We start from the raw sequence: 71,764 nt of genomic DNA on the forward strand, positions 1-71,764 counted from the left end.
AAGACAGGCACTGCTCTAACTGCAGAAGGGCACAGATTTGGAATGTGTTATTATTGAGTGACTGCGCAGCCTAGTCCCAGACTGTGATGCAAGTATGATGGGTGCTGAAAAAAATGGAGAATAACAACAGTAAGTCCCACATACTTTTCCAGGTGCAGGAGAGACATATAATATTCAGGTATTAGTTCACTATTACAATACTTGTAGGAGATCTTTGTTCTGTGTCCTATTTTCCAAGCCCAGTAACATGCAGACCTTCCAAGTGTCTAGTCTTGGAAAGTTATCCACAAAAAAAAGTGCCTTTTCCAAATGTCCTGCTGTGAATGACAGCCTAGTCCCAATCCCAGTTCATCTGATCCACATGACGAAGTGGATGGAATGATTTGCAGAGGTAAGTTGCTTTGGAATAGAAGTTAAAACTGCAGTCTTGCATATTCTGTGCTTGAAGCTACAGGTGAATTAATATGCCACATTTCCTATTATAACTTCACATTGCAGATATAGCCTTATTTGGAGGAGTAATATGGGAGGTAGTGTTTTTTATTTACAAATTATTTCTTTGTGGTAATTGCATGAATTTGAGCACAATGATATGGGGTTTTATTTATTTAAAATTAAAAAAAAAATATTTATGGAATTGGTGTGTTCCATCCAACCAAAAACCTCCAATAATCTATTATTAAATCATTAAAATATTTTTAACTAAATTGGCTGTAATATTTTTACAAACAGCTAGCTTATGAAGGCGGTAGTTTCCTTCCATATGCAATAAAAAGCATTTCACATGCATGAAAAACTAGTGCACCAAATTCCAGGCTATAAATAAGGCAATTGTAAAATGTAAATGCTTAGAAACACTAGCAAACTTCAGCCAACAAAGCAGGGATCAGAAATTTATACCCTCGTTACTGGTAATTACAGTCGCATTCTTTACTGATCTGTATTCCCAGCCAAAGCATAAAAGTGTCCTGGTGCATTACCTGCATGGAACTAAGTCACCCCCAGCACACATGTTCCAGAAAGCCAATCTGTGGCCATGCTAGCACACGGAGCTCTGCGTGTGCTGCTGTAAATGTATCTGTCTACCTTTTAAGCAAAGTAACTGAAAGCCCCTCAGGGTGTTCTTACGAAATGTAAATTCACTGACTTGGAGACCTCAGCATAAAATCGCTGCTTTTAGTGGATGGCAGTTTAACCCCCTCCTTCCCCTAATAAAGCGAGGAAAAAGAAATTCAGTCCCATGGTTGTTTTTACATACATGCAGCATTTGTCATTTTTCTTCTTCTTTGACAAAGTAAGTAATTTGGGCATCTAAAAGTAGCTGCTTTTTTTTTTTTTTAATAGAAATCAGCAATAAATTCTTAATGTTCTTGTGACAGATTAATCTCAACCTGTCAATAATTCATATTTGAAGCTTCCGCTATTCAAGAATGAATTGTGAGGAAAGATGAGCCTTCTTTTGGGTTCATACTGACACCTCCTGCCAAATATTAATATGCTTAAGAAAAAAAACCCCACACATGGGAGCTTAAATTCATTAGCGGTCGTCTTATAAATATTTTGACAATACTGCGTGAATCACATCGTTTTCTTTGAATGATGTGCAAACACACATGATTAATGTGTCTTAAACAGTCTAACTACCTAGTCATGGTTACATAAAATTACCCATCCAGAGTGGCAGGCACCTAATATTTGACTTAAGGGGAACCATTGCAGTTCCTACATAGCTGATAACTGGGCCCTTTTCAGTGTGGAGTGGGATGCCAAGCGCTGCCTGTCCAGTTCCAAGGCCACCAAACTGTAGCCATGAAGCAAGAGCAAAACAGGTGCCCTAGCGATGAGAACTTGTTGCCTGGAAGACTGCTGTGACCTGAGCACCTTCAAGAGTTAGTAATTCAAGTGTAAAAGTAATTTTGTAGTAAGATGGCTTTCTTGACAAGACAGAAATTTCAGGACATGTTACAGAACAGAAGAATAGAATAGAGAATAGAAAAAGTCCTCAATACTGTTAGCCAAATTCTGATCCTCTCAATGTGAAAAAGGGGATCTAAGAAATTACAGAAGTCAGAATCAAAATTTCTCACTGAATCATAGAATGGTTTGGGTTGGATGGGACTTTAAAGATCATGTACTTCCAGCACCAGATCCACATCCAACATGGCCTAGAACACTTCCAGTGATGGGGCATCCACAGCTTCTTTGAGCAATCTTTTCTAGTGCCTTGCCACCCTCACAGTAAAGAATTTCTTCCTACTATCTGATCTAAACCTACGCTCTTTCAGTTTGAGAATTCCCCATTGTCCTGTCACTGTATGTCCCTGTAAATGGTCTTTCCCCATCTCTCTTGTAGACTCCCTAATTCTTACAGGTACTGGGAGGCCGCAGTGAGGCCTCCCTGTAGCCTTCTCTTCTCCAGGCTGAACAGACCCAATTGACTCAGCCTTTCCTTGTAGGAGAGGTTCTCCATCCATCTAATCATTTTTGTGGCCTTGTCAGGACTCACACCAAGAGGTCCATGTCCTTCCTGTGCTGGGAACCCCAGAGCTGGTGCAGCCCTGCAGGTGGGCTGGGTCCCACCAGAGCAGAGGGGCAGAATCCCCTCCCTGGCCCTGCTGCCCACGCTGCTCTGGATGCAGCTCAGGACAGGTTTGGCTCTCTGGGCTGGGAGTGCCCATGGCTGGATCGTGTCCATCCTGCACCCAGCAGCACCCCCAAGTCCTTCTTGACAGGACTGCTCTCCATCTGTTCATCCCTAGCCTGTATTGATAAGGTGTAAATTTCCTTACAAAAGGTGTCCTTTTTTCTGTTATTTTTCATCCCGTTGAAAGCAGTTAATGGAAAGTCACCAGTCTTAATGCATTTCAATAAGCTGATTCTCTTTGGGGTCTTTCAAAGGCAGTGATAAAACAACCTTGAGTTTTAAAGCATAGTGACACTTTATGTAAAAATGTTCTCCGGGACTTTTTCTGTATGTTGCTAATGATGTAAACAATAAGCTTTCTTCAATTTAAAAGTTAAAATGCTACTTCTCCTTGTCCAGTTCTCCAAATCTGTTTGGGCTCTGGTCATCATGTCTCTGTTCTTTCCATTTTCATTACCACCTTTTTTTTTTTCCTTTGTTTTTCAGATGAAGTTAACTTATTTCAAAGATTTGCCAGTTAATAGTTTAGGTTGTCTCCTGTCCTAAGGGCTATACAAACAGAGAAAGAAATGGTCCCTTCCCTGAAGGTCTTCCCTGATAATCTAAAACAAGGAGGAGCTGATGGAGATGTACTAAAATAGGCCTTGCAGGTCATTGATGTTGGCTGGTAGGCTTGATTGAACAAGTTAGAAAAAAATGTCATTGGCAATACACTAATTACAACATTTTATTTAGAGTCATTTTATTTATTTATTTATATCAGAGCCAGATCAGAGATGTGTGCAGAAGCCAGGGAGACCTTTCTCACTATATAATAAGGCAACGGGTCTCACTCATTCTGTTCTCAGGGCTGTGTATGAGCTGCTTGCTCAAAGCCTAAAGGGTACCTCATAGGGACTACAAGAAAGGGTGCAGTCCTGCCTGCACCCTAGGGAATAAGTAAGAGAAAAGCCACCTGAGCCCTCCTGTTATATCATGCATTGTTCCTGATGTGCTTAATTTATTTCTCTGAGCCAGTGTGGTTCTGCCACTGTCTCCTCTGAATTAATCTCAGCTGGTTTCTCAACCCAAGCAAATACTTACAGAAACTTGTTTCTCTCTCCTGTGAATGCATGCAAGAAAGAAAGTGCTATTTTTTAAATGTAGTCACATTTTAGATTAGAACTCGATGATATAAGCACAAGACACATCATTAACTACAGGAATCTGTGAATACTCATAATCAATAAATGGGTACAGAACTGTTTCTTGTATTACAGACACAAAGCAATGTGTAGTGTTTGCTAACTGCTGTTCACTTCTAAATATTGCATGTTACTCAGTCATTAATTACTGCCACAATTTGCAGGAATTATTTCATAATTAATTGGCCTCTAAAACACTTCACTATATCTCTTTCACAATTGGGAGGTGCTGTTCAACATCCGATTTTTCATACAAGTTTTCCGTACAAGCTTTGCTGAAGCTCTTTGAACATGTCATCTTGCCAGATAAAAACATGACATGGGAATGGCTACAAGAAATGGGAATGACTACAAGAAATGAGATAGTGTGAAAAGTTTTGGAAGCAGTGAAATATCACCATTAAATGTAAAATTAATGTGGCATTCCTACATCATGAAATTCTTCCTTCAAACTATGAACCAGGAAATACTGTAAAAAAAGTTTGAATGCAGACTACTTAATAATTTATCTAATTCAGGAATTGGTTCAAATTTTAGAAAAACTAATTTATTTTAATGTATTTGAGCAGTATGACTGACATAATGGCATAAATAATAACCTATACAGACTTGGCATCCTTCACTAGCATGGATCCCAAAGTAAAGCATCATTTGTGGAAATGAAGCCTCTGCTTCAAGCACCTCTGCCAGCTGTATTATAGATCCAGTCTTCTCCACTACCTCTGGTGAGCTATTTATGAATTGCCAGGATTCAGCGTCACAGATGAGTGAGCCAGTCTCTGTTAGGAAAGAAGTATCTTCTCTACAGAGAGTTGCAGAGAGAGAGGAGGGCAGGCAGAGATGTAATTATTTATGTGGCACATAGCTCCTTATGATCTCTAATGACTGAAAATACTGGGAATGATTTTAATATCATTTTAAAAAGCACCACAAAAAATAAGTAGCACAATCCCCACTTCACAGGACTCTTTCAAGAGCCAATCTCATAGTGCCAGTGCACACAACAATGAACATGTAGAGCTCTGGGAAAATCTTGTCATTTATTTAGGTGCTTACAAGGGAGAAGAAATCTTCTGAAAATTTAGTCCCAGCTGCAGGGGTTGCAAGGCCTTTGGTAAATTCCTGTCAATAGCTGGATTGTGAAGCTGGAGATCACACAACAGCCTTGGAGTAGATCAGTATTATGCACTGTTAATCCACACCCACTCTCCAGCCAAAACAAATAAAATAAAAGCTCTTAGTGCATTATGGTAATGCAAAGCCCAAGATAATACGGGGAACGTTCTCCCATGAGCCAGAATGCCTGTTCAGCTGAGGTTCTGAGCACTGGTGATCACAGCATGGCCAGGCACATCCAGGAAGAAGTGTTGGGGACAGAAAGGAAGGCAGAATAGGAGAAGTACCCTACCAGGGGCTGGAGAACAGTGTCATTCCATCTGTCACACCACATGTGCCAGTACCTAGTAACTTCTGCCTGCTCTATACCGATCACAGCATTTCATGGTTACCTGGCCATTGCCTGTTCTGGCAAGTACTCATCCAGTCAAAACAGCTAAATGACAAGTTGAGATACTTGTTGTTCTATTAAGTCCTTTTGTCCTCTGCTTCCTTATCAGAGGCTGTTTCATCTGTGCACTGAAGCCATACTCAGAAGACAAAGTGTTAAAGGAGAACAAAATCTTCCTAGGCACAAATTTCTACAGTGCATAGTGAGGAGGGTTGCAAAGTGCTTAAGTGAAAATGAGCTCTTAAGCTATGTATTAGATGAAGCTCTGAGTTTTTATTAGAGAAAAATGATTCTGTTCTATGTATTAATTTAAAAAGCAGATGGTGGTTGTGAAGATGGAGGAGGTCAGTATTGTGGTGGCTCCCTTTAGTAGTAACTGAAGATTGATACAGTTTGTTGTGGCTTGGGTATGTTGATAAAGGTTGAAGATGAATAGGTATATACAAAAATGAAACAAAATCACAACCACAGCACATGATCTGCTCTCTGGACTCAAAAGGACTAAATGGGTACTGGCACTGAAGGACTGACCTGCAAAAGAGGGCTTCCAGAATAAAAAGTTATACACATTACACGGCTAAATATGGTTGAAGATTGTATGGTTTCATGTTCAGCTCCTGTAAATACTTCAGTGTACTTTGATCTCCAGGGCTGCCAAGCCAGCTTCCGCTTTTGCTAAATCAGATGGGTTTTTTGATGAATCTGCAGTGGATGTGGTGGTTTGTTGAGTATTACACTGAGCTAAAACTACTGAAACAAGCAATTGTGGACCATCTAAGATGAAGAACATTAACAATTAAGCTTTGGTGGCAGTATTTGATAAAATAAAGATACATTACCTTAACTTTGCTGAAAGGACTGCTAATGTTGTGAAGTATTGGACATGATTCTGAGGAGAGTATGAATGTAAACTCAGACTAAATGAGTAAAATGTGAAGAAAGTTAACTTTGAATTAAATATGAAAATGATTCAACTGTAGATTTAGCCTGAAAATTATTTGGAATTCTTAGCCTGAAATTTTGCATAGTAACAGAAATGTTACCAGCTATTTGATGAATGCCTCATTGCATGTGAAAATGTTTGATTAGAATCCAGTGACCAAGAGTGATACAGAGCACAAGATTACACAGAAATGTACTGAGAAATGCAGAAACAACTGGCTCGTATTAATACTGTGCTAACAAATACAGCTAAGCTATCAAGATAGTAGAAAGGCTTTCTAGCTTTAATACAAATTCCTAAATTGTTTTGGCACTGAACTCAGAATTGCACAGGCAGACACATTGGACTCTGAATATCATAGGTATGCAAATACCTGCTTTTGCTGAAACATGAAGTGCTAACCTTAATACTAAGTGGAAAAAAAACATGATTTGGGGAGACATCAGTAAAAAAGCTGAATGTTGTCAGGTGAGAAAATGAGGTCAAAGAAAAAGAAATGCACTTTCTTCTAATGTTTAAGGAGGCAGAACCATAGCTGAGTTTCAAACTGGGAGAAAAAAACTGAGGGAGATAAAATGATGCAGGAATCTGACTGAGAGGGCACCTAAATCAAAGAGGTAAGAATTAATGATCTACCCTGAGGTATAATACACATGGTGCAGTTTAGGTGGCCCAACAGAAGCAGCAAATCAAGCTTAGCAAGATGTTTGGAATCAGAAAAACTGAAAATAATAAAAAAAAAGAATCCATTTATTGCAGAGGGAGAGAAATTTATAATAAATGGGAAACAAGGTATAATGCAAAGCGAATACATGGGATTAGCTAGATGTATTGTTTTCTTCTTGAGCAATATGACTGAACATTAATATAGTTTCTATATGTGGAAAAAGTAGCAAGGCTTTTCAGGGAAAGCTTTAATGTTTTATTAAGATATGGTTCTCAACCTAGAACTTGAGGAGAAACACTGCACTTGTCACCCCCTCACCAAAATGATACCAGGGAGACTGAGTCAGGCCGGCTGATAGACTGTACACACAACACACAAACACCTTAACCAAAACCTTGGTACCCCAAACCATAGCTGTACAAAAAGGTCACTAGATCCTCTTAGTCCTTAGTCTGCCGTATGCATATGGCACTTGAGGGCAAAAATGAGATTAGGTTGAATGGGGAAGTAATCCATCCCCTTTACTGATGTGTGCTAATGCTAGAGCATACACAGAAGATAACTATATTCTGCTTCATATATATACCTGACTTCATCTCAAGTGCTTTAAAGGATGGTCAGAATGAAGGAAAACATCAAACAAGAAGCTTTAACTGAGATAAGAGTATGACTGAAGGGAAAATGCAGGTTAAAATTGTTGATGCTTTTTACAAATTACAGCAACTGAATAATCTATTCCCTTTTCTACTACTGCCAAGTCAAACAATGTACAACTGCAACTGAAAGAACTGTCCTTGTGAGAGAAACAGACTGTGATCATTAATACATAGCTTATATTTTCTATACCATGTCAAGCCATATATACACTTTTCCTGAGTCATAACCAGCCACAACCAGGACACAGCTTCCTAATGAAATGGAAGCATTATGATATCTAACTTCTATCACTGTTACTGAGCCAGCAGACTTCTCTGCTTGCTAGGTCTATTTTACAGCCTACAGAATAAGTCCTTTTGGGTAAAAAGGACCAGAGGAATTAGTGTTATTAGAGACATGTGTGTATATGCATCTTCCTGTGTATTCTAGGACTCTTCCTAGCAATTTAAAGAACCCTTTTAAAATATACACCCAGTGTACAACAATGATCTCTAGAAATCCCTTCTTAAGGCAGTTCCTCTTCCAAAATGGAGACTGCTGTGGGGGGTCGAAGCTTGGTTGCCTTTGACTTAAATGTGTTTGGAGTTTCCAGCAATGCAAGAGGTAACACTCTTTCCCTTGTACAACACACGTACAGCACTACATGCTTCTGTTCTGAGAGCTCTGGGTAGATTATCCTTAACAAAGAGAATAAAGGTGAGAGTTGCAGCCCTTTTGCTCCTTTACACCAGATAAAAGGGAAAGAGTAAATTAAAGCCACCCTCAGTATCCTTTGTCCAGCTAACAGAGATTGCTGGGAGCACAATCTGTGAGGGTTCCATTTTCCCTGTGGCATGTATGGGCAAGTACAGGGCTTGGAGTGGCAAGACAAGGAAAAAAACACCAGTCTGGGGAAAATAGCCTTGGAATATATATGAAGACAACAGGACCTTCTTAATTATATCATTGACTTCTTCAGCACCTCAGATTGGGGTGATCTAAAGCTCTAGGACATCTTCTCACTCTGGAATAACTGGGATTTTTGTCTTTTTAATTACATTATTGCCAAAATATATAATCAATTAGAATCACATAAAACAGGGAGGAAAAATCCTGTCATTTAAGTTACTTGGAGACAAAAAAGTTTTCTTAAATATAATGATATATATGAAATTTAAAGTATATTTTATATATTTTTTTTTTAATCCAGTAAGTGGAAACATAGAAAGGAGGAACTCTTGACCAGTTGAATGACCTGAACTGCAAAAATTTAAAAGCTACAGAGAAAATAAACAGCAAACAGAAAAAATGCAATTGAACCAGAGGAAAGTGTTACAATAGGAAAAAATAGCTCTTTGGGTTATTTTTCTGGAGCCTGACTGCTTTTTATGACCAACATATATTTCTCCATGTTCTCTTTTTCACTTTCTTTCTTCCTTCTAAATATTGCGAGTGAGGAACATGTGAGAGTTGATGGGGAGAGCAATAATGTGGCTGTACATGAATGGATTGTGAAACTTCCTGAAATGTCCAGGCTAGGCTGGAGTACCTGCAATAACTATACACTTCTCTTAATACATTTTTTCATGTTGGTGGCAAGATTACTTTGAGGGAAATGTTAACAGGTGTTTGATGGAGGAAGAGAGTAAGATTGCAAACTAGAAATTCCTGGAAATGCCCAATATGGTCAAATCTCACAAGTGGAACAGGCTCCTCAAAAGGGACAGACGTGATGTCTCCACTAGACAGAAGGAAGACCAGTGAGTCAAATCATGTCCACCTTTCCTTTCCATGACAGTATTATTTTTTTTTCATTCCATAAGGATTTCTAATCCATGCCAGCTGCATCTGCCTTTTAAGTCCTTCTTCAAAATGAGCTTTTCACTGCAATGCCTGAAGGAAACACCTTGCCAAAGGAACCTAGCTTGATAGGTAATTTGAGAGGTGAACTTATTTATGGTTAGAGAGATCATACAGAGATGAATCAGACCTAGTAGTAACCAAAACTACTTTGATTCACCACTACTCCACTGAACATAGTTGCTGTGAACATACAACTGTCCTACTAATGCTCAAATCTTCTCCTCTCTTCCCCTTTTCATTGCTTGCCACCTTAATAATTGTACTGCTTCTTAAATTAAATCTGTCATAAATATGATCAGTATTTTAGTTTTGGGTCTTCTCTGGATCAGTCTTAGGTTGCACTTTGGAAACCTCTCATTTCCCTGCGCATCTTACAGCATTTGATGCATGAGCTTTGTTATTGCAAATGGATATTTCAGCAGTATGGTCAGGCTCATCTCACCTGTCTTCACCTCCTAACGTATAAATCTGAATCAAGAGAGAGAGATAAGAATCATTAAGATGCCAGTCAGACTTATCTGTGACTTGTACTCTAAAGTAGGTTACAGCATTGACAGGTTTAGTCTCCCCAAGGACCACAGCACAAGCAAATGGCCGCTGTATATATGTAAATGTACATATGTATATACAGGTATGTGTTTGAAAGTTCACCCTAAGAAGCAAAAATCATTCATAAACTTCCAGTGTTTTGTTAGGAAAAATGGATGGATTTGTTGAAATGGATCAAAAGCAGAGGAAATTCAGGTGAACTGATGGTGCTGAAGGGATTGCTGTGGGACGCAGAGGTCAAGGAAGAATATCAGCCAAAGAGAACAGTGAACTCAATTACGGATGCTTCTATGGGTATATTTAAGTGTGGGGTGCATATATTATCTGTAGATTCATACATCATACTGGAATGAGCAGGATGCAGACAGATATTTGAAATACACATTTGATAACAGAAATGAAAGATGAATTACCCTAAAATTCCTAAATATAAAAAGCACATTTGTCATGGCTGCAGCAGGAAGTGGACCACAGGAATGTAGATAGAATTATACACAGTGACAGATTTCATATGGTAGGAAAACATGGGAGTTTAGTACCCCTGTCAATGTGTGAAAACATACAGTTCTTAAATATTCACTTGTTCTACATACTCTGTGGGTCTTCTGCAATTCCATTGTTTTACAGTCACAGCATGGCACAAACAGAAAACTCGAGTGTTCCTGTTTCATTGAACTTTCTCTTTTGTCCACAGTTTGCAGCAGATTTGGCAGTGGTGTGTTTTAGCAGCTGAGATTCTCCAGATAGGAGAAGGAATTATGTGGGGGAAGGGAAGCAACAAAAAGCTAATTCTGAGGCTGTCTTAACAAAAAGAAAGGCTAAAATGTTCCAGTCATTAAAGTCAAGATATTTAGAAGCCTTCCTGAATGATACATTTAATTCCTGATTCAGAACAAGACTATTCTACCACTTAACCTACAGGTTTACATGAGACTTAAATGATACACAGTATGTCCAAAGAGTTACAGCTTGCAGCATGCATTGAATGGCGCATAAAGACATTAATATTTCTGAGGCAAACATATAATTGGTGTTCTCAATATCTTGCTTTTATAGATGCAAAATCAATACTTATATTGAGGCATACTAGTACTTTTACAATAACAGACATTTAAAGAATCATAAGATAACACTTGCAGTATGTCTAGAAGAGCTAAAGGAGAATAATGTATTGTTAAACAAAATTGTCAATGTTTGAGGCATTTGACAACTGTAAAAACAACACTCCCTCACAGGCAGCACTATTAAATAATTTTAATTTGAAATAATAGTGAGGTTCAGGTTTTCTAATCTGAAACATAAGAGACCTACAAAAGCATCTACAAAAATATTGAGGGAACACTTACTTTGTGGCAATCCTAATCCTAGGTGACAGACAGTGTTCTCAAGCTTTTTTGATGACAAAGACAGCAATAACGCTTCCTCATGAATAGCTGTCTTATGTCAACAATCTGCAAAATCCAAAGTAATTTGAGAAAAATCTACATTCAGAGAACAGAGTCCTCACCTTCTTTGGAAGATAATTTCTTTATTGTGACTTCTTCTGTGTTGATTGAGCCAGATGCCAACAAATATTTTGGGGGGATCTATTGTTTAAAACCCAAGAACAAATTATTGGCAGAAGCCAGCAGCAAAATCACAACAGTGTACAATTTGCCGTAACAAACCTGAGAAATAATTACCAGACCCCTTACTCATCTTTACTTTCTCCATGGTTTTTCTTCTGAAGAGCAGGATCATCACTTCTATGTAGATGCCAGGGCAGAGCTCCTTTCTCATAGCAGGACTTGGTTCAACACAGCTGCAATAGAGAACATGGATTTACACTTAATGGGCCAACTGGCAACCCCTGGGACCAGAGAAGACCAGCAGAGCCTCTGTATTAGTCTTGAATAGCATCATTTTGCCCTCAGGACATCAGATACTGCTGACCTCATAAGTCTGACCCACATTTTCTGATCAGGGCAAAGAAATACGCATCAGTCTCAAATTAGCATTCTTCAGTGTCACAACCCTATTGGGACTGGCATAAACAAAAGCAAGAAGCACTACTTCCCCCTTCCCACCTCCTGGCTTCCTCCTAGGATGGCTATGGGCATAAAATGAAGATCATTAAAGAGGACTTTTGTATTAATGATTGAGTGTATGTTACAGTAATCAGATAATGGCTATATCAGCTTTCATTAGAAGTCTCAAGAAACCCATATTTGCTATGCATGATAAAATAATTTTTTCTAGATACTTTGACAACACTGTTGATTACAGCCTTAATGTTCACTTTATATCTATAAGGCCAATTGGTTTTTGGTCTGTTTACTGCTTTATGTAACAGCAAACCTGAATATTAAATGGGCTTGAGAAGTGTTAAGAAAAACTTTGCATACTGAGTATGTGGAGTTCTACCCTAACGTATTTGCATGGGTGTTATAGATAGATCGATAGACAGCCAGACAGACTTACATACAGTCCAGGTAGAAAAGAAATAGCCCTGTTACTTGATCTCAATTATTAGCTGAAATGTCTTGGGCCATTAAGAACCAGGAGTAATAAAATAATAACATTAATCAACAATGGGCATTTCTGTCATCTGCTTAGAGTAAAGCTTTGGACTTGGAATCAAACAGATTCAGCAGAGCACTGATAACAAACAAATGTTAAAGAATGAAGCTATATTGGTCCTTGTTCAATTGGCTGATAAAATCTCCTGGTCTGCCTATAGCATGTTTTAACAAGATTTCTGAGCTCAGGGCTTTGTTTCTTCTGTTCTGCAGATGCAGCGTAAAGCAGGTATGTGACTCCTCAAGGGGGCTAAAGTTACACCCAGAAAGGGCTGGAGCACTCAGTGAAACGTGCCCGCCATTCCGAGCACGTAGGACGGTGTGCCAGGAATCACAGGGAATCACACCGGCACACCAGTGCGTGAGTGAGGGGCGAGAGGGCTTTCTCTGGGGGCTCGTCTCAGCAACACAGCACCGGCTGCCATGATAACAACTCTTGCTGGCAGGAGAGAGCAGCTTAAAATATTTGTGTGACAGCACGTTTGGACAGGATTGCACACGTGTGAGAAAGGATAGCTGTCTTGTTGAAACAAGAAAGTTTGCTCATGTCCCTTGTGGTGCCTTCTGTGCTTTGTTCTGCCCTGATTTTCCTGTTAAATCATCACAATACTTTTTTATCCATGTTTCTTAAACTCTTATCAGTTTGTGGGGGTTTTTGTACTTGATTTTCACTGTGTTAATTCTTCTTCCCAAGTCCAGTAGTTCACATTTTGTTGCTATTTTTGGGATTGTAGTGTATTCTTCTGACCCCACACTGGCATCTGGAATATTATTTCCCTTTTCCAGCATCTTCTTTCTTGAACCTCTGGGTCCACAGCTGTAACTAGGTAAATATTGAAAAACACTCAAGGAACTGGGGTAACAGTGGTAAAATGATGGAAACTAGTGTTATCTAAACTTCAGTAATTACCTTCTTTGTGAGACAATGCCTGCTGCTGAGTGTCCTGCTTTACAAAGGAGGTGCTTAGTTGTGGTCATCTAAATGTGGCAGACATTGTGCTGTGAGTATCCAGCTACTTGGAACACCTTTTAAACCACTTGATATGTGGAGAAGCCAGCTGGCCTTTGCACCCCTGTTCATCTGTAGAATACCTCTGAAATGAGAGAAAGAAGCAGGTTCTGGGGACATCAGCAGAGGATGAACAGTACTCCTCTGGGTCATCCGTCAGTCCTACACTGTGGAGCAGTGGAGTCCCGTTTTTATGCCTCCTGACAGTAAAGCCAAAGGATGATTAACATGACCTCAGGGAAGAGTAAGGGAAATGGCCATCCTCTGCCTGCTAATGCTCATTGTAAGTCAGAATGATGGCCTATAGAAGGACACGAGTGCTTCTGGCACTGAGACCATCTTTGAGTCAGGAGTGATTGTCATTCTTCCCAAGGAAGACTTAACCATAAATAGCAGTATGTGAAATCAAGTATTTAAAAACATAAGCTTATTTCAGACTAGTCTTAACAGTGAAAGCGTGACAACAGATGAGGGGAGCAAAGTATTAACAAAACTGGATAGTAAAATATACATGTCTTTTAGTCAGAGTGTGAGAACTGAGATGAAAGCAGAATCTCAGGCTATTTCAATGAAAAGGTAGCCAAAGCTGTGCAACATCACAACTACAGAGAAAAGACTTTTTTCTAGAGAAAAATCCTACTCAAATTTTCCCTCCTATAGAAATTACCTGAAGCAGACACTACTTTTTCTTTCATTGTTTTATGAGGTAATGAAAAAGTTTGATGTACTTACTACTTTGGTTTCAGATGCTCTTCCAGACCAACAGAATCTGGAATAGTTTGATGCAGCTATCCTGGGCATCCCAGGGCCAAAATCACAGCTCAGTGGTATGAGCTTGTTTTTATATTGCTGTGTTTTCCCAGAGGTGTTTGATAACCGTGATATGAAAACCTGCCATGAGATGACTGTCATTCATCTGAAGATTGTGTTTGACAAAACTCTGCTTTTTAATTAAGTCTTAACTCTCCCCAGTTTACTAAATGTGAAAGTGGAACAAGCTCGTAAAAAACTTACATACAGGGATAAAGCAAAACCTGTCACTTCCAAGTACCAAAATTCAAGAGGCAGCCAAGCCAAGGAGGTAGAACCTCCAGAATGTTTGTAAAGGTCACAGACTAAAGTTCTGGCAATCTGGAAGATGCCTGAGTTGAGCTTACGCATTAAATCCTTACTGTACCAGTTCTGTACGTATGGCAGATTGCATACTAGTCTCCCCCAGCATTGTTTCCTCATTTAATCCCTGGTCCATTCTCAGCATCAGTCTTCATTCACACAGTTGCCCCAACTCCACACAGCCATATTCCAAAACTGGAGTTCCAAACTCTCTATTTGTACAGGTTCTCTCTCTGATACCTATGTGCTTCTCAAGCATCAATGAGTCGGTCTCTGTTCTCTGGGATATCTTCCTTGCTTTGATAATCTGATAAAAGAGATCACTAAATTTGAATAATCTATGGCTGATGCTGACATTTTGCTACTGTCACATCACTTAGCAGTTCCAGTGCAGGTAATGTATCTACAGAAGGATTCTTATTCAAAATTCATCTAGAATTAGACACTTCAGAGAAATTTTCCCTGTTGCATTTCTAGCAATTCTCTTGTGCACGAACTAAGATTTTTTTCTTATAACTCAGAAATATGTGCAGTTTGGCCAAATGAGGTATGTTCATGATGACCAAATTTCAAACTTTTGCTTCTAAGTGCAAAGGCACTACAGCTCCTTAGAAAAGTAGTTCTTAGATAGTTATTATTTTAGCACAGAAAATGTCTTAGTTAAGAATGAACTCTGGAAACCAGCTGAATGGTTTTATAGACTGCATACCTCTCAAACAGGGAACTTTAGATCAAATAGGTAAAACTTGACAAGAAATGGAGAAATATCTTAAAATAGGGTCCAAAAGGAAAGAAAAACTATCAGGAATCCTGAACTGTGATTCAAACCTTTCTCACAGTATTTTTTGGGACATGCAAGCCCTGAAAGAACAAATACACTTTTTGAGTAGCTGCCCCAGAAGAGTGTTGGTGCAATGCCATTTGAAAAAAACCAGAATGCAGCCTTAGCACTGAGGAGCCCAAAAGCTGATTAGGTGAACAAGCCCATGCTTACTGTGTACTGGCCAGGGAGTGATTATTTTAAAGCCCCTTGTTAGTTACTGGCATGACATCTCTGGCTTTGGATTCATACAGCATTCACAGGGTAAAAGCCACTCAATCCCCCCTCCAATAACAGGCAGCTCTTAAGAGCCATAAAGAAATTAAACTATAGGACTGACATGAGGTCTCAGTCACAGGAGAGAGACACCAAAAGCAAATCCAGATGGTTCTAGTAGCCAGCTCTTTGGACCCAGGTTTCAGAGTTCTCAATCTCTGTCCTGTCAGAGTCCCAATATCGAGACAATAAGGATCCTTGTATGCTTTCTTTTTCCTGGGCACTGCTGTTTCTCATCTGGCAGCATCCTATCAAATGCAGAGCTGAATTGTTGACTTGCATCGGTGACGGATCAAGCCCTCTGGGAGTCGGCATAATTGGAATCAGCAATCTGGATTCATGCCTAGGAAGCATCAGGAAAGAGTCTGTACCTGAAGCAGAATCAAACCATATTCCAAGTAATGGGAATGTTTAAGCTGTGATAACTTTTTAAAAAATCCCTCTGCTACATTATTTTAGTAAATATTTGTAGGTGTCTGTAATAAGGGGTAATCTCTGCATTTCCTTTCAAACTAAAGGAGAGTAGTTTTCAGTAATACTGGATGAAAGCAAGGAATTCTAATGGGATGGGTTTAAGCTGATTTTTGCTGGCAGATAGTGCTTTTCAGCAGTTCTCAGGTGTCTTTTCTCACAGCACACAAAAACTAGTTTGTGCCTGGTCTTCACCTTTACCAATACAAGAATTCCACAGTAGCTGGCAAGCAGTGAAGCATCCCCCTTTGCCAGGGAGCTGGGATGGGTTGCATGTGTGGAAATCAAGAGGGGCAGGTATGAGGGAGGTGAATAGGACCTGTCTGGGTACAACTCTGAGAAGGAGGAGAAGGAGGAGAAGGAGAAGGAGGAGAAGGAGGAGAAGGAGGAGAAGGAGGAGAAGGAGAAGGAGGAGAAGGAGGAGAAGGAGGAGAAGGAGAAGGAAGGAAGGAAGGAAGGAAGGAAGGAAGGAAGGAAGGAAGGAAGGAAGGAAGGAAGGAAGGAAGGAAGGAAGGAAGGAAGGAAGGAAGGAAGGAAGGAAGGAAGGAAGGAAGGATGGAAGGAAGGACGGAAGGAAGGAAGGACGGAAGGAAGGACGGAAGGAAGGAAGGAAGGAAGGAAGGAAGGAAGGAAGGAAGGAAGGAAGGAAGGAAGGAAGGAAGGAAGGAAGGAAGGAAGGAAGGAAGGAAGGAAGGAAGGAAGGAAGGAAGGAAGGAAGGGAGGGAGGGAGGGAGGGAGGGAGGGAGGGAGGGAGGGAGGGAGGGAGGGAGGGAGGGAGGGAGGGAGGGAGGGAGGACTGCATTAAGTCACAGAGATGAACTGCAGCTTAAGAGGAGCTGGGTTTGGTGTCATGGCAGTACTTTCAGGTTAGATTGGAGCCCAGGTTCCTGGGAATCCATGAAATTATTTGTAGCTCAAAGGATGTTCAAGAGTTATGAGGGATTGCAGGCAATGGGATGCAGGTGTGCTGTTATGGCTGTGGATGGTGTACAAGACATCTCCATATTTCTGTGTGTTTCTTGCACCAACGAAGTAAAAAATAATTTCGTTTGGGAATTTTGAGAAAACTTCTGCATCTCTTTTTTAATTGACCCTCATCTAAGAAGGAAAGGATCGTACATTCAGAATGCCCACAAGACTAGAAGAAAGGCTGTGTCAGAAATGTGTTTCTTCCTGAGGGTGGAGAAAAGCTGAGCCACAATTTCCAATTTCATCAAGGGGTGCGGCATAGAGCTAGAAGCAGGTAAAAGGACATGGTCCTGAATGAAACTCTACCATTTCCATTTCAAGGTGGGAGATTTCCTAATGAGAAAGGGAGGGCAGCAAAAGCAGCTACTTTTCCAGTTCCCATCCACAGTTCTGTAACACAGGCCCACACCCCAAGGTTAGCCTGCTCAGGATGTGTGCCACGTGGACCACCCAGAGGAGAACCAGAATTGCAGCATGTCCAGTTTAGAGCTCTTGGCCCCAGCAGAAGGGAACCCAAACACAGCCACAAGGTCAGAGTCTATCCCTGACAGTGGATCCATGAGCTTTAAAGGGCCTAGGAAAAGAGCGCAAGAAAGGAAAGAGTAATGATACTGGAGAAAACCCCAAAACTCCAGCTTGCAGTCTAATGAACTGCTGAATTCCCCAAGGGTTGCTTCACCTCCTTTTTCTATTTCTGGTACAATGCTTTTAATACTTGATGGATCAGAGTAGGTTTACAGTGGTCACTTTGTAGATACACACTAGAGTCAGTTACAGAATGAACAAGAACTGAATGTGAATTTCAGTTTGTTTCTTTTTTTTGTAACTTTCTTTCAGAACAGCCTCAATATTTACAAAGGCAGGGCAGCTCCCATGTTCCCATGTCACAACATACTGCTCTAGCTGCATTCCTGCTAAAAATGAAATAGGAATGGTTTTTGAAGAAAAATCAGAGCCTGTGATTTTTAACTTTATTTCCCTCCCATCAAAGCACAGATTATGGTGAAAAATATAATCTGGAATTGCTTTCTTAGGACTCATCATGAGACAGTTGTAGCTACCTCACCGATATACTCCTGAACATAACAGTCCTTTTCAGCTCCCAGGCTGAGGACAGGGTGTGAGATAAAACAGATTTGTATCCAAAAACAAAACAAAAACCAGAAATGCCCCTCTCCCCCCCAAACAAACAAAGCCCTCAAACTCTACTAAACAAAATGTTTTGGGGGAAAAAAAAACAAAACAAAAAACAAAACAAAACCAACCACATCTGAACTGGGTTCCACACTTCTTCCCCAACATCAAAGAAGTGTAAAACTTTCCAGGCTGGAGTAGAAAAGTTATATATAGCACTGCAATTTAATTCACTTGACAATTAAAAAATACATGAAATGGTCTTCCTTATGCATGAGAAAAGATTATCAGAGTTTTCCCCTTTTCCTCTTTTAGCCTATTAAAAATGTAACTCCTTCAAGAGTAATAAATTAACTTGGAAAGGATTGCTTAAGTGAGACACAGGTTGTGATTAAAGGAAGTTTGGAGTTCAGGAGAAGTCTGTGTTTGAAAAACGTCCTTAGTGTTTGGAGTATTGCATATGGCTTTTGACAACTAATTTGGGAGAAAAGTGGTACGGAATGAACCTCAACAGGAAAAGCTCTTGTTTTTTGTCACTTTGTGACATTACTGAAACACCGTTTCCCCTCATTTGTGTTCCCCCCCTCCTCATAAGTTTGTGTTAAAATGTATCAAAACAGAAAAGACTTTGAAAAAGGCAGCACAACTGTCATAAAGGATGATGCTAGCTAGTTGGGAGGTTGTGCTTTATTATGTAAATCCATGTTTGGGGGTATTTTAAAATGCATATCATATGGTTAGAGGCAGCTAATTAGCTAGATAAACTGTACTGCTTCCAAATAAAGTGTACCAATCTATAACATAAATGCCAGGGGCACGACTTCTTGCAGATCTGCGACCTACCTGATTGACCAAAACTGTCCCTCATCTATACCAGTCAGTCTCACTTGATGGAGCATTAGCCAGTAGGCTGCTGGTCCTTGCCAAACCCCACTGTTAAAATTCACTTTGTGTTGCTGCTCCTGGGAAAAGGTTCCTGCAGTGTTCTCCCTTGAGGTAATTCTGTAGAGTTGAGCACCCTGAGCTTGAATTCAGCTCGGAGTAGAAGGAAATAAAACTTCAGTCTGCACATAAATCCTTCATTAACTTACATATAAAACCAGTGAAATTTCCCCTTCTTTTTCTGTAATTTACAAACAGTTAAAATTATTTTCTTGGCAGAAATACACATTTCTTAACTGCTTAGTGCCCATGCTGGCAGCACCAGGCTGCAGCAATGGCTCTGTAAGTATCAGCACTTGCTCTGGAGGTACCAAGAGGGGCTGGATGAAGAACTTGCGATGCATAATTTATTCAGTGAATACAGGCCCTTTATTGTGCTTGCAAGAACTCCGGGGAAGGCAGGTGGGCTTGGTTGTTTTTTTCCTAATAGTTTGCTGAAATTCTTTAAGGAACTGCAGTGTGTTTGCATGCAGTACCTGCACATCAGTGGCTTGTAAAGCGATGCGTTTCAATGTTGGCAGTTCAGGTGCGGGGTGCACATGGCCTGCCAGGACAGGTGCCATGCACCTCCTGGGCTCTGGCACCTGCAAAGGGCAAACGTTAGGAAAGTACTTCTGGTGAGCGTCGAGACACTTGTGTAACATCCCCGGTTCAGCTGGCTCCATTTCGCCTAAATACGCCTGAAATCTGCAGCACCTCACGCGTCTGAAAAAGAAAATAAAATTATAGCGTGCGCGGGGCTTGGTAGTCATTAGAGATCTGCGAACGCGCGTGAAAAATTACATGCTGCGTGGCCGTGCGCTGACCGGGGCACCTGCCTGCCGCTCCAGCCCGCCGGGCAGAGCCGGGCCGGGCGGGGGGAGAACCGCCGCTCCCCTCCGCCAACTTCCCGGAGCACAAAGTTTGCCGGCAGTTCCCCGCCCGCCCGCGGGGAGGGTGACAGGGCGCAGCGCGGGGGGCGCGCCCCCGCCGCCGCCCCCTCCCCCCCCCTCTGCGGCGCGGCGCGGCCCCGCCCCGCCGGCAGCCCCGCACCGGGCGGCCGCGGCCGCGGCGCCCCCGCCGCGGGAGGGAGCGCAGGGGGCGGCGGCGGGGGCGGCCCCCGCGCTGCGCCGCGGCCCGTGCGCGCCGCCCGGCGGCGGCCCCGCCAGCGCTCGGCAGCGGCGGGTGTCCGCATCCCTGCGTCCTCCCGGCGCGCTCCCTCACCTCGGCGGCGATCGCCTCCCGCCCGCCCCCGCCCTCCCCTCCCCCGCACCGCCACACGCACACGCACTCCCGGCGCTGTGTGCGAGGGCGGGCGCCGGGAGACGGGCGGCGAGCAGCGCGCCGGCAGAGGAGACCACCGCGCACACGCACACACACACAGACACACACACGCACACTCCCTCCCGCCCGCCCTCCCTCTGTGCCTGCTCCTTCCTCGCCCCCCGCCGCCTCCCCTGCTCCCCCCTCCTCCTCCTTTCTCTGCAACGAGCGAGAGAGGGAGAGGGGGGAAAAAAGCCACTTACAGGTATTTGTTTAGTGGATCGGCGGCTTAATTTATCCCCCCCGCCCCCCCCACCTTCCCCACCGCCCCTCGCAGTTTGTTTACAAGTATCAAAGTTGTAATTGAGGAGCTGCCAAGGCACATCTGGATATTTTTCTTCTTCTTCTTCTTCTTTGTGTTAGGGACTGATGTGCAACTAATTAAAGGCAGACAGGCTGGTAGCGTCTGCACACTCAAGCCCCCCCAAATAAAGAGCCTGGTAAGTGACTGGTTTGCTTTCCCCCCTCATCTTTTCCCCCCTTATTCTTCGCGGGTTTTTTCTTTTTTTTTTTTTTTGTTTTTGTGTGTGTGGTTTTGTGTTTTAGTTGTGGGGTTTTTTTTAGCGGGGTGGGTCGTTTGTATTTTGTTTTTTTTTTTTTTTTTTTAATTTTGTGGGTTAGTCGGGGGCTCTTTTTTTTCTGTTGTTCTTGTCCTCTGGGATCGTAAAAGTAGATTAATGCTAGACTTGGGCAATAAAAGGCGTCGCTATATTAATTTATTAATTAATCTGCACCCGCCCCTCCTCCTGAATGTTAAATATGACCTTTGATCTCTCTGTCTTTGGCAGAGCAGACATGCAATATTGAACATGTACGGTCACATTTAGCTTAAGCAGGGACAGAATCGCAAAGCCCGGCTAGCAATTTCTATTTATTTATTTCATTCGTGGAAAAGAAGGCGATAGTTAGAGGGGGAGGGAAATCAATAACTGCGTCTCGGGTACCCTTTTCATGCTCCGGAGATGCATCGATTAAACAATAATGACCCGGTTGGTGGGCACCATCATTTTCTCGCTGCTGGTGGCAATAAAGCCTGCGAGGGGATCGCGAGGAGAGAAAAGGTAGCCAGCGAGGGAAGGTTTTGTGGAGAGAAGCCAGTTTAATGCTGGGGGAAATAGGGCAAGAAAATGCATATGACTTCTGGCATAAAAGGCTGAACGCTAACATTTTATTCCTTACCAGATGCGTGGCTTTCGAACACATGGCTGGCAAAACTAGTTTTATTCAGTAGTTGTTACCGGGGACATGCAGCTAGGTTTTCCTTTCTGGAAACTGGAGAGGGTTTTTTTCTTTTGCCGTAAGCAAATCCTTCGCATCCCTCCACAAGACGACGCTTAGCCTAGAGCTTTCCGGGGCAGCCTTTGTATTGCCACTAGACCTCTGAAGGCAGCGAGAGTCTGGGTTTTTCCCTGACGTGGAAACACAGAGGTGGCTCCTGCGAGCTTGGGGTCTCTTTTTTTTTTTTTTTTTTTTTTCTTTTTTTTTTTCCCCGACGGAAAGACGCCCGCCAGTCCCCAGTGCAGCCGGGGGTGAGGTTCCTTCTTTAGATTTACGCTCCCTTCATCTGGATTTGTTTACATAAAGCCCGCTTTCAGTGCACGACGTTGGGAGAAGATGAAGTTTTTGCACTCGGTAGGTTGGGCTGCAAACGGTTCATTAATCTAATTATGATCGTAATTACCGTAATTGATAACCATTTTGAACTAAACATACCGGAGTCTGGAAACTAGACGTAGCCCCACGAGTGCCTCAAGAGTGAGCGTTTCTGATAGCCCTACATCAGAAAAGATGCTGGAAATCCCAACTATTCAGGTAGAGCATCTGGAAAACAAAGAGGCAGTGTTCATAAACTGAGGGCTTTTTAAGTTATGCTTATGTTTTGCTTTAGTTCGCGCAGGCTGCCATAATATACCTTCCTCGTTGCCACGAATTAAAATACCCTTCACCTCCCTGGGGGAAAAAGAGGGCGGTGGGAAATAAAACGGACGCCGTGTCCTTTAGCCCCCTCCTAAACTTTCCTAGCCTGCAGCAGAAAGCCATCTTTCCCCGCTGAGGTCTAGTTCGGCAGGTACAGCGACGTGCCCTCCCGAGCGCTCCCGGGCTGTCTCTCGGCGAAGCCCCTGCCCCTCGGCGCCCGCAGAGGGGCTGTCCCCGTCTCGGTGTGTGTGTCCCCAGACCTCTCTGCGCAGCCCCCGGCGGCGGTGGCGGGGAATCCTCCCCGAGAGGCTGGGATGAATACTCCGTCGTTAGTACAGCTGCAGGCGCCGGGATCACAGGCTGTGAAATTGCTTAAGTATTTTTTTTTTTTTTTAAACCTAGCCCCGTGCCCCCCACGGCCTGCAGGCAGCCCCCCCGTACCCGGAGGCGGGGGGGGGGGGGGGGGCCGGGGGAGCCGGTGCCGCCGCAACCAGCGCCCGGCGGAGCCAGCTGTGCCGGCAGGCAGCTAATGACCGCCGGGCTCAGAAGGACACCGTGGCAGCTGGCGGCTCCCTCCCCCACCTCCCTCTTTTTCTCTTTTTTTTCTAATTCCTTTTATTTATTTCCCCCCCCCCCCCGACGCCCTTTCTCCCTGCCTTTTCATTTTTCCCGGTGCTGGTAGGTGGGCAGGTCCCGGCCCCCGTGTCGTGTCCCCCGCCCCCCATCTCGTCCCGGGACCGGGCTTGCTCCACCCGGGCCGGCGCTTCGAGCCCTCTGCCCGCGGGTACGGCGGTGTGTGCCCCCAACCCGTGTGTGCTCCCCCCTCCCCCGGGGTGGCCGTGGGCGGCCGTGAGCGCCCCCCGCGCGCGCGCACCCCCTCGGAAATGACTTTTTGTGTTTCAGCTGCGGCAGCTCCCGTGAGGATGCCGGAGGAACGGCTGCCCGGCCAAGCACCGACCGCGGGGAGGATGCGTCCGGAGGAGGAGGAGGAGGATTAAGCGACCCCCCCCCTCCCCGCCCCGTCCCTCTCCCCCCGGCCCCCAGCCCCCCCGTCCCGTCCCTCCCCGCCGCCCCCCTCGCCCCGGCCACCATGAACACCAACGTGTGCGTGGAGAGCGGCCCCAACCCCGAGGCGCCGGGGCTGCCCAAGGACAGCCACCTGCCCGAGGGGGCCCTCAACAGCCTTGTGGATTACAACTCGGAGATGGAGAGGTACCGCTCCTTCGCCACCTTCTACAAGACCAACGGCGGCGCCTTCCCGCAGGCGGCCAAGATCGCCCGCATCACCACCCCCATCTTCCCCAGCGCGGCCGCCGCCGCCGCCGCCCGCATCGGCATGTCCCCCTGGACCTGCGGCACCGCCACGGCCGCCGCCGCCCCCGCCATGCTCTGGGGCAGCGGCGGCGGCGGCGGCGCGGCGGGCGGCGCGAGGAAACCCTCCTCCTCCTCCTCCTCCTCCGCTGCCGCCGCCGCCGCCGCCTCCGCGGCCGCCGCCGCCGCCTCCTCGCTGCACGCCGGCAGGGGCGGCATGCACCACCGGAGCGACTCGCAGCGGCTGGGCAAGCCCGGCTGCCCGCCGGCCGAGCAGCCCGCCCTGCCCATGGCCAACGGCAACTTCCTCTCCACCCTCGCCCCCGAGCACTGCCGGCCGCTGGCCGGCGAGTGTATGAACAAGCTTAAGTGCGGCGCCGCCGAAGCCGAGATCATGAACCTCCCCGACCGCGTCGGCACCTTCTCGGCCATCCCGGCGCTGGGCGGCCTCTCCCTGCCCCCCGGGGTCATCGTCATGACGGCCCTGCACTCCCCCGCCGCGGCCTCGGCCGCCGTCACAGACAGCGCCTTCCAGATCGCCAACCTGGCGGACTGCCCGCAGAGCCACGCCTCGGCCTCGCCCGCCTCCGCCCTGGGCGCCGCCGCCGGCGCGGGGGGCGGCGGAGGCGGCGGCGGCGGTGGCGGCGGAGGCGGGGGGGGGGGCGGCGGCACCGGCGCCGGGGCCGGGGCCGGGGCCGGGGCCGGGGCGGGCAACCCCGCCAAGAAGAAGCGGAAACGCTGCGGGGTGTGCGTGCCCTGCAAGCGGCTCATCAACTGTGGAGTCTGCAGCAGTTGCAGGAACCGCAAAACGGGACACCAGATCTGCAAATTTAGGAAATGTGAAGAGCTTAAGAAAAAACCGGGCACTTCGTTAGAGGTCAGAGGAGATGATTTCTTTTTCCCCAGCCTCCCGCCGTCCCTCCTCAACCCCCTGCCCCCGCCCCTCCAGTGCTTCTTGTCTAGCTTCAAGATGCAGCATCCCTTCTCCGAGGCCTCCTTCAGGCTCTGAGGGAGCCCCCGCCGCGGGCGCGGCTCCCCGCGGCGCGGCCCCGCCGCCCGCCCCTCTCCGCCCCGCAGGGAAGAGAAACGCCGCCTCCCGCGGCGCCCCGCCGAGCCGGGCCCCGGCCGCTGGCCCCCGGCCCCGGGCCGAGGAGGGACGGCCGGGGGGCGCCGGCCCCCGCCCCGCCAGCTCGTGGCCCTTACGGAACGAAGCTAACCTGGTTTACCTGCCGTGCTGTTTCCATAAGACTGCTGGCTCTCTGGTTCCGTTTTCTTTTACTTATTCTTTTCTTCTTAATTCTCTCTCTACCTTTATATTTTTTTTTTTCCCTTTTTACTTAATGGCAATCATGACGATTCGGGGAGGTTTGTAGGAACGGGGAGGTGGGAAAGGGAAAGTTTTAGCTGAACACCAGGCTCTCGCTGTCAGAAGTTCAGGGAAAGCAATGGCAAGTTCATCTCCAGGCTGGCTGGTAGCAGTTTGTCCCAGACAGACAACGGGCCATGGATCCCAGTAGTAGGTGAAACGCACCCAAGTGATCTCTTTGGCAATGTCTTTTATGAAATAACCTGCTTGTGGTGTATTAAACACAATGGAAGAATAGCACAGGTATGACTGAACTGATTTCTGACTGAACTGTATGTGCGATTATTTTTACAACGTTTCCTCTGAGCTGACAATGTATTGTGTTCCCCAAAGCTGTAACAACAGGTTTTCAGATTTGCTAAGACGTGCGAGAGACAGGCAGATCCCGTGTCGCAGACATTTCAGTTATTGTATCGGGCGCGACAGACAATGGGAACCAAAATACACAACCGTGAGGAAAATGGCAATTGGATGGTATCGTTAGGGGAAGGAAACAAGTGAGAGGAAAGAGTAGTAATCATACTTAATTCCTTGTCATTATTAAAATTATAGTGTTGCTGGTTTGACACGCATCTCAGATGTGTCTGAAGGTGTCGAGGATGATGGATTTAGTACAGAGGAGTAGTTTGTGGCGGGTGACACCAAGATTTGTAGTCACAGAAATCAGCAACTAAGTGAGAAATTGCAACTTCCCTCTGTTGTGTGTGTGCGCCTGTGTGTGTTTGCATAGTGGTTTATTCCCTTGCTCATTGCTTGCAGGAGCTCTCTCCAAGAAGAGATGGGATGAGGGATTCCAGGGAAAAAGCAACACTTAGAGCCAATTAATTTGTTCTGTATTAAATAAATTGAGATAACAGTGTTGGTATTGACACTGCCATGGGACAAAAGCGACATTTGGGGGTTAACTGATGTTTGGCTGATAGCATTAACTCTTTCCTAACCAGTCTCATCAAAACAACTAATTAATTCCTTCTTCCAAGACTGAACTGTCCTTGCTGAAAGTTTAATTTGTAGCTCTGCATCCTTTTAGCTCTTTTTTTGTGAATAGTGACCCAGCATCGTTAACACAAGGATGGACTTCCCAGGGGATAGAAGCTGGACTGGGTTTTCAGCTCTTGTTTTCCTCAATAATATACCTCTGTTGGTTCTGCAGCAAGTTTGCAACAAGGATAGTTAATGCCCTGCTCTGTTAATGCTGAATACAGCCTAAAAGAGACTCCCTGAACCAGAGGCGTGGAGAATTCCCCCCACACGACTCAGCACTGAGAGTGCCTTTGTGTGCCAGGTTCCCTCATTAGGCTTGCAAACCAGGGTGCTGCTGGGATTTAATATTTGTGATAAATGATAGGTCCTGATGGTTTATCGATTTGTGCAGAAAGTGAGCTATCTCTGGAAGAAACGAATTTGTACATTATCAGATCTTCCTGTGGGTTTGTGTGCATCTCTGAGCACGTTTCCAGAACTACCTTGCTCCTGACAAAGGTGTTTGGTAGCATTAAAAACTTTTCAGGCATGCTATGAGAATTAGCATCCTGTTAAAATTGTTTAACCACTGTGACTAGTAAAACCTATGGTTTAATTAGCCACTTGTGTCCTCTCATAACTACCTGCCTCCACCTCTTCTTCATTCTTTCTTTCCCCCACTTGCTCTCCATCAGATACATAAACACAAAAGTTCCTCTACTGCTGTACTGTGACTCGAAGGAAACAGGTTTCTCTTTCCAGCTGTGGAAATGTCAGCAAGGCATCACTTCTCTGCAGGTCATGGCCCATCACAAAGTTTTGTCACAGGATATGGCTAATTTCTTTACAGAAGTGCCGTTTCTCAGGAGGAGAGGAAGAATAACTGACTTATATGGTTGTTTTCCTTACGTCTTCTTTCTTCTTTATAAAAAACTTAAATTAACCAATACAGTGACAGAAGGGCTGCCTACAGCACAGGTGCAGCATCAGTGCTCTGGCTGTATGGCCACCAGCTGTAAGGGTGTCAGAGGGTGACAGGGCCTCCATGAGGGCCCTGCAGCAGCGGTGTTGGTGTTGGGGGTGGGCAAGGACAGTCTCCCTGCGGAGTGAGTGGCTGGAGTGACTCATTTGGCCTGTGCTTCTGGGGAATCCGCAGCTCTGTGGGGATGATCCCCTGGCACCTCGGTAGGCATGCTTCCATGGATATGTGTCAAGGATTGAGGGGCTTACATTCCACTACACACTTAGGTGATTCGTGACTTGTGCTCAACCGTGGCTGCAAATTGTGGGGGTGATTTATGGCAGGGGTTGGAACCATGTTTAAAAACAAATGAAAAATTAGAAAAAAGCCAATAAACTGTCATTTCTTTCTTTTTCCCTTAAATCTCTTCTACTGGTGCAATGAAGGCATAGGATATAACTTTCAAGGATAGGACATGGGGTTGAAGACAGATTCACATGAATGCTTTCCAGTTCCTGACCCTTGCATTTTTCATGGAATGCTTCTCGCCCAGCATTTTTTTTAAAACACTTGAATTATTTTTTCTTACTTTTCTTGTACTGTTTTCACATTAAAAGTGTCCCAATGCTCTAGTATTTTTCATAGAATGTTATTATTACTAGGAAATTTTATGTACGGCAATAATAAATCTATAAAAATCAGATTGACGTCATGTTGCACGCTGCCTACTTGTGTATGTATATTCTGTGTTCATTCAGATTTACAATCAGTTTAAAGAGACATAATCTTTATTTACCCATAGAGAGTACTTATTTTCCTCTGATTGGTGTACGTGCCTGTAACTTCTGTTGCAGGTTATGAAGATTAGGTGCCTGACGGTAGATTACATCCTTTTAAGTGAACCCCATTCAGTGTATGAATCTCAGTTGCCCCAGCGCACATTTTCATTAGCGTGGCAGCAAGCTCAGCCAGAGAGGCTGACTTGCGTTGGCAGGGGCTGAAGGGTCCTGCCAAATGTGAAATATCAGCTGTTTAGGCATGCTGTCATCGTAGCAGGCACCACTTGCTCCCTTTGTAACAGCCCAACTAATTGATATGTGCGCTATTAAAGCGAGCGTTTGCATACCAACCTGATTGAGTCAATACCAGCCTCCCAATCCGAGGCACCTCGCTGAGCTGCGCGTCGAGCCAGTGGGATTTTGAGATGGCCTTCTCCAGGGATAGGTTGTGATGATTGATTTCAGCAGGAACGGCGTCTGATCCTGAAAGTCTTAACACCATATGGCATTGCCACAGGGGAGAGAGGCTGCGCTGGCAACCTCCGAACTTGCACTTCGTGTTGCGGTAGCGCGTGCGAGCGCTGTTAAGGGAAGACTGCTGAGCTCTGTGGATAGGGGTCAATTAGTAGGGGCCTCAGAGGAAGCAATTTCCCCGCCGTCTATCTGGCTTTAAATTACATGCACAAGTTAAGTGACGGCATGATGGAATTGAGCGGTGGTGAGGGGGAACTGTAAAGTCTGATAAGAAGCAGGCGGCTAACACGATCCAACGGGCTAACTGGAAGGTAGAAAGGAAGACCACCTTGTAGCTCGTGTTGCCGTTCATCACTAAACATCAGCAGCACGGCTCTGTGACAGGCTGTCTCTTCTTCCTGCCACTGCCTCGTAGCTCTCCATCTGGCCGAGGCTCCCTGTGTGCATGTGTTAAACGCCTTGCAAAAGGGCAAAAAAGCAGTCCTTGTTCCCGGGCGTTTACAGCTGGAGCAAGAACTGCCGTCTGCCCCGAGCGCAATTTACATTGGCATTGGCTGCAAAGCCCTGATCAGCCCTGAGTGCTGCTTTTTTCCCTCTTTCCTCCTTGTTTGTGCCCCTGGTGCTTGGCCAGGGTTCTCTTGTTCTTCTGTTTGTGGGTCTGAGCCTGCAGGGAATGTGCCTGGTGCTGGAACTGGCTGCTAGCACCATAAGAGAGCCCTCACTGCGTGACTGTGATGCTCATGCTTGGGGCTTCCAACGTGGTGTATGATCCTGATGTGACAGAGTGAGCAGGGAGGGGAGGAACTGAGAGGCAGCGCAAGATCTGACCTTTGTTGCTCATTTTGCCATGAGGTTTTGTCATTTTTGTTCAGATACTGCATATCTGGGATAAACATACGTTCAGTGATGAGTTTTCCTTTTGACCTCTGGAGGTTCTTGGGGACAACACCAGGCCTCCTACTGCCACCTCCAGCAGAGACCAGAGCAGCTACATCTTTGCTCACCAGTGCCTGATCTCTGCTGCTCAGAAATCTCCTTGAAGAGAATTAACCTTCTGTCTTAGGTTCTGTCTTGCAAGGCAGGAATGCGCTACAGTTGGTGGGAGTCACAGGGTGGAGGAATATGTTTAGAGCCCAGAGGAGACAAACTTTTGGTCTCCTTGATGTTCTTTGAAATTTCTTGATTTCCTCTAAAATGTGGTTGGATGGTGCCTGGTTTACCGTTTCATATGTTTTTGTTTCCCTTTCCTCATGTGATACTTGTAAAGCAGAGAAAGTGCCCAAACCCCATGACATTACTGTTCAGAGTATAAATAGCTGCTTGATAGACTGTGCACACTGTTGTTAAAGGTGGGGCAAAACATGAAGTTGCTTCTGCCTAAGAAACTCTCTTAGTGATGGGATTTGGTACTGAACTGAACAGAATTTCAAGAAATTCTGGAAAACTGTAGGCCAGTCAGGGACTTAACGGCCTCTTTCATATAAACTCTGTTTTCTACTTGCATTGAAATTCGCTTGCTTTAAGTCATTGGACTATGATTGTTTGCTAATGAAATTGTCCGTATGGTAAGAGAGGTTAACTGGTTGAGATGGTTCTGAATTTTGATTGCACTGAGAAGTTCTTTGCATGGTTTTCTAAGTTGTTCTAGTATAGGTTATGCACTTGGGGCATCAAGAGTCTGTGCCAGACCCTGGATTTCAGTGTTGTGACTGGTTAGTCTATTTTTTTAAGCTGTCATAATGAAATCTCTTTGTATTGTTTAGGCTGGGCAAGCTGCATGTGTCATGAGAAAGATGATGAATGAGGGTGGTTTGGGGGTGTTTTGTGCAGTAATTAGCAAAATAACTGTATTTTTTTTCCTCTTTTTTTCCCCCAAATCGTCTAGGTCACTTTGAACTAGATATTTCAGTTAGAGGTACATAAACCCATCATGACTTGGAGTCCTATGCCAGCTACAGGATGTTTGGAAAATCATTGTGTTTACAAACACGATTCTGTGTTTGTACAAATTGTTGTAGACTATACACATCATATAGGGAGACTTTGTTTAAGTTGGTAGATATGTGAATGTCATGCTACATGCCACTGATAAGAAGTGGGCAACAGGAAGGAACAGTCTTGATTTTTTGTCTGCTTGTTCATGTATGTGGATATTATCAGATTTTGGGGCCACTTTCCATGCAATTCTGTTTTCTAAGTGCACACCTAACACCTTTACTGAAGTCAGGGAAGACCTTGCTCACTTGGAGAATGGATTAGCATGTCAGCAAGCAATCCCTTAATACTGGGGAAAGAAGGGGAAGAGAAACTTTTTTTTTTTCTTCTTTCAGAAAGCAACACCATGGTACTGCTTTTTGGGTTTTCAAAGAAAAGTGCCCCAGAGAGAGTTAAAAAAAAGGTTGATATTAATTTCTGTATATTGTGTCATGCATTTATGACACAGAGCAGGTCTTCTCCAAATATCCTAAAAATTCATAGTGTTGAAAAGAAAATGAGTAGTCTTCCAGCTCTTAACATGCATATATTGTAAGGGTTAGGTTTGGTGAAATAATTCTAAGCAGGCAAACCTAGGATATACACCTTAAAGACTCATCAAATACAGCATAATCCTTTTGATCACTGGTTGCAATGGGAAATGGCTGCTCCTTGCAGAGGGGAAGGCTTTAAGATAAGCCTTTTGGATATACCCAAGTGAGTTGAGAGCAATAAGTAACTTGTGTCACTGTAGCCTTGGTGGCTATAATTCTCAAGCCATCAACTACGTGCTTAAAAACTGGCAGCAGACACCATGTCTCCTGAGGAGTACCACCACCCAGGGAAAGCGTTTCTCTGCTTCTGTAGAGTCTGTGTTTTTGATAGCTCAGCTGCTTGGATGATTGTACTGAACCACAGTGTCTTGAAGCATGTGGCTTCCTTTGCTGCTTTTTTTGCCATTTGAGAGCCCTGACTGCATATCCGCCTTCTCTCTTCTTTTGGGTACTTTCATTGTTTTCCATAGTCGTATCTTGTTCAGTCACATGCAAACACCTGTCCTGAAACTGAATTACTCTGCGGTGTAATCTAAAGTCATCCCCCATTTCAGCATCCTGTGCTTTCTGTTGTGCGTTGAGTTATGTTGCACCATACTTTAGATGCGACAGCCATTTAATAATGTTGAAGCCTTAGCTCTGCAGGGGCTAAAAAGATCCCAGCAGGCTTGTTAACTTCTACTCTCAGACATTATGGGAAATATTTTCTCTTCCCTGCAACTCTTCTGCATCCTCTTAATTAACACTATAAAAATCCATAGCCAGGTATATGTGAAGCCTGTTTAATTTTTTTTCAGTTTTCCAGAATTCCTCTGTTCCTTCCTATTTAAGCAGACAGTGGTGCCAAGTGAGATATGAGAATGTAAAAGGAATAAAGGCAGCCTGGGTCATGCCGGATGCAGTGTTCTTGTCAGGCAGCATACTCATCAAGTGCCTTTCCTGTACTCACCATAGGATCTTATTTTTTTCCTGCTCTACTCAGTATTTTTCTTTATCTCAATCTCTGAAGTGCTGGGCATTTTAAAACTTTGCACCTCTCCTTTCTCAGGACAATATTATTTTCTGCTCCAGACTGCTGTGGTCATGGTGTCTGTTGTACTTCTGTGTAGGATCCCCACTAGCTGGTATCAGACTTGATTTGACTGGAAGTTATCTTTCTATATATTTGACTAAGAAACTATCTATGACAGAGATCAGAGAGATTAGTCACTGGTTTAGGAAGTGGAGAAGCAGTATTAAAATTTGAGGTGGAGAGAACTTAATAAATACTGGAAAATGGGGTAAATCCAAGGAAGTTCAGGAGGGTTACCACTTAAGATGAGGGCAGAGGAGGAGGAAAGATGAGCTGCAGAGTGCTCAAGCAGAGGAGGATTCCAGAGTGGCTGAGGGCTGGTTGTAACGTGTGAAGCCTCAGTGAGGGAATGCCTGCTCCTCCACAGGGGTGACTCAGTTACCATGGGACAGACTGAGCACAGAAGGGTGCAGTGGTAGGGCTGAAGATGCAGTGACATCTCCCTTGCTGAGAAGAGCATGAGTTGTATTTGCTGCTATGAGTAATAAATTACTCAAATTACTCAAATTCAGGTGAGGCAATTGAAGAGCTCACCAGTAACCATCTTTCCAAAACTACTGCAGGGGAAGGCCAAGATTTCACAGAGCTGAAGGGAACCTTAACGAGGGTAAGCAGGGCTTTCCCCATGCCACTGTTGATACCACAAACCAGTTTCTTTAATTAATTTTTAAAAATTGACTGGAGTTTGTGAAGAGAATTTGGATATCAGGGTGAGCATTTGGTATGGGTGGAGTCTTGTCATCCAAACAAGTTGTTCAAGGGGTAAGAAAATGATAAAGGCATACATACAGAAGAGCTGACAGATGTGCAAGAGAGAGGGGAAGCATGCAAAGGAGAGGCTGAAAATTATGATTTCTTGCACGAGGACTTCTTAGTCTTAAAGGTTTCTTTGGTGGTGTGTGCTATGTTTCCTAGGAAAGCTGGAGCATGCTGACAGCATATCAATCTGGCACTATGTTAGCACAAAGAATTTGCCCCATTGTCATGAAAAAAAATGCTACAAAACAGCTGCAGTTCAGTAACATTTGTCCTTCTGCACATCCTAACTGTGGTGGGGGATTGGAGATTGGGTGCAGCAGCCTTGGCAGCTACAGGCTTGTAAAAGAGCTGAAGCGCTCTCAGAGTCTGTGTAGAAGCTACAAGGAGGGCAGAGCGAGAGGCAATTGAAGAGGTTGGAAACAGAAAAGGAGAGGCAAGGAATATACATTCTTAAATATGTGGTCTCCAAAGTGAGTAGTATTAGTGAAAAAAAAAAAAAAAAGCTTTTCATTTTAGAGTGAAAAAAACAGGAGAAAAATATATTTGGAAGGGTTGTGTGACCCACATGGCAGGGGTTGAGAGAGGACTCGATGACACCATCTTAGAAATTATGTAAAACCTATTCCCTCTAAATTACCAGTTCAGCTGAGCTCTGGGAGGTGGTGAAATGGTTGGCTGGTTGCTTGGAAGCTGATGTAGAGTAAATTGAGGTCAAAGTCCAGTGGAGGTCAGTCAGAGTGTCATGTAAATAATTATTGGGATGTGTCTTAATTGTCATCCTTGCAAATTTCAGAAGACACCCATGGGGAAGAATGGGATTCAAAACCATTTACAATGTATTGTTTCCCTCACCTGTCAGGAATTGTGGTGACCTGTTGTATAGGAGTTTGTGTTGCTGCTCCTCTTCCTGCATCAAGTCAGACAATACATGGTGGTCCCCTTGATGCTTGGCTACGAGAGAGCCAAACTGGCACCTGTGATGAGTCTTAGGCATTGGTTGATTACACTCAGTCCAGATATCAAGTGGTGCATTGGAGTGATGGATTTCTGTATTTCTCCTTCCTTTTTTTTTTTTTTTGTGAGCTTTGCAGAAAAAGATACAAGCAAGCAGAGACCAAGAATTTAATGGATATATTTTTCACTGGCTCTTTTATCAACAGCATATGAAAAATCCCAAAGGACAGAAGCAGTTAGCTAACCAATGAGGCATCATAGCTGATTTTAGGTTCCATGCAGGAGAAAAAGATACTGAAGCCCCAGCAGCTTAAGGCGAAAGCGATTTAAATTTAGGTTTGGTACTGAGAAACGTGCCTCTCCTCTGCTTGGAGACCAGTCTGTAAGAGATTACTGTACCCCAGGGCAGCAGTTTGGAGGATGATAGAGATGTCAGCCTGTGAGAGCAAAGACTTGTACCACTGGATGATGAACCAGCAGGGATTTCTCATTAATGGAATGAATGTTAACAAGAATAATTCTGTTTTGTGAGCTGGTGTGTGTGGGAAGGATAAATGATAGGGGCTGATGGATGGTCTTCACAGAGATTTGATTAGGGAGAAGGTGAATGGCAGTGTGTGTGTGAGAGAGGGGGAGGTGTATGCACGTGGTACATCCATTGCAGTAGGCAGGCACACTTCTAGTTGACAGTGTCTGACAGAGAAGTCAGCAGAAGTAACCAGACAGGTCCTAGGCAAAAGCAGAAGCCAGTTGCAGGTGTGGATATTTCGTTTTTAGTGTCTTGTGCATTGTAGGCTTGGGTTTTATGTTGCATTGTGGTAACAAACCTGTATCAAATAATTTCTCTATAGAACTTTTGTCAGTAACAGAGCTTTCAGCTTTTTGCTAATGAAGCATTTGACTATTGATATTAATTCCCACAGTCGGTGTGGGAGCACTGAATGATGCCTTTTCTGACCTGCTTAGTATCATTTTTGGCTCTGAAGTAACACTCTTAAAACTTATATGAGCCCTTCCCAGTTCCTGAAAAAGCAGGAGACAGGCCAGACCTACTGGTTGAGAGGCCAGGCAGGCAGAACCAACAGAAACAATCCCTCATCCTGCCTGAGGTCTACATATGCTGCTGGAATGCAAATAAGAAATGAAGAAAAGCAGAATAGTCACATAAGCTGAGTAGGCACTCCAGCAGACTTAGGAGCTCCACCCTCAGGTACAGGGGTAGCTGAAAAGTGAAGGAACTGCATGAGCTGCTCTAGAGAGACGTAGACACGGGGAAAGAGTCCCTTTGGCAGTGAGATGTGGGAGACCCTTAACCCGAGAAGCCAAACCTCTGATCCGTTCCCTGCTGCCTTTGCCAGGAGGCCATTAGGAGCCCCCGCCTGAGGCCGGAGTGTGGCCAGCTGGAGCCCGGCGGCAGATGGCAGGAGGAGCTCCCGGGCCGGCTGGCCCGGCGCTGCCAGCCCCGGGAGCGGGATGCCAGGCGCGGGGAAGCCGGCGGCCAAGCCGTGCTGCCCTCGGGAGCGAGCGAGACGGCGGAGGTGGAGACTTGGCTCCGTCCCTCGGCTCGCTGGCCAAAAGGGCTGCACTGGCACAAGGGAGGGAGTGCGCTGGAAGGCGTCCACAGCCAGCTATTCCCAGCCTGGGAGGGGATGGGCAGAGCAGATGTGTTCCTTTCCAGCGCTCTGCCTGCATCCGTGTGCCGGTACCCTCTGCGCACCGCTGCGGTGCTTTAGTGACTCGAGCTGACCCCTGGGGCTGTTGAGGCCGATGGTGGAGCATGTGAGCTGCACTCCGCAGAGCTGAAGGTGATGCTCACCGGCATTGAAAGGGGCTCCAGGGGCTCCGTCACTAATATTTGCTGGGGCTGAGCTGTTTTTTCCTTTGACAGCGTTAGTCTGGATTCCTGATGATTTCTGATCTGTAGTTGCCGTCTGTTTTCCCCAATGGCATTATGCATTTTTTCAGATCGAGATCCCATTCCCCCAGATTTGATCTCATCTCTATAGTAAAAAAAAACAACACCTTAATATATAAAATAAACTGTGGTGTGCAGTGAATGTAAATGAGGGATACCTTTGCTCCTTTTTTCTACCGTGGAGAAACACATTACTTCTCTGACTAATCCTATTGATTTGGCTGGGGAGCTATGGTCTGCTGCTGATGTCAAGTCCAAGTGGCAGGATCCGGCTGTACAGTGGCAGGTCTCCGTGGCCGTTGGCACAAATCCTTTATTCCCCAGCTGACTCCACTGAAATCTCCTAAAGTTACCTCTGAGCTATTTGAAAAGAGCTGGGTTTTCAAACCGTGACCCTGACTTCGGAGTACATTTTTAAAATTTCCACTTGCAATGTCCTGTGGCAGAGGTTTACTTTTCACTCGATGGAGCTGGCAGCAGAGAAAGTCAAATGAGTTTTCCTAATCTGGTATGTTCTAAATCTGGTTTGTCTCAAATACAGCCTGAGAGATATGCAGCGCAAGTGGAAAAATAACTGCCAGCATGCAGATGCGTGTCCTCTCGGAGCAAATAAAGCTGACTTTTAAAATAAATGTTAAATCTCATCCTTGGTATGAAGGGAGACAGGCCTGTAGCTCAGGTATGGGGAGAAATATTTTAAGGTGGGCTGCGGAAGAAAGCTCACCACCAGGCTTCTCACCCAGCGTACATGTCCCTTTTTATCTGCTAAGTCCAATAATAAGCTTGTTATTAGAGGACATCTGTTACTGCCTGATAACACGTACAGAGAGCAGGAGCACAGCGTTGGTGGGCAGCCAGGGATTTTGGCAGCTGTGGGGAGCGGCAGCTTCGTGGACTGTTTCACACCTCATCCAGAGCTGGGGCAGCACATCCCTCCCCTGGGCCTGTGGCTGGGTGGGAGGATGCCGGGAGTTTGAGGCGAGGGCTATTCCTGCAGGGAGCTCCCCTGTGCCAGCTGGTGTGCACGTGTGTGCCAAAGCCTCATCCACTCATCCTCCTGCAGCCACAGCTGGCCCCCTCGGTGCCGGGTCAGCGTGGTGGGTCTCCTGGCATTCCTCCAGGACAGGCAGCGGAGCAGCTGGGAAAAACGTGCCACACGCTGGGCTCTGCTTTTTCCTTCTGCATTTCCAGGGGATGCAGTTCACATGCTAGTTTCTTGCCCCCAAGCTTCCTTGCCTGAAGAAAAACGTTCAAGGAGACTGTGTGAGCTGAATCTGAGCATCATGAGGTTTTCCCCAGTCATTGCTGTAGGTAATGTATATTTATGAGCGGAACAAAGTGGGCTGAAGATACTTTGAAAGGCTGTTTTCCTCTCAGGGTGGCTTAGCATTTAGGCAAGTAAGGAGATGCTGTCCAGACTGTATTTGCCAGTGGCAGAGCAGGCTGGTGCAGGACACATGGCATCTTCCACCTGCTTTCCTGCGTGTCAGGAGATGCTGATACTCTGTGGTTCAGGAGATGGTTATCCTTCCAGTTTCTGGAGAGAGCCTACAAGAAAACTGGAGAGGGACTTTCTACAGGAGCACATAGTGGTAGGAAAAGGAGAAATTACTTTAGACTGAATGAAGGTAGGTTTAGAGATTACATGTTAGGAAGAAATGCCTTATAGTGAGGGTGGTGAGGCACTGGAACAGGCTGCCCAAAAAAGCTGTGGATGCCTCATCCCTGGCAGTGTTCAAAGCCAAGTTGGATGGGGATTTGAGCAACCTGGTGCAGTGGGTGGTGTCCCTGCCCATGGCAGGTGAGTTGGAGGTGATCTGTAAGGGCCCTTCCAATCCAAACCATTCTATGATCTTACGGTGTTCTGCAGTTCAGGAGACGGCATCCCTCTGCTGGGCTTTAGCCCGTCACTTTGTGACACAGCTCCATTCCAGCAATGAGACTGTGCCTGTACCACCAAGTGTGCCCTGGGCTCAGCTCTTGTCTGGGGAAGGGTCTTTCAAGAGAGGGAACTTGGGGATAGAAAGTGAGTTTTGAATTTGCACCAGAGTCTGCACTGTTAATGTATGAGCATCGCTGATGTCATTTTCAGGGTGACCATCAGACACCTGAATTAGCTTGTGGCACTAGCAGTACAAGGTGTGACATGAAGTAAAGGCCAGTTTGCTTTCCTGTTGGTGGTCATGTGGGCTCTGTGAGACTGATGAGGTGCACAGGCTGCATTCACACAGTGTAAGGAAAGCATACCAGCACTGGTTTATGGCCAGTGATAATCAGTGTTTGCTTGGCTGGGCTGCTGATTGGTTCAAATTGCATTTCACACAGGGGCCAGGACTTCCCACCTGAATCATTTTGGCCACCACAGAGCACCAGATTTCTCTATATGTGATTATATGTCTCTTTCTCAATATATATAGATATATTGAGATATACATAGACACACACATATATGTGTATATATATGTATATAGCCTGCCAGGCCAAACTGCTCCTCTTGTGCAAGGCATTTCAAGAAGGGATTGTTCTCCAGCTTGAGAAGCTCGTGTTGGGTTATCTGCAGATCTTGGTAAGCTCAGTTTTCCCTGTGTTGCTAGCACCAATCCCGCTGCTTTGGGAAATCCACCAGTTTCATGTCATTTACCATGTGAATTTGAGATTAATTAATTCTTTCTGTGGTTGTATAGGTCTCTGTAAAGACCACCAGATAGCCCAGATTCTATTGGACATACCTAAGCTGCCATATCCTTCCCAGAGAGCCTCTGTTGAGCTGGATTGTTTCCAGGGCTCCTCAAGAGGAATGAGGAATGCCACATCTGGCTAATAATTTGCTGTAGCCAACATGTGAGTTTACTTCAATGAGAGTAGGATTTTTGCTCATGGATCAAACATCAAAGGATTCTTACATAATGCAGCATCTTTTGACATTGGTAAAGTATTAGGTCATAATCATGTAGTGCTCTGATATATTTTATTATTCTATTTTATTTCTGAATGTGGTTCACCTCAACTCAAATGATGCCCAGCCTTGTAGAAAATAGTAATAGCGGTGACTTATAGTGAGTCTTGGTTAGATAGTTCTGAATTTTTCCTGCGCCCTAAGCAGCAGAAGCATCCCAAGCAGGTACAGCCAAATTTCCTGATTCCTTGTCTCTGTATCACATCTTTCAGGTGGCTGTGAGACTCAGCTGAGGAGAGAGGATTCTCTGGCAGGTGTGGTAGGCTTGAGCTCGCCAAGGGCTGGGCAAGCAGGCGGGCCTTGGAGGAGCAAATTCCAATGTGGCATCCCATGCCTTGCTCCGTCAGTCGGTCACCCCAGAGGGCAGTGGGAGGCATCCTTCTTTAATGAGTGCTTTTGCTGTGAAAATACAGGTGTTGAAACAGACTTTGGTGAAGAATTCACAGCTCCTGCCAGCATGCTGTTTTCATGTGTTGTGTATAGCAAGGGTCTGCTTTTACATTTCCCTGTGGGGCGTCCAGGACAGAAACATAGGTATCGTTTTTCTGCTTAATTGTGGAGATTTTCTGCTGGTTTCTGTTGCCTGTTTTTTACCTTCTCTTCCAAAAATGTAGCATGCTTGGTTCCCTATATGAAGCTCATTTTTCTAGGCAATAATTAGATTTTCAGATTTCAAATATTCGAGCTATTTCTTCTACAGTGAAAGCTGGCACATAGGGAGCAGAATAGAAAGTTTGAAAGTGTGGAGGACATTTCACCCCGGGTTTATGTAGGGATAAATCCTCTCCAGTGCCATGCTTTATGGCATTACCTGATTGGAGAAGCCGGGGCTGCAGGTTTCTGAGCATCCTCCTGAGAGCAAGCCTGCCGTTTGTCAGCATTTGCACCGGCACGAGCAGTGAAGGCTTTTACAGCAAAACGGCGCCGATCAACTCTGGTTCTGCTCCTCACCACCCCTCCCTATGCTTCCAGGGGGATCTGTCTTTCCTGTCACTCAGGATAACGATTCCCCACCGGCAGCACAGAGATCCAGAAATGCGCTGTAATCTTGCCGAGAGTTTGACTCCCCAGCTGAGACTGCTGTATTTGTACAGCCAGGCGGTAGATGGTCATTGCACTTAAACTTGTGTGTTGGTGTGCTGAACCTCTGAACGGGCTCTCTTTGTCTGGAAATAACCTTGATTCTTGGAGCCGTGAAATCTATCTATTTCATTGCGTATACTGGTTTAGATTTAACTTGATCTAGCTGTTCAGTTTTAAAAGATTTTTTTCTTTTTGTGGAGGTGTGGATTAATAATTCATTCCCAAATTGGTAATTAGCACAATGGATATTTAATTGTAAATGTATATCTTTAATTAGAACTTGGTACACGGATGCAAAAATTCCTTATCTTGCAGTTTTTCAAAAGCACACATATTAAACCACAGCCTTGCCCTTCAAAAATACTATTCTGTGTATTTAAAGGTCTGAATGACCTTTTAATCAGACATTACACCTTTACTTCCAGCTGATATGACAACATCTGACAGTAACTCAACCTGATGTGGCAAGAAAATAAATAAAAGCTGTCTCAGTCACTACGTCTTTAAATCTCTCTGTCTAACTGTGGTTTTGTGTTCAGGCAGATGGACCCACAGCAGAATATTACATTTAGTTTTCAAGTGAAGACAGTGTATTGAGTTTAATATGTTTGCATATTTGACTGTTCTTTTGAGGTCAATTTAGTTATACGATTGTTTCCTGCCATTCTGAACTCCAGCCTCGTCTGCAGCCAAGCTCTTTATAAATTATAAATCTGTAAACCTCGCTCTCAGCAGCCATCTTACAGCCCACACAGACTGGTGTGGATGGTCTAGAAATTGCATTAGCTCTCCTCAGCATACCTGGGTGCGAGGGCTGCCGTGCTCTGTCACTGCTTGTGCTCATGCTCACCTCATGTAAATGGGCAGAACAGGGACTGGGAAAGATGGATATGAGCAATTCTTACTTTTGTACCACCGGCACAAAGAGAACTCACACTTGTCAGGGTGATTATATTCAACACACCAGCTTATTGTCCTTGGAAGTTAATTTTCGGATGATTTATTGAAGTGTAACATTTGTGGAGGGGGAGTGGATATTGAATTGACAACAGGTCAGAGTTCTGGTAATACAGCAGAATTATTTTGATCTCTGGTATTTCCAAGTGCAGAAGCAATAAACATAACAATAACAGGTCCCCTTTCATATGGCTTTTACAAAAAGAGAAGCTGTGTACTGCTTGAGCCTATTTATCACAAACTGGGCTAATTATTCAACAAAAAATAAATGCCATACCAATGAGCAGTTCCCTGGAATTCAGAAAGTAATATTCTGACACTAAGTACCACACACATTGTACACTGCAGCATCCATGGTTTGTTGGATCTTTGTGGAAAAACTAGGGAAACATTAAAAAGGTCTTCCCTGAAATAACAATTAAATAATTCTTTCAAAAAGAGACATGGTACTTAAATGTGGCACCAGCAAAATCCATGAGAACTTCTTTGTTACAAGAATTTATTTGCAAATTTGCAGAGTTTTGCTTTTAGGAGAATTTTTTTTCAGATATAACACCACTGTTTTGTATGTGGTTCATAATGAAACAAGTACTTGGGAGGTGGGACAGACTGATAGAGTGTCATGTTAGGGCTCCTCCCTGGACATGCAGTCATTAATTCTGGAGGGGAGACATGTGGGTTGAGATGCATGGATTCAAGGACACTTTCATCATCTTTTGACTGAAGGAAATTGAGGACAAGAAGCACCTCAAAGAAACGGCACAGCCTTTGCAGGCTCAGCCCCTTCAGCCTCCAAAGCTGTGGAGGGAATTTGCTGCTACTCAAATGTGTATGGAGGCACCTGGATGCAAGTGGATATCACTTTCAGAGTGCAGCAGGTGGGGGAAGGAGGGGGGTAATAGCTCTCTCTGTTTACACAGGACTGTCTCTGTGTAAGCCAAGGTCCTGTGTGAAGGAAAGGACAGGGGCAGTCTGGGCAGTGCACCTAAGACAGCAGGGTGATTCCCTCACTGGAATGAAGTCATGGATGTGTTTTCAGTTCTTTCTGCATTGCAGCCTAAATGTTGAACAAGGTGAGGTTTGAAAATGCCAACCTCTCCTCCTAAGGTGTCTGAAGACACAGCATGCTTTCCAAGTGACAGAGCAGTGCCTTTGCTGCCCCCCTGCCCTGAGCATGGTCTTGCCAAAAATGTGTTTAACCCACAGCCCACCAAGCCATGACTGTGTGCCCAGTGTGCCGGTCAAGGCAGAAACCACTGTACAACCGTGCGGTTATTCTGAAAGCACTGTCTGTTTTCCAGAAATTTTTCCTAGCAATGTTTGCATTTTCATGACTACCTTGTTAACAAACTAAGGAGGAGACAGTGTGTTAGGTGTGTTACATACCAAGTACGATGTATTGCGTGTGATCCTAAAAGTGGTGTGTTTGGAGAAGGATGTTTCTATTAATTGTCAAGCAATGGGAGGCATCATGTTGTTCCTAGATAACTGAAAGTATGCCTAAAATGTAAAGGAAAAGAACAACTAGAACTCAAGTATGCCAATGCCACAAAAGAAAGCTTAACTTGTTTTCTTGCTTTTTTTTTAGAGAACACCTGTTCCCAGCGCTGAAGCATTCCGATGGTTCTTTTAAGCAGTAGTGTATCTTATTTTCGAGGCAGTCCGAAGTGAATGGCAAGCTAAAGTCTTGTTTTAAGAAACTGCTTAGTCCACCATTGAAGAATATACTCAGATACTATTTTCATTTATGTATAGGGGTTTCCTCAAAAGCAAAAGACAAAAATCTGTGAGCCTGGGGAATTGGCCAGCTTCTTCACATTCACTACACCGATTCTTTCTTTGATGTAACTTAGCTATACTAGTGAAGTTGTTGTCTATTTTTAAAGTGGCTGTAAAAAAAAAAAAAAGTTTGGGTAAACCCCTGCTATAAAGTCATGTATCTTTGAAAAGTAACATATCTATACTTCATTTTCAAATATATGTGTTTCAGTACTGTAAACTGTACAGATAGCCTCTTGTATTTTGTGTGTTTAGACACAAGGAGACAATCATGTCTGAGCATCAATGGAGATAAACGGTTTGTACACAACAGTGTGGTTCTGCAAATTAAATCCGGAGCAATAAATTCTAGCTTTAACTATTATTTTGCTAGTTGTTTAGCAGCAGCAGCAGCAACAGCAGCACTGTTTTACCATGCATCCTTCCATAGAGACTTGATGCCAAGTTTTCCAAGATAAAAAGATTGTGACGCATCTAGCAATTACCTTCTGTCGTGGTGTTGTGAGAGGGGAAGACGTAACACTTAAAATTAATCTTTCAAGCACTATATTAGAATAGTGGTTTGTGCACTTGCATTGCTTCCAAAGGAGCATTACAGAGGGGTATCTATCCAAAAATGCTGTCTAGTGTCTGACTTGTTTTTCACTGTGCTCTGAGCTGGAGTGCCCGGCATAGGTGGATGTGCAAAACTAGTCGTCTAAATAAAGGTTGTTCTAGGATGCAAAACAGAGTATGAGACCTTAGGAAAAACAATGACTCAGCTTAATTACCCTTCACCTGCAAGATCTTATGTAACATTTTCAGTCAATGGAGTAAATATTTTATAAAGTGGAATGCTGTATTTTTGGTTCAGGTGGAGCTCTTCACAGTTAAGTGAGTTTTGACAGTTGGACTGGTTTAGGTCTCACTCGCACTTGTGTTCGTTTTGAAAGCCTGGATATTTTTGCGGTATAAAAATGTTGGGATTTTTTTTTTTTTTTTTTTTTTTAATGCTTTTAAAAAAAGACCATTTCTCCCACATGTTTCTTGGTCCACTGATCTCGGCTCTGCTGAATGACTGGTCCCTTAGGCCCCCACAGAAATGCTTTGCCGTTCTTCCTTTTCTAGCTGTATGGAAGAAATGTCTACTCCGTGGAAAGGCAGCACACAGAGGGATATAGCTGATGTGCCGTAAAAAATATGGAGGATTCTTTACTTAGGGATACTTATTATCAGTTGATCATTACTTTTTATTGCTTGGCTTTGTCATACCACTCACAAGCGAGATGGCCATGCCACCAAAGGAAATGAATGCTGTTGTGCCATGTATTTGATAGATTTATAATTTTTTACGAGATAGGCCTACCAGTAATTTCACAGACAAGGTGCTGGGCATGGAAATAACCAGGTAATGTTGCACAGCACATGCAAATCTACTGTTTCAGCACTTTCTCCAGTTTTTGCTAAGTACTTGAGCCTTTGGCCCCTGGTCACACTTACTTGGTGAAGCACAAGGCATGGGTTGGGAATGCTCCAGGGTGGGACCTGTGCAGGTGGGGAAGACGCCAGCTTTGGCAACTGAGGGCTGGTAGGTGTTGGGAGCAGCCCAGAAAGTGAAGACCAAGAGGTGGAGGAGGAGAAACCTCCTGAGGTCACATGTGTGTGCCAGCAGGACCAGCAGAGTGTGGGTGACCCAGGGTAACTGGAGGGCACAGTTGGGCTGGGCTTACACCTGCATCCTCAACTTAGGGTCAGTGCACGTGTCTGTGGCCTTGCATCGTATGACGTCACATACATGGCTTCAGAGGTGGAATGTCACTCTTAAAATGCTTCTATCATGGTGCCCCTCTTACAGTTTGTGAGATCCTCAGTTGAACATTCATCCAATGCCCATTCAATGAGCTTTGTGTCTGTTTGTATGGCAGCTGTGTATGGATTTTTTTTGTGTTGGAGACTTTTTGGTTAGGGACCTCTGTTACTGATCACTAGACCAATATGAGCTCTGCAAGATCTTCTCTACCAAAGTGCTGATCAATTTACAAACTGAAGCCTTATTTGCACATCTGGCTGGTAAGCTTGCCTTGCTCTTTGGAAAACTCTCATTGCTCTTACAGAAGCAGAGGCAAAGTTAAGTTCAGGCTACATTAGGTGTACAAAGATACTCATAGCAATGTACTTACTGTCTAATACCCTAATGTTGCATGTCTTGTTGTGGTTCCTTTTTTTGTTTTGTTGTTTTGTTTTAAAGAACTGATGGATCTGTATATTGTAATTGTGGTGTTTTACATGTCAATTCGAAATTGTTAAACACACCAACAAGCATACCTGTTAATTAATGAAAATGAATGAGAGGTGATTTTTCTTTGATTTACCCACATGGTTTTCGTTTCGGATGCTGTTTCTTTGCACCATCAGGTTTTTAGATTCTGCTGAAACAGTATTTATATGATGTAGTACGCATAGAGCATTTTAATTAGTGATGTTTGAAGAAGGAAATCCGTTTTCTGGCCTGTCTCTCCCCACTGCCCTCCCCACCCCTCCCCATTTATATACGTATTTGTCAATCGGATTATTGTCAAGTTCTGATTACCAAACTTTGTGCTTTTCACGAGGTCCAATACCATTTTCCAGTGTGAAAATTTGTATTCTTCTCTGTTCTTCATTCTCACAGTGAAAAGCTGAAAAAAAACAAAGTGTGTGGGGAAAAAAAAAAAGCAGAACTCTTTCTGTCTAGGTGTCTAGGTGTGAGCGCTAAGCCTAGTGGAAGCATTTTTGGCATACCCCAGATAAACTTATGAAAAATGGTAAGCTTGAAAGGGAGGCACACGTACCCATTCTGTCAATTAATAACAGACCCTCCCTATGAGGGAAAATACTCCCTTTTGTACAGACCCCCTGGTATGTAAGTCCTGCAATTAATGTTGAAGAATGTAAAGTCTTTAAACGGGCTATATCTGTAATCAAATAATGAAGAAAGAAAGTAGTTAAATGAACATACCATTCAGGGTTGAATGCATTCAGCAAAAAGCAGTAGTGGGTCTTTGATCATGGTTAGATGCATAGTGATATCAAACAGTGGGTTCTCATGTAACAGCTAAATGTTTCAGATTTTGTTTTTATTAAATTTGGCAGTTTCACGCTGAGCTCTACTGTATTCTTAGTGAACAAAAGACAGCTCCTATGTTAGAAAGTACTCCATTTTCACAATTGCAGGGAACTAGGATGGTATTTTCAGAAACATGGGCCACAGAAATGTACTCCTTTCACAGTGTTCTCCTATTTCTGAACTGTGCAGTTATCTATTAAATTTTCTAATAGATATTTGTGTAAGGTGTATGTATGCTTGTGCAATTATGGAAAAAAAACAGTTTTGGAAAACAGTGTATTTATGAAAAAGTAATCACTTATGGGGCATGTACAAAACTGTATAAAAACATTCAATTTGCCCAGTAAAGTTGTTTTTGTGATATTTCTGTGTTGTTGAATAAAGGACTTTAGTATTCAAAATATCTCTCTTTTTCCATAAACAGGTCCTGTTTGTGGGATCTTAAACAAAGAAAACCTCTTTTACAAAATAACCCTCAAAATGAGCAAGAAGGTCCAAATGCTGACCTCAGTCTTGCGTATGGGAATGAATGCTTATGAAGTGATGGTACAATAGCCACAGAGCTTATTCCTTCTCAATTGGCAATTGATGGAAACCCCATAAGTTGTGTAACTGAAGGTAACATTGTACTCTGGATTTTTTAAAATAGCAGAAAAAAAAATACTGCCTTTTTTTTGACTAGGAATGTTACTTTGAGATTTTGAGGCTATGAAAGGTTAGTGAAGTAGGAGCAAGACTGATTACAGAACAGTCTTTAACCCATTAATGCAGACCTGTGTTGTATAAAAAGAGTGGACTAGCGAGGGTGATGTGATAAATTAGCAGTTAGCTTTGTATGGAGAAGCATGCAAAGATGAAATCTCATCTGTAGCTCTTGCAACAAACAATAGTCCTGAGGATAGGTCATCCCATTGCTGTTGAAGTACTTGGAATTACAAAGCTGGTTTCTGAGAGAATGACAACATTATCTTCCTTTCCGTTTTACTCAGTTCAGCTTTTCAGTTCAAAGTTCAGCTCTCTATCTGTCTCAAAAACTATACATAGCTAAAGAAATGTTTTCCTCTTGACATTTTGTTTCCCCATACTACTTGCCAGCATTGAAGCAGCTTCAGATAGGTGGGAAGGTTCGTGACAAGCAAGTCATCTGATTTTGGTGAAATTTGGAACGTCATTTTTCTGCGAATATTCCTTTAATCAACAGAAAGTCTGCTCTTAGGTGCCAAAACAGAATTGTGAACAAGTTTGAAAAATGAGGTAGGTCCTTCAATCTATGAGATGCCTTCAATGCCAGCTGATTTTCCAGGGGGAGCCTTGGTGTATCCTTTTGTTTTTAAAGAAAGCAACAAAAGAAAAAGGAACAGAAGTGGATTTTCCACTGATCCTGTCTGCTCTCATCGAAATCCGTAAGGATATATGTTCTTGGGAGACATAGACTGCTCATTAGACAAGAGTGAATCTTGAGGTCTGTTTGAAGAGGAGGAAAAGGGCTGCCAGGTTGCTCAGGCATACTCAGTGATCTCTCTGGATTAAATATAGAATTCACAGGGAGGAAATACACTCATTTCATGAGACGGTCGATTTGGAAGCAGGAAGAGGTCTCTGAGTTCCTATTCTTTTAATGCTTTCTCTTTCAACATTTTTTCCCCTCAAGTATTGTTTTATACTGGTCTGAATGAAAACCGTCCCTCAGCTCCGAAGAAATACTCGCCCCAGATATGAACCTTGCAGTTTAAAACTACTTCTGGTTTTTTATAGCTTTTATTTTTTTTTAATTAAAAAAAACAAACAAACACCAAAACCAAGCAACTAAAAATAAAAACCCAGTCAAGAAGCAGGTAATTTTTCAAAGCCAAAACGGACAAACTTATTACTGAGCCTGTTAAAGGAAGGAAAATACCCTTTTGTGTGGAAACTCAGTTCTTCTAGGTTGTGTTGGGCTCAATTTGGTTTTGCCACTAGCCATGTCAGTGCTGTCTTATGTATTTCCAAGGAACAAGACTGAAATTATGAGCAGTCTAGTGATACAGGGCAGTGTGCCTTCTGGGAGGCTCCAGTCCTCCCCATGTTCCCATGGGCTTTACCAGATAGCTTATGGAATTGGAGGATATTATATAGCTGGCTTAGTTACAAGTTTGGTCTTACCTCACTGTAAGGATCTACTCAGTTACCAGTGTGCACTGAGCATGGATAGATGGTGCCAAAATCTATAAAGGAAAGAAATTCTTCTTCTTAGTAATAATTGCAGAACATACAATGATATTTGAAACCCCTGTATCTATCTGAGGAAAGAATGATAAAGTGCTGAAGGGATCTGCTCCTCCTGTAGGATTGCCTTGGTTTGCTGTTTGGTTTTTAGGGTGGACACACTCAGCTGGGTCGCTGGGTGCTTCAGCAGAGCTGTTTTACCCAAGGCAGGAAGAATTACCAGGAAACACAGGTAGCAAAATGTTATTCTTGCAAGACAAGGATCTAGATTGCCTAAAGAAGCTGTGATGTTCTGGAAGATTTTCACTGCTCTTCTAAGTTCTCAGATGATATTAAAGGATTGTCACGTTATTATTACTGTAATAATCAGGAAGAATTTTTCATGCTACCACCCATTCCTGAAGAACAGGTTTTAGAAATTAGCCTTAATGGGTTAATTTCCCAACCAACTCTGAAGGTGCTTCTTAGTGTAATATGACTTCCCTGTAACAGAAGATGCTGCGATTGTGGGTTCATTGGGCTGTATAGGGCCTTGACTTGCAGAGTCAAGGATCTTTGATAGAAAATAATTCAGAATTCTGGTAGAAGGATCTGCAGGTGTCATGATGTCAGCCAGAGCCTGGATTAATTATTTGGCGCAGTTCTCCCCAGCTTGGTTTATGATGTGTATAAGCATCCTATATTTGAAAAGAAAGCACCTTTCTTCCCTTGCTCCTTTAAGTCCGCTCTCTTTACAGAGTTAATAAGACTGACCCTCTGCACTTCTTCAGGAAAGCCCAAAGCATTAGAAGAAATACATCTCTTTTTGGCTGGACATTTTCCTTTGGGAAGAGACAGAAGATTTAGTCTAGGTCAGAAACTCCTGGTGCTTACTCAAATCTCCTAACAGGGGTCTTCTCTGCATTGGATGTAGATTGTGAGCAAAGTTCATACATCAGCAGCTGGACACAACCCTACAGAACATCAGCACTAAAGCAAACAGGACCCAGCGGGGGATGTTCCCACTGCCCTCTCCCTGGTACGTGTGACACACACGAGTTTATGCTGGGTGTCCAACACCTTTCCCATGCAGGGGGTCAGGTTTGCTGTGCCCAGAGGAGAGGTGAACTTCCCCAGATCTGAGGAGCCTGTAGCACTCTGGAGGTTTTTAAGAGGAGAGAAGGTTTTTACATGTCCAGACAAGGGCTAGAATATCTCAACTCACTTGTCTTGTGCTAGCTTTTGACTTAAAGCTTTGAGTGCTGGTGGCCACCAGGCTGTAGGAGAAGGAGCCGGGCTATTGAGTATACCTAGTCTCTTACATGCCTGCATTTTAATGGTCATACCTAGAGAGTGGTAGTGAATTTGAGTGGCTGATATGTTGACTGAGATCAATGCAAAATTATTACAACTGGCTTTCAACCTTTTGTTGGAGAATTAGTGAGTAAATAACCTGATCTAGCAAAATTTGTCACCCACACTGGGAACTGTGAACTAATTATTGCTTTCTGATACTCTGCTCTTACTTGTTTTGCCTTTTTATCTTGATTGTTTGCATTCCTAGGACTGATTTGCCTTTCTGATGCAATGCCATGTGATCTGCTGATTAATTTTTGTGAGCAATCATAAACTCCAACCTATGGCTGACTCCGTATATTTTTATGCTACGCTCCATAAACATTCATTCATTTATTATGATTACTGTGTGGAAACAGACTTTTACAGGCTAATAAACTTGGATTTGAACTGGATGAAGCGTTTCCTGGTGTCACTTCTTTCCTTTTTTTAAAGAAAAAAAAAACCAAAACCACACACAACAAAAAAGAAGAAATAAAGGTGCAAACCTTGACTTGATTTACCAGGTCTCTGTAACTGTCTCTACAACTGCTGTCAGTATTAGGCTTTGGAAATACCAACAGCAAAACCTTATTCTCAAGTTGATTTCATTAACAGTGAGAAACACTCCTAAAAAATACAACAAACTTCCAGGGCTTAGGACTGAGAAAGAGGGGGAAGGGAAATCAGGTTTTTTTCTTTAATTGGTTACTCTGGTGTCTTCTCTCCTGTAGACCTGCTTTCTTAAACACGCTGACATGCACAGGGCAGCTTCCAGCTGAGACCAATTAAGCAGAGCATTTGCCTCCAGTGTGGCTCAGTGGCTGTGGCCGGGTGATGCTCATTGCGGGCTGCGTGTCAGCGCAGGCACAGCTGGAGCACGCGCGGGCAGGCGACCTCTCAGCACACAGAGGTCCAGGGCCAGCATCTTCTCACGCTCCTGGGGTCTGATGCTCCCTGACCTGCTGTGCCTGGCAAATGTCTGGTCAGAAATGACTCTGCAGGTGGTGGAGTATTTTCTTTTTTAGGTGGTTAGTTCAAACTCAAACAGCTTGGCAATACCAAGTGTAGTACACTGAAGGAACACAAATTCCCATGTCATAGCTGTTTTAAGACATATCAGTGGATGAGGAAGCTGGCAGTAAATTGATAACCCTTTACATGGTCTCTGCAAGGAGGCCATTGGGATGGAATGGCACTTTGTGCAGAGAGGCAGCAAAGATAAAATAGGTTGGCCTGATGTCTGCACACAACTACATGTAGTCCTCTATGTAAAGAAGTCATCGTCCTTTCCATATGTTCATCTGAAGTGTGTCACAAACATTATGCATAAAAATTGTATTTTTCAGTCCACTGGAGGCCCAGTCACACAGGTAATCTTAATCTTACCAAAGAGCAAATGGGAATTTAAGAGCAGAAGGAGGGCTTATGTTTTGTCAGCTTTCAGGCCTTGAATGCAAGAAGTGAGATCAAGTGTCGCTGAATGGCACAGCTGGACTGGACTGGACCCAGGCTCTGTGTACAATGACCCTGCCAGTGACACAGCTGTCCTAGACAGGGATCTTTAGGGCCCACTGCTCTGCTCCCTGCCTTTCCTAGTTCTGCTGGAAAAGAGTGACTTTTAGAAGGTGGGGATGATCCTGAGGCAGTCTCACCACAAAGATGAAGCACAAGCAGGATTATTAGCTGAAGATTTTTTTTTTCCTGTTGTGACCCAGCACATCTTACTTCAATAACATAAGATAGAATTGCAGCAGCCAGAGAAAACTGCAGCTCCCCAGCAAGGCAGAGGAAAAAGCTCATTTGCTCACTCTTGCTTTCTCATTCTTTGTTCCCCTTTCCCCTGTATTTCCTTTCTTTAACTCCTCTCTTCCCTAGAGGAAGGCAGATATGGCAGATGCTGTGGCTCCTGCCAGCAGCTCCATGCTTTTTGTCCTGGGAAGGTGATGGGAGTGCAGCTGCACCTTGGCTTGGGCTCCTGGAGGCTGGAGCACCTGCAAGGTAGATAGGTACTTGGTGTGTGGGGTGGTGCTCTTCTGCTTGTGCCAGTGGATTCCACAGGGAAATGGTGGCAGATACTGGGCTGAAGCAATTGAAATTGAACTTTTTACATCCCCAGCATGGCAGGGTCAGGAAGCTTATGCAGATTGTAGTGACAGCAGTGAATATGTAGGTTACAAGTGCCCTAAAATGCTGGTGCTGAGAAAATCTAGGGGTACTTCTGTGGGGCAGTGAGTATGGGACACTTGCATGTCCTAAACTTTCTCTGGCCACAGTGAGGGTTCTGGAAAAGAGGTTAAAGAAAGCCAGGTCTTAGCTATTTTCTTCCCTAATTATTTTCTTGGAAACAGCTGAGTTGGTTTTGCTAGGAATTTGAAAGCACACCTAGCTCAAGGCAGGCACTGAGTTAGAAGCAGATGTCTTGCCTGAAAGGTTTCAGCCTGCAGGATTAAAGGTCTGAGTAAAGCTGTGAACTGCCAAAAATGGGACCTTGTAATAGGCACTTTAGGTGATGTGAACTGCAGATGTTGCCACCAGCTTTGCTAGGAGTAAAGGAAAGAGTGAGAAGGGCATTAATTCTGGAGCTCTGTGTGAGCAGACTCAGTCTGGTTCTCTACCAGCAAGGCTGGAAGCAGCTGAGGTGGGTCAGAGATTTTTGGGTGGGCATCCCCTTGACATAAAATACCACTTGTATGATGGCAAGGAAAAGCTGGGCAAGGAAAGCAGATGGCTGTGGCACTGCCAGCCAAAATGTTTCCCAGAAATGCCAAACTGTGCCCCAGGGAGCAGGCAGAAGAGATGCTCTCCTGGCACATGCACTGTGAGGGCTACAATTTCTCTCTTGGTCCACTGAAAAGAGCCAGCAACCCAGTTTGGCAGCTTCCTGGCCCGGTGTGTTGAGCACAGAGGCAGGTTATATCCAGGATGGTTGTTAATAGGAATGTGCTGGGAGTGATGCTGATGCCATGGCAGTGCCATCCCAGGGGGTGGGGTGGCCCCCTCCCTGCTCCCTGCTGATGGCGTGTGAGCCTCCGCTGTGTTTTGATCCAACACTCCACGCTGCTGTTCTGACACTTCACCGCTCCCACCGCGATTGCTACATTTCTCTTCTGCTTTATGTTAAAACAAGGGAGGTGTTTAAATATTTATTATCGCTAGAAACTCCAGAAGCCAGTTCATTTGTATAGGCAACTGGGATTTTTTTTTTTTCCAATTGTCAGTAATAATTCATTAATTATTATTTTAAAGTTGTTGTTCTGCCTGCAATGTGTCACCTTCCCACCACTTTGGCAGCAATCTGCACAAGATGTGGGATGTACAGCACCATGGTTCTTCCTCCTGTGGGTTGTTGCTGCTCCTTCAAATATCTTCCCCTTAAACAAAGTGGGCGTTGGAGTTCCTGGTGTCTGTTCAGCTAAAGGGAGAATTTTTTTCCTTGCTCTTCCCTCACATTATTTTTCTGGGGGCCAAGTGTCTTCTGCTGCCATTACCACACCTCTGGAACTGGGGTCTGCTCCTGCCCCTTTGCAGGTGCAGGAGACAAAACTTGTGGCTTTTGGCACCTGGGGATGCTGCGTTCGGCTGTTGCTGCTGGAGGAGCATTTCTGCTTGCTGCAGTGGCTGCACTGAGCTGTGCCAAGCCTCAGTGGTCCTTCAGGCTCTGAGCACTGAAGTGGCACGGTCTGGAATCCAGAGCCATGCAAAAGCAATCTTGTCTGGCCGTGGCAGGTCGGCATTTTTTCTTAGATTACTCTAAATGCAGAGTGTTGCTTGCTTACCCCTGCTTCTGCCTGCAAATGAGTGGGGAGGTGGCTGGGGAGTGGCAGACTTCATCTGCAGGGAGACGGAAATGGGGAACCTGCACTGGGAAATGTTTTTTGTTTTCAGCCCAGAACATGATGTTTGACTTCTGAATTCCCTTTTTGCAATGCCTTTCCCTTGAACAATTTTGTCACCACTTGTGTGTTTGTCACTTTTTGCAGGAGAGGACAGTCTCAGGGAGCAAAGCCATTCCCCATCTGAGCCTACCAGGGACATGCCTATGCCTAATGCCACCACTCCTGTGTTCCATAGGTCACAGCTGAGCTGGGTACCAGAGCTGCCAGTAACCGTGGAAAACAGTAGCAGGCTGCTCAAGGCTGTGTCCTAACTGGGCTGCCCAAAACCTCCTAGGGAGCTGGGGAGGAGACGGGGAAGAAGCCTCTGGGGCTGGTAATTCTGAGACATAACTAGAGCTAGAGCATCCCTGGTGCAGCCCACGGGGCTGAAAGGAGAAACTGCCCCTCTGGGCTGAAACATGCCTTACGGTGTCACCGAATGCAGCTGGCTGGCCCCTGGCTTGCCTGGGAAGGGCAGCAGCTGCTCTGCTGGGCTGTCCTGGTCTGTACAGATGAGGCTTCTCTGCTCCTGGAGCCTGGGGCCAGGGACACCTCCAGGCAGAGAAGCAGGGGCAGAACTGTGGGCACGTTTTGCTGCACTTGCCTGCAGCCACCTCTGTGCCTGTGTTCCAGCCAGCCCGAGCACACCTGGCACAGCCCAAAGACCATCTCTGCTGGTGGTCCCATTGGTGCCACCATGTCCCAGAGCATTGGCATTTGCTTGTCATCCCTGTGGACATGTGAGTGGTAACAGGCAGTGCTGGGCTGGAGATTAGGTTTGTTAGGCTGACTCTGCTTTTTACTTCTTTAAAGACATGCTGTCCAATTTGGCTCTGTTCCCACTCTATCTCTTTCTCTCCCCTCCTTCCCCTTCCCTTCCTTCCCTCGCCACTGAATGGCTCCGTAACCCCCATTTCCTTATGGGGGGAAAAAGAGGGAAAACAGACCTCGATTAGTGCAGCTGAGCAATTCCATGAGATCTGGCCTCGCTCTCCCTGGAAACCCACGCACCAGTAGTGGAGCAGTGCAGAAAGCCCCTTCCTGGCGTATTTCAGCTGGCACCTCCAGCTTGCAGCTGGGAGTGAATGCAAGTGTGGCAGCACCTGCGCTTATAATTTTTGGGGGGAGTTGGGAGATGTAAAACTTTGCCTGCTTTCCACTGGATGGAGTTTTCCCTTTGCCACAGTAGCGGCTGTTGGGAGCTGCCTTCTGGGAGGCAGGGCGAGCAGCGGGAGCGGGGCTGAGATGCCAGGCTCTGCGGGATTCGCCGTCTGGATAATGCACGGCTAGAGTTCAGCCTGAATGGCCGGCTCGCGTTGTGTGGTCACAGGAGTAATTTGCGGGGAAGGGCTGAGATGAATTGCTTCGGCTCCCGAGAGGCCCGGGAGCAGGGGGAGCCCAGCCCCGGGCCAGCGCTGCCTGCGGCTCCCGCCGCCCCTCAGCCCCGCGGGGTCTGCCCCGGGGGGACCAGCTCCCGGCAGGTTTTTAATGGGAACCCAGGCTCCGGACAGGATGGTCAGCGCTGCCAGAGCTGTGACAGGGACCAAGACCTTTTGGTAAGGGTGCTTTAGCCAGGGAAGGAGTGATGAAACACTGCTTAGAACACGCACCTCCACCAGTAAAGGTGCTACCGCTCTGGAGGGGTAGACGGGTATTGAAAAAATACATAATAATACCTAGTAATAATAAGGCAGAGCATCCCTTATCAAATGCATGCACCACTTGCTGTTCTGGGGAATGTGCTGTCAGTCAGCCCCCCACCCCTTCATCGGAGGAAGGTGGCAGCACTGCAAGGAGAGGAAACAGGAGAGGGAGTAAAAGCCCAACAGGAGCTGTCTGGGTGTGCAGAGGAAGCCAGCATGGCCGTGACTCTGTAGGTGCACTTGGGCTCTTGGCCCTGCCTGTGGCCCCTGCTGGTCTCTCCTCCCATGCTGCATCAGAGCATTTGCCTCCCCCTGGCCCCTCCAGAGAGGAACTTGCTCCTCAAAGCCCTTCCCAGTGTCTGAGGAGCCTGGCAGTGTAAGGCACATGGCCACATTTCCAGGAAATGCCCTGCTCTGGCCATGGGCATGGCGTGGGAGAGATGTGGTGTGACACAACTCCTGCACTGACCCCAAGGCTCTGCACTATCTGGTGCTGCTCTGGGCTCTTTGTTTCACGTTTGGATGACATTTTTGCTTCATTCATACTCTAATGGACACCTGTCATGAGCAGCTTTCAAGGCTGTTTTTACTCTGGCTCTTACTTGGCCCACAGAGGTGTAGGCAGCACCTCGGTAGGACATCAGAGGAGGAATTCAGGGAGCTGCTATAGTGTCCAAGTAGTGTGGCAGGAACTCCCTGGAACACTGTGGAACAAAAGATCTCAACATCCACCAGGAAGTGGTAGCTTTGTCCCCCAGGACATGCAAGGAAAGCCCAAAGCTGTGCCACAATAAACGGGGGTTGCTCGGGGTGGTGGCTGCCTCCTATGCTGATGCCTCATCTACAACATGGGCTTGCCTTCCAGCTTCATTGCCAGGCCAGCACGCCTCTCCCACTCCCTTCCCAGACCCTTGGGCACTGGTTGCTGTGCTTGCCAGCCGAGCTGTGGGTGGCAGTGTGCCTGTGCCCCCCGTGCAGCGGAAGGGGCCATGAGCCACTCCCGGCATGGAACTAGCAACCTGTGTGGAGGGAGAGCACAAGAGGGCTGATCAGCCTGCACTGGTGTGACTTCCCTTACAGCCACCAGCTGGTTTCTACAGAGTTGATTTAATTGTGTTTCCCTTCACAGCGTGGCTGTGGAATGCCCACCTTCAAAAAAGGTCATGCTTACTGCAAAAGTGATTTTTTTACTTGGGTGTTGATGGTACCTACATTGCATGTGCGTATCACAGGGTGGACCTGTAGTCTGGGTTTACTTCTGGTTGTGCCTTTATCCAGGAGTGTCTCCAAACCAGCTGTATTTCCAATGCTGGCAGCAACTAGGGTAGGAGTAATTTGCTGGGCTGGGGTGTCACTCAGCCATGAGCCTGTGTGACAGCCATGATCGAAAGGGACATTTATTCGCCTTTAGGATGGAAGAGACGTGACACTTGTTGTCAAATCCCATCTCTGCAGATGTGGTCCGTGAGGCAGCAAGGCAGAGGTCATGGCAAAAGGTCAGACAAAGCAGCGCTCTGCCTCGGCGGGTGTTTGTCCTGCTGCTGCGGTGGCGTCAACACGGCACGGGATAGTGGCAAGCGTGAGGAGCAGCTGGTCCACCTTCTGCAGGCTTCCTCCCTAACAGCTCCAGTGTTTTTGTCAGGAATGGCTCACAAGCTGCTTTGATACGTGCACAGGTGATTTTACACATTGGTGATGTTTTACACCACGAGAGTTACTCAGAAGACCGAGGAGTGCTTCACGTGTCACTCACTGGCTTGGTGGAGCCCCACGTGGATTTTTACTGCTTTGGAGGCCTCTTTGAGAAATGGAGGTGTGCAACCTCTCTGAAGTATAGGTGTGAGTGTGGGTTTAAAGAATGTATTAAAGGAATCCTTTTGTTTAAGTATGGACTCAGGTGTCTGTAGTTGAGCCCTGGTGGTCAGCATGGACTAAAGCACAGCAAACCAGAAGTGATCATCGGCTGTGGACTGCAGGGGACTCCCATGGCCTACTCTGCTGCCATGAACATAAAGACATGAGACTAAACGAGTCAGGAAAACAGACATGAAGGATTTCCACACCCAGGGAGGGGGATTTTTCTGGGCAACAGCCTGATGCCTTCTGGGGCATCAGGATTAGGTTCTGGGTCTCATTCCCACCGCTCCTGCTACTGGCAACACCATGGCCACTCTGCAAAGCTGTGGCATGCATGCAAGCCCTTCCCCTGCCTTTTCCTTCTCCAGCACTCACTGTGTTGCTGAAAGCTGCTCTTTTTCATCATTCATGGAAAAACCAAACCTGCCCATTTGCAAAGACCCACTCTGCTCCTCTGTTCCCATTAGTAAACGCACATAACCAGCACTTCGCACCATTACACCTCCTCAGAGATGCAGAAAACACATAGGTTGTTTGTTTTCACATATACCTACCTAATTGATGGGTTGGGAAAGGGGAGGTGGGAAGGGAACTTCAGCCCTATTAAACTGTTGGGAATTACGTTCCTTAGATTAGAAGTGTTTGTATTATAAATACTGTGAGAAGCTGAGGCAGAGAGGGAGCTGGCTTTCGGCATCTGGGTTGAAACCACCAGCAATGGTGGAGCCCTTTATAAACATTTGTGTTTTCCCAGATGCAAGGGATAGTTAATCCAAACTACACACATGGAATTTAGTTCCCATGGCCATCAATGTGCTGGACCAGGACCTCAGGCAGCAGAGCCGAGACGTGCACACATCCCTGCCTGGTCCTGTTTTCCAGAGGAGCTGCTGGAAAGCTGCTCCCTGGGTGTAAATACCTGCAATCTTTGCAGGTGGATTTTTAAATCTAGAATTGAGCTTTGCTGCTCTGATCTATTTATATACAGTGCGTGGGGCAGAAGCATATTCAGGTGAAATTTTTCAGGGACTAGAGAGATTTGCGGCTTATTTATGGCTGAGCATAAGAAAAGAAAACAAACAAAAGAATAAACTCCAAAAACCACCCTGAGTATTTTTTGTTTGTTTGTTTTTTTGGTTGGTTTTTTTTTTACTTTATATCTGTACAACACACTAATGCTTAACCAGAAACTGAAGCAGACCCAGAATAGTGTCTGAAAAGCCATGTTCATATTTCTCAGGTAACACTGATGGTTTTCTGTTTCTGGGAGCAGGGCTGCATCCTGCAGGGTCATGGCACCTGTGGAGAAAAGCACAGTTATTACGTAAAACAGAACAAAACGGATCCAATTCCATCTGCCTCTGATTTCAAGGGGTTGCTGTGAAATTCGAATGCGTGAAACCTCCTTTTGGAGCCTTTTGCTTCTAGCCTGATGGACAGGCCTGACACAGTGTGAGAACTCTTAGGTTAGAGATTTCTCCCTATGCTTCTCCCCTTATGCCCACATCTCCCTGCTGCTTCCAGCTCAGGCCAGACAAGCAGTCGAGGGCACACTGGAGAGTTGTCAGGTGGGTTGGGCCATGCTAAGCGAAGTGTGCGAGGAGGAGAGAGGGGGAAAGAAAAATATCAGGGCCATGTGCCAGTTCTTCAACCTCTGGTAGGGTGACAACCTTGCAAGGGCAGCAGAGCTAAACATGACTAAAAAGGATCCTCTGGGGTGGTGACTCTCCACTTGTCATCTCCAGCACAGGGCTGAACTCAGCCTGGCCGCCTGCAAAGCTGGGGGAGCAGATGCATGGATTAGTGATTACCTTTCCCCTAATAAAAAGGGGGAAAAAAAAGGGAGAGTGAGCGGTCCTTTAGCAAGTTATTGCTTTTATAGCCACACCTCTGTGCACTGAGCTGAGACAGCTTCCTCTGTGCATTCAACTGAAAACAAAGAGTGAGAAGGAGAACTAAAGAGCAGGATGTAGCCTTCCCCTCAGCCTGCTTCCAGACCTGAGCCTCGCTCTGCTGTCTGGGGGGGACACCCTGCCCTGGGGGTGCAGGGGGCACCCCTCAACCTGTTCACTCCTGCCCACCTTCAACACCCTCAGAGGAGTGAGGGGAAAGCCGCGCATGCAAATAACTGGGAAAGGCACCCCCCCATCACTGAGAAAACCCAACAACCCCCCCCAAAACCCACTCCGGCTCACTCAGGCAATAACTCCACTGTGCACAAACCAGTCTAAAATGGAGAGCATTGCAGAGCCACAGTCTGGTGTCGCTTAGGTAAAATGGGTGCATTATCTGCAGTAATACAGCGATCTCGCTCTTTCACCTCCGCGGCTCCGCCAGCATGGAGGCAATTGCACAGACAATGTGCCATCCCTCATTCCCTCCACTTCTAATTCCTCCCCCCTCCTCCTGTGAATCTATGCAATTTTCCGTTAATAAAAAAATAAGAAAGAAACTAAAGCTGTTCCTCAGAAATCTAGACATTAGCATACTCACCCTAATACCTTAATCCCCATCATTGTTTATAATCAGGCTACACACAAGGTCACACACAGTGCTGACTGATGTATGAACATATATATATATATATATTTATATATATGTATATTTTGTTTTAATTGAAATGGCAACGTTTGGGTTCCACCTTAACAGTGCACCTTAAAAGATTATCTCGGTTATTTCACAGGCACCGAGCCGGCACTAATAGTCCAAGGCAGATATTGAAAAGCAGCACAGGGCCAGGCAGATCTATTAGAAATTCCCATCCACGCGCCTCATACATATTGATTTCTGACACCAAGCAGCAGTGAAAGCCCCCGTGGGAATAATATATTTAGCAGGGTTCGCTGCGAGGAGGTCACAGAGTGCATACAGATTAGCTACAGAGGACCAAGGCACTAGTGTTGGAGCCAAATGCTAGATTTTATATCATTTTAATCTGAACTTTTATAATCCTTTTAGTTCTTCTTTCTCTGGATGGCAGAGGAAAGGCTTCTCCGCATGTATCATGCATCTTTTTTCTTTTCCTTCTTTATTCCTCCTATAAATGTGCAAATGCTGTTGTGATGGGGGGTGGAAATGTACCCTTAGCATTAAGGAATAGGCACAAACAGATTGGGGGTTTATATATAGGTATGTGTGCATGTGTAAATATGCATTTATATATATATATGTGTGTGTGCCTGCTTGTGGATAGTAATGGTCATTTCAGCTGGAGGCATCTTTATTTGAAGATTTATTTGAAGGTTTCCTTCATTGGGGGTGGTGGTGGGAGAGGGTCTCAGTAAATCTCAGGCTCCAGTTTTAATGTGCAGAAATAAAGAACCGCTCTAAGACCTTCTTTTCTTTTATTTTTATCCCAGAGCTTAATTGGGCAGAAGTTACGTTTACGCTGTTGAGCCTCAGAAAGCAACAGCAACAACAACAACAAAAATACCTAAACAGTATTAATTACCTTTCTGCCTGTGCTGAGGGGGAGGAGGTGCCTGCTCGCCAGGCAGGGGGGTGTTGTGGCTGGCTGAGGCAGCGGGGTTGGGGGGCTGGAGGGGTGCCAGTGGAGGGAAAGGTTAGAGTTGACACACTTTGACACGAGAGTGAAATGCGCTCCGACAACAAAGAAACCAGGAGATTGCAGCTAAACAGACACAAAAGCTCCTGGGCATCTTTCAGGGGAGAGAAACACACCGACTCAAAATTTTTCCTTTTTTTTTTTTTTCCTTAATTTATTTAATGAAAAGTTCTCAATTCTTCCCAATAAACAGTATTCCCATACTGATCAAACCCACCTGTCTCTGGCAGGGAAGTTATTCCTAAAAGCTGTGTGACATGTGGACCCAGTACTTTCAGAGTTCGCAATCCTGGCATGGGGCAATGAGAGTCATGCACCCGCCAGACCCCAGCCTGACAGTTCCAGATGCAGCAGGATGAGTATGGGCCACTTCCTGCCTGGGAGGCAAAAAACAATTTGAGTCTCGTTTTCTAATTTTTAAAATGAAAGGGAGGATCAGCTTTTGACACTTACGTTGTCTCTCAGGCCAATGAGGTGCTCAGCCTTGGCCTAGGAGAGCCTGTGAAAACTGCTTGAGAGACATGAGTTGTCTTCTTTTCACTTTTTAGTTCTCTGAATGATGGTCTCCCTCTTGGCAGAGGTGCCCCCCTGTACCTCAGACAATGAAGCAGCAGTCGAGTTGTCATGACAGAGGAGACCCATAAACCTGCAAGAAGTGCTGGGGAAACGAGAGTATGGAGGCTCACCATACTTGGGGGTGGGGTCTCTGCTGTCCTGGACCATGGTGGGGCACGGTGGAGTGGCCCCAGACTCTCAGTTACCTGTGGGACATTCTGCGGGCTGCCTGGCTGGGTCACAGACTCCACTGGAGGGCTGTGGTGGCACAGTCAGGGTGTCCTTGGGACATCCCAGGTAAGGAGAGAGGTGTTTGGTGCTGCACAGAGGGGCCACATTTGGGCTTGTTGTGGGGTCAGGCACCACTTTCCAGCTCACACACTGTCCCTATGGACTTGCTGCCAATGTCATCATGCCCGGCTGTCCGGTCGTGGCTCCAGTGAGAATGGCTGGAGCTGGTTGGGCATCCTGCCCTGCTGCAGCACAAAGAGCAGCTCAGCCTTTCCCGCCCAAAACCTGAACTTACATGCATGTCAGTCCTTCACATGAAGGATTTGGATGCTGTTTGCAAAGCATTTCTGATATAAAGAGCAAGCAGCAGTACAGTCCTACCTACCTTCAGAGCTGACTACTTGAACATAGGATTTATTTCCAAGAACTGAGTGTCTGCTCTGTTCTTGATGGGTGACACTATTCACCTCCTTGCTGCCTACCTGCAGTCTCCATAGGCACCCAGCTGCAAACTGTTTAGCAATGAGATCCTGATTCCACTGGTCCTACATGACCTCACTGTGGACTCCTTGCAGGCTCACTTACTGTTGGTCTTGTTTTTGGGTGCCTCCTGAGAGAAAAGGTAAATCTGCTTCTTCCTTCATTTCTGCAGTCAGAAGAGTCATAATCTACAAGGAACGTGCTGTGTCAACAGAGAGAGCAAAGCTCTTCCTTGCTTGCCTTTTAAAAGTGCAATGGTCTCAAGCATCACAGCATCATGCTTTTGTCTTCTTCCCTCCCAAACCTTCTCATGCATCAGCCTTATGGGCCTCCCAAGGACTGATGGCTATCACCTATCTCTGTTGACACAAGCACCCATTCAGAAATGGGGGCTGTGCTGAGCCTGAGTGTCACCAGAGGTCTGAAACTACAATGGCACACATCTCCCAGCTTACACAGATGCACTCTCTTGAAAAAACGCTTTCCATCACACCTGTGCTTTCCAGGGGCACAAACTCTGTCACAAACTCTGCGGCAATGGGTGCTCCCAGTCCCAAGGCTGCTGTGCTGCAGTTAATGCACCTGCCTGTCCTAAAGGTGAGCCTTAAAAAAATTACACCAATGGTCAAGCCAAAAAGGTTGTCCACTTGATCATCAGGTTATAAACTTGGGGCTGCTTTCCCAAGGCTCTGGATAATGTGTCACATCAGTGTTGCTCTGTGATCCAGACAGGGCTTCAGCTGATGCCAATGCTTCTTAGGGAATATGGGGCTTATCTTCCCACCCAGGCACTTCATGGGCTGCTGGTGGTGGCCACTTGCAGTTCACCACTTTCTTGTGAGAACTTTGGGGGCATTAATAATTGCCTTGCTGTGGCTCTAGTAAAACACTGAAGTGGTGTACAGAAAAGAGGTCTCTTCATAACATTCAGTCTCCATTTCCATAAAACTCAGCATTTCTCCTGACTTGTACTTGGTTGAGCCAAGTGTTGGCATTTTGCAGAAGAGTTTGGTGGGAACTGTCCAGCCCAGTCCTCTGACATTTGAAAAATGGTAGGTGTATGTTACATCTGCACTGCTGGTGAGGTTATTCAATTGAGCAGCTGCCTGGAGCCACGTTTCACCCACAAATTCTTTGTCTGAGTGGGAATTCACTGCTTGGGCACAATGCAGGTCTTGCCAAGGACCTCACTTGTCAACTAAAATTCCTAATTATTTTTGTCAATATAGAAGTTTGGTGTTCATCCTCTGTTGTTCGCTACTCTATACTATAAATTAAGTTAGAGGTGAAAAAAACCCATGTTTGTTGACCTCAAGAATACAGAGTAAAGAGTGCCTGATGCAAAGCTTTACAGCAACCAGAGCTTGATCCGTATCAATAATGACACTGAACAGAAAAACATATTTTATGTTTATATGCCACCTCAAGTACCTGACTACAACTTTTTATTTTACCCAGTATTCCAGTCCAGCACTCACCAGTCAAACAAGGTTGCTACTGAGAGCATGGGACCTGTCTCCTCAGATTTTGATGTTTTTTCTTCTTTCATATTTGGAGATCTCAGTGGTAAACACACCCAATATACTGAGGTGAGGTCATTTCTGGCCCTGGGCCAGTCCTTTCCACTCAAGTGCCCTGTTTCCTTCTGTATCTGGAGGAAATAGCTTTGTTCCTGTATTTTGGTTGACAGACTCCATGCTTTATCCTGCTGCCTTGATGCTCCTCTGGAGCACTATTTGTGGCACCTTAGAAAGAACCATGCAAATCCTTGAGGGTGGCAGCTGTCTCATCTCCTGCAAGCTTCCTGCCATTGATGACACAAGCCCTATGCAATACTTCCCTGAGGCTGCTCTTAGAACTAGCAGCACCCCTGGAGACGTGCCTCAGGAATGAAGGTGAAAGTAAGGACTGATGGTGGTGGGTATGGTCAGGAAGCCCCTGCTGCTGTAGCTGGGAATGGGTCCTTGTCAGTAATGAGAAAATCTGTATTCAGACACATTATCTGATGCTATTTGTGAATTGAAGCCTGTTGAGGAGAAGAGATTGCTGAGGTCTAAGCAGGGTGGGAAGGCTGGGTGCATGCAGGGTGTTTGGAGATGGGCAGCTTGGATGATGTTTGTTCTTGTTGTGTCACTGCTGCCTGCACAGCTGGTGGGTTGGAGGCAGGCACTGGCTTTGGTATGTGCTGGTGCAGCCAGTTCTGCAGGGGGGGGCCCTGATAAGTCATCAAAAGAGCCAGAACTGCTGGGCTCAAGGCCAGGTTGGATTGGGGATTTGAGCAACCTGGTCTAGTGGAAGATGTCCCTGTCCATTGCAAAGGAGCTGGAAACAAAGTCTTTGAGGTCCTGTCTGTTCCAAACCATTCTCTGATTCTGTGAACTTTTGTCTTCTTCCCTGCCAAACCTTCTCATGCATCAGCCTTATGGCCCTCCCAGGGACCGGAAGGGGAGTATGTGGTTTTGAGGTAATTCCTGTCAGCAGCCTTCGCACAGCTGCACCACGTGCTTGTGAGGTCACTTTTCCCTGAGAAGCTGGCTGCCAGCAGCAGACCCATTACAAGAATACGTGGTTCTGAGGTACCTTCTGGGGAACAGCTCATGGGACACCTGATGGCAGGGTGTGAGCTGTGAAGCTGGGAAGGCACTCTTCCCAACACATCCCTTGCAGTTCATGAGCTTACTCATGACAGCAGCACCAGTGCACTGGCCAGCTGCAGCACTGTGTGTGCCAGGGTCTGCACCAGCTGCTTGCAGTGGTAGACGGTCATTTCTGGCACTGCAGTAGCTGTTGACATGCAGGCCAGTTTGGGATGATTGTCTGTCCTCCATCTCTGCCAGGCCCTCTTGGGGCTGTGCTTGCCAGTGCCTCACTGTGAACCCAGACATGCCAGTGGCAAAGAGGTCACTCCAAAATTCAGCTTTTTGATGCTGTTGTGCTTGGGGTGTGTCCACAGGCTGCAATGCATCTCTTTTTTCTCTCTGCTGTTCTCTTACCCTTCCCCCCAGCTGTTAGAACCCAGAGGTCTGTGGGCTACACTGAGTGATGGGTGAGTGTGAGTGACACTGCAGGATCTGCCGACGCAACACAGGGACCAGATGTGGCAGTGCCCTTTGGAGAGCAAGGCCAAGAAAAAATGGCAATAATTGGGGGATGCAAACTAGCCTTAAGCTCTCAGAGGTCTTTTCCTAGTGAGGCAAGAATTAATAAATTCTTCTTCATCTTTTCTGATGTGGTGGGAGTTTAATGGCTACTTCCTTAGACCAGTTCTTGGGTGACTGGTTTCAACTAAGATGGGCAAAATTCCCTCCACACTTGCACTGAGGCAACATTTATTCTCTATCCAGTACTGTAATTGATCTCAGACACAAGAGGCCTAAGCTTTTCTGACATATAGATAGGATCTTTTAAGAACCACATTCCTGAAAGATGCTTTTAATTGCCAGGGATATCCAATATTATCTGACAAAACCAGTCAGGTCACAGCTCAGGTCTTTGAGGGGTTGCATGCTTTTTGTTAGAGTTTTGTGGGGTTTGAGGCTTTTATTTTTGTATTTTTGAATTTTATAGTGCAGAATACTGTCTGTATTATTCCAAATTAAACAGAATATCTTATTTTTCTATAAAGTGGTCTCCACTTGCTGTTTCATCCTCTTGGAGAGGGAGTCCCCAGTAAATACCATCAAAGTCTGTCAAGCTGATTTTTAATTTCAAAGTCTTAGGATAATGTAGAGATGCTTCTTCTTAATGCAGAGCGGTGTTGGTTGACATGAACACAACAGCCCGAGTTTCTGTGTTGAGGAGGGCAGCAGGCAGCAGGGCAGACAGGGCTGGGTAAGTCCCTGCTCCTCAGATCCTGGCTGTGGAAGGGATGCACCACGGCTGGATCCACATCTGGTTTACGCTTAAAAGACTGCACACACGCCAGCTTCCTCCTGTTTACACAGCTGAGTTTTAACACACTAAGTTTGTTCTGGGCTTTTGTTTCATCATGTGGTAAAAAGCTGCAGCTTGGTGGTATTTCTTTTGGCAAGCTACCTCGTGGGCTGGGATATTTGAAAATGAGTAGCGTTGGTGCTTGGGGGAATGCCCTGTCCACATGGACATCCTTCCCCTTCTGGTATCAAAGCACCAGCTTGTTTTACACACATATTTTTATCTTTGTTATGTGTTTATATACAACCATACATTTTTATACATCCAAATATATATATATATATTATAAGAGAGGACAAGGAAACATCTCATTCTGATGCAGATATGTTCCACAGGTATCTTAATTAGTTCCCATGATGACCAGGAAAGGGTGGCCCTCTGTTAAATGAGGTGGGAAAGCCAGCAATAGGTGATGTCAGGAAGAAAAAAGCACACCATACCTTTCTTATTTTTCCTCCAGCTTTATTTTTTTAGGTTGACAGTGTGCATCTCAAAAACAAGGAGGTGGAATTTAGGGTGGAAGAAGAATACAGCAGGATATTTTCCACAGGACTGGATCCAAGGGAGCTCACAGAAACAGCCATTTAGCTGTTGGCTATTTTATTTTTTTAGAACTGGTGGCAGCCAGGGGAGATTTCCAAAACCTGGGAGAGGATAACAGGAATGCCCATCTTGGAAAAAAGGCAAAGCAAGGGGACCAAGGAGCCATAGACCAGTCAGCCTACTTAGTACATGAAAAGTGCTGGAAGAAATAATCAAGCAAATTATTTATGAGCCTCTAGAATATAGCATGGAGATAAGTAACAGCCAACAGGGATTTGTCAGGAACAAATCATGTCAAACTCACCTTATTTCCTCCTATGACAGGGCAATAAGCCATGTGGAGAGGCAATGAATATCATCTATCTTCACTCAGCAAGGCTTCTGATGCTGTCTCAAGCCATGCTCCCCTGTAGATGCCACAAGGATTCAGAGCATGGATGGGGAAAAAGCCACTGACAATGAACCATCATCTTTGTGCCCCATCCCTATGGTGGGGTGCATGGAAACAGGGACAGCTGGAGAAAAGGTGAGATGGTTCAATAAGGACAAGTGCAAAGGACTGCTTTTAGGTAGGAATAAATGGTGCACATCCCTGGTCAGGAGTGCTTAGCAAAACAGCAGATGACAGGCAGAAAGGATCTGCTGGGGATGGAGAGCATCACAAGCTGAACATGAGGCACAGCTGTGGAAAAGCAGATGCCTCTCTGGGTGAAACAAGGGGTGAATCTCAGGTGAGAGAGACTTTCTGCATCATCCAGTGCTAGCAGGGGCTCAGGTGGCATTGACTGCCCCAGTTTGAGCACTATTGTTGGAGAAAAATACGGATTAATTGGCAAGAGCACTGAGGATACTGAGGATGGTGTGTGTGGCGTTGGGAGCACATCCTGGACAGGATAGTGGAAAGAGCAGGATTTGTTTATGCTGAGGCTAAGTGGTAGGTGCAGGAAGGTGGGGGGCGAGGTGGACAGCACCAGAAGCCCAGGCTGTGTGGCAGGAAGGGACCAGGAGGTTGGAAACGAGTGAGATTGGTGATAAAGGTGGAAGGCGCTGGGAAGAAGACGTGTGACCTGAAGGGTGGTGGGCTTGCCTCTGCAGAGAGAAGTTTGGGCACATCTGGTCCCACAAGTGAGCAGACAGGGTGGTCCCTCTGGCTCCTTCCAGCCCTCATTTCAGAGGGGGGGAGTTAGGGAGGGGTGTGTTTTTGTTTTCCTGGGCTTTGTGCCCGCATGGGGATGGATGCTCTCCTGAAATCAGAGCACGCTACTGCTGCCTCGTCAGCATTCGGGATACTCGTCGAAACGAGACCTGCGTTAATCAGCACAACGGGGACATAATTAATTATTCTCAGCACCTTCTCAATGGAAATGTTAGAAAGGAGGGCTAATCTGTCCCTGCTGCCCCCCTGTAATCCTATGCCACGGCTGGCTTTATTGGCTCTAAGGGGAAAAGAGGCGCATTTGCTTTCCCGCTGATACGGCGTTAAGCATGCTCACTTCACAGGCGCGTGCAGATGAAAGTGTAATTGCATGGAAGGTGAATTGATTGCAATTAACCTCGGGACTTGGCCTCGGGCTGGGGTGTCCCACCTTCCTCCCTGGGAAAGTGCCATCAGGGGCATAGCGCGCGGCTGATGAATATGTATATCGTGGCACGAAACACACGCGTTACAGGTGAAAGTACATAAATCATCTAGGAAAACACGTATTATACCGAAATGATCAAATTATAAATGAAGCACATAAATCATGAGATTACACCGTTGGATTGTATCAGGGACCATAAATTATATAGTGAAGCCTGAGGTTCACCGAGAGGTTCGCGGAATAATGAAATGGGACTCATATAACTTAAGGAAAATGTCGTTATCTCCATGAAATGGAAACGCAAATATCCAGCCCGACCTCCATGTATTTTTACAACATCTTCTATCAGGAAGGCTCCCAACAATAGGGCCAGTTAAGCACAATAAGCCCCAAGGAAGCCTCCCCTGCCGAAGCAAACAACGATTACACATTAAAAAGCATGTTCGAAAGATAAGTTTGTAAGGAAGATAAAAAGTCTCCAGCAGGGCTGATAGTTGGGCGGCAAAGCTGCTCCGAAGGTTGGTGACACGCGAGCAGGCTGAAAAAGCTTCGCTGCTAAGTGCGAAAAGTAGGAAGAGTTATTCTGTGAGCAGCCGCTTGATTTCCTATTGATGGAGAGCGCGGGGTGCTGGGGATGGTGGGGCGCTCGGGATGGCGGCTGGAAATGGGCTCAGCAAGGCACTGCCTGGCAGCTCTAGCAAGGCAATTAAAAGTTAACATGAAAAAAATTCAAATCAATATGCTCCACAATCGGAAACCAATGGTGTGCAGGGGAAGAAAGGGGAAAGGGATATTGAATGCAGTCATTTCATACCTGATCTTCTGCCGGTTTTTGCTTTTATTGGTCTATTTTTCCCTCCTTGCTCGCTCCAAAAAGCAATTTTCTTTTTTGCCCCCTCCCCTAGGTTGGTTTTTCAAACAGATGCAATTCAGCAGAGGAAAGGCCAGTCCAATAAAATAGAAACCCCTCATTTATTTTTTTTTCCGAAACACAGCTTTGTTGTTAATCAAGCCAGGCATCGAGAAAGAGTCCGGCTGTCCTTTGGCTGCTGCCGGGATTCCGTGTAACAGAATGGGTCAGGGCGCTGGGCTTTTTTCCCAGTTGGTCAGTGTGTCAGTGATGTCAGGGCCATAGCGCGACTCTGGAATTTACATCTGTTCCCCAGCATTGCTGAGCTGGGGATATGGGTGGCACATGTATACCGCGGGATTCCTTAGTCGTAAACAAAGTGTTTGACCTGTCTCATTCCTCAGGGCACGAGGTGGAGCCAACTGAATTTATGTACTGGGAATGGCTGGTTTATGGCTGACCCTGGAGGGCCACTGACTCAACCTATTTCTGGTTGAAGATGTTAATAAGGATGCAGAAGATGTCTCAAGTGGGCAGCAAAGCTAACATTTAAGAGAGAATGCCTAAAATGTTTTGTAGTACACAGATATAATTGTTAATTAGCAGGCACACCAGATATAGTATCCACTAATACTCAGTGGTAAAATCCATCTTCAATAGCAAAACTGCCTTCAGCTCGCATGCTCAGCTCCTGTAAGAGAGGGCTCCGCTCTAATTTATTTTTCAGTGAGCTTGGGATGGAAACCTGGGTTTGTATGATGGGAAAATAAATACACTTTTGAAGAAAAAAATGGGGTTTGGGCTGCTAATCCCTGGGAGGGGGAGGGCCATGCTCAGCCTCCTAACCAAAATAAGTTGGTTAAAAATAAATAAATGGTTGAGCCTGCTAGGTGTGAGCATAATCATTTTACTATATGATCTATGCGTTTCATTAGTTGAGGTACACATTTCGCTATAATAAATGTGCTTCAGCAAATGATCTATGCATTTCTTTCTGGAATGTATGTGTTTCACTGGGAAAGGTATGTGTTCATCAGCTATGAGTAATGCTCCTGACGGCACTGCATTATATTGCTCAGCTGGTATCAGCTCAGCGCTGCACATCCATTCCCTCTCGGCCGCAGGCTCCAATCCAGCAGGATGGCACCGGCCGGGCGCTGCTGCTCCTGGGCTGGAGGGAGCTGGCACCGGGGAGATGGAGCAGAGGAGGGAAGCGAGAGGGCAAACATTAGAGGTGCGAAAAGCAGGGAAGGTTGTTGGCGAGGGCAGGTCAGGCTTTGGCAGTACTCCCAAGGGATAAGCCCATCGGGAATGCAGTGGAGGATGCAGCTGGAGGTTTGCCCATCTGCTCTGTCTTCATGTCCTCAGCGGTCCTATCTAGTCAGCCCCCTAAGAGTAAGGTGATTTCTTTTGCTTCCAAAGCTCACCCAACAGAGTAACATCCTCCCAGGATTTCAGTGAGCCAGCCCTGCGGGGGCATCCCCATCACCACTCCAAATTTTGAGTTTTCTCCTTATCTTCCTTGGCACTGCCACTGTGTTTTGGAAATTGTCCCTGCCAGCACCTGAGGCGACTAAAGCTAAGTGAACAACTGAGAAAAGGTTTCTTAACTGCTTGATAATCAGTCCCCTCCCCCAGCAAAGCTCCTTGCCCATTACAGCATTGTTATTCACTTGTAATGACATCGCTTATTACTGCAGAATACATATTAGTCTTGGCCATGGGACTAATGATTTGTATCTGAGCCTTCATTTTAAAATCACTTTTCATCAATACATCCATTTTTATAGATACAGCTTTATATAATTCATTACACATATTTCCCTTTACTGACCTATTTTGCTGTACCCTGCATCTATCACTGTAGATGTTATTCTGCTCTCCTGAAAAAATCCTGCCTTTTCTACATTTCTCTTCATTAATATGCTCAGGAGCTGTGGTCACATGTATTTTTGTATTATCTTATAGTTTCCTCCCCTCTGTCTGAACAAAAATGGTGATTCTAAAAAGGACTGTAAAATCTGAATGAATCTGAATTAATTAGGAACTCTATTGATGTTACATAATGCCCATTTCAGTTTACCCGGTATATATTTTCTGATTAGTTCCACTCGCTTTCTCTTTCTCTCCTCAAAAAAAAAAAAACAAAACCAAAAAAACACCCAACCAAAATCTAAATATTTTCATAGTGTATCATTTGGTGGAAGCAGTTTTAAAGGAAACCATTTCTGATGGAACTAGTTCAGTGCTGAAATAGGGCTGAGCGTAGCTCACGCTCCAAACTGGGTCAGCCAGGAACACTGGAGACCATTAGGAGACCTGAAGTATCTGTTTTCCACGAGGGAATAAATATTTTGGGTCAGGCCCTCAGCAAGTCTGAGTTGGAATAGGTCACGGATTTATAAGCAGCTCTGGCTGTGTGTTGTTATATGCACCTGCCGGTAATGCGCCAGTCACCGAGCAACAGGATCATCATTAAGGGCCTCGTTAAGAGGGGATAATGATAGTCCCTTTTGCCTGTGAGTTTGAGAAGTGGAAATGTCATGGATGAGCCTGCTACTCTGCATGCTTTCATCACCCCTTGGTGTCTGTGTTGGTGTAGTGCCTGCAGGCTCATGGGAGGGAAAGAGCCCCATGTGCTGGGCTCTGTGTGTGGTTCTGAGGGACCCAAACCAGCCATCTGCCCTTCAGGGCTACCAGGGGCCTTGGGAACGTGCCCCCAGGGCTGGAGCAATGAGCTTGGAGCCACAGTGGGGTATCCCACAGGGTCTCCCATCACTTTTGCCCACCAGCTGATGCTGATGCAGCTGCCCCAGCAGGAATTTCTCTGTACTCTGCAGGTCTGTGCAGGTCTCCCTGGTGGAGCGGAGCCAGCTGGAGCAGAGCAGGCTTCCTCCATCCCAGTGTAATTTCTGAATGTGCCTGAGGGTAGGACATGCCCATGCCTAAGGGTGTCCTCAGGTCCCACACAACAGCTTTGGGCCCGTAGCTGCAGAGTTCATTTTGGGTATGAGGGGAGAAGGGGCTGGAGGTGGTGCTGCTGCTGAACATTGATGGACACACAACAGGACGCTGCTGGTCTGCAGCACCCACCTTCCCTCTCAAAAAAATGGTGCACAATGCCCTTGTTTCTCACCAACACCACAACTCCTGCCTTATCTCCTCCTTCAGCTTTTTTCTCTGTCCTATTTTTTCTGGGCTTGCGGGGTACGTCAGAATACCTGCCAAATATTTGCTGAATCAAGACTATGATTTGTCTATGATTCTCCATACTCATTTGCTGACTGTAAATTTTTGCTTAAACTCTGGGACATACTTTTTTAATTTGCTGTGAATTGCTGTATCCTTTTCAGATGTTTTTGCTACCATAGCATTATGGTTATGAAATGAAGTTCAAAGAACACTGGTGGGAAGAAGATAGACTGAAGCATTACTCTGGCTTGTAAAATAAGGTGGGGGGAAGGAATCAGTTTGTACAGATGACCACAAATCTTAAATTACTCTGATGTTTTGGTCATCACCGGCAGCCTCACTGGGGAGATAAATCAATTTTTGGCAGCTGCAGGCAGCAATCTGACTCGGGGCCAGAACAGCTCCAGCTTGACTGGAGAGACACAATGAAAGTTAGGGGGCTGCTCTCACAGGAGGTTTCCTGAAGGTGCAGAGGGATGGGGAAGGACA

The 71,764-nt window shown here is 45.4% G+C and overlaps 1 protein-coding gene across 2 annotated transcripts; it reads left to right on the plus strand.

Annotated features, from left to right (window-relative positions):
- The first annotated feature begins 23,566 nt into the window (after positions 1–23,566).
- CXXC4 (CXXC finger protein 4) lies at positions 23,567–45,827 on the plus strand. Of its 2 annotated transcripts, XM_088056614.1 has the most exons (2): positions 23,567–24,692; positions 42,171–45,827. In XM_088056614.1, the coding sequence occupies exons 1-2, from the start codon at positions 23,595–23,597 to the stop codon at positions 42,213–42,215; spliced, it is 1,143 nt and encodes a 380-aa protein (XP_087912740.1). In that variant the 5' UTR covers positions 23,567–23,594; the 3' UTR covers positions 42,216–45,827. The 2 variants fall into 2 exon arrangements, with proteins under 2 accessions (XP_087912740.1, XP_087912739.1); XM_088056613.1 differs by lacking the exon at positions 42,171–45,827 and having other exon boundaries at positions 23,567–24,824.
- Positions 45,828–71,764: the final 25,937 nt, after the last annotated feature.

This window comes from Pseudopodoces humilis, chromosome 6, assembly GCF_049639895.1.
Source record: "Pseudopodoces humilis isolate 2021_Gansu_Grassland_sample_001 chromosome 6, ASM4963989v1, whole genome shotgun sequence".
NCBI classification, from domain to species: Eukaryota; Metazoa; Chordata; class Aves; order Passeriformes; family Paridae; genus Pseudopodoces; species Pseudopodoces humilis.

Coding starts and splice junctions, on each gene's coding strand:
- CXXC4 (XM_088056613.1), top strand. CDS start 23,595: ATGAACACCAACGTGTGCGTGGAGAGCGGCCCCAACCCCGAGGCGCCG.